At 35.8% G+C, this 72,089-nt stretch overlaps 2 protein-coding genes across 3 annotated transcripts in view; both read left to right on the top strand.

Annotated features, from left to right (window-relative positions):
- csnk2a2b (casein kinase 2, alpha prime polypeptide b) overlaps positions 1 to 7,202 on the top strand; it is a 14,003-nt gene extending 6,801 nt beyond the window's left edge. The window contains exons 4-12 of one of the 2 annotated variants that reach the window (XM_028449206.1): positions 1 to 29; positions 128 to 187; positions 916 to 999; positions 3,161 to 3,271; positions 3,396 to 3,497; positions 4,227 to 4,327; positions 4,773 to 4,921; positions 5,766 to 5,849; positions 6,963 to 7,202. The exon at positions 1 to 29 is cut by the window's left edge and continues 22 nt beyond it. In XM_028449206.1, coding sequence (XP_028305007.1) covers positions 1 to 29; positions 128 to 187; positions 916 to 999; positions 3,161 to 3,271; positions 3,396 to 3,497; positions 4,227 to 4,327; positions 4,773 to 4,921; positions 5,766 to 5,842 — 713 coding nt within the window. In that variant the 3' untranslated portion in view covers positions 5,843 to 5,849; positions 6,963 to 7,202. The remainder of the gene's footprint in view (positions 30 to 127; positions 188 to 915; positions 1,000 to 3,160; positions 3,272 to 3,395; positions 3,498 to 4,226; positions 4,328 to 4,772; positions 4,922 to 5,765; positions 5,850 to 6,962) is intronic. The other variant, XM_028449207.1, reaches the window with a different exon arrangement.
- A 9,927-nt stretch (positions 7,203 to 17,129) lies between these two features.
- Positions 17,130 to 70,379, top strand: fa2h (fatty acid 2-hydroxylase). The gene is made up of 7 exons (XM_028449205.1): positions 17,130 to 17,607; positions 53,773 to 53,904; positions 62,168 to 62,310; positions 63,785 to 63,885; positions 63,998 to 64,170; positions 65,102 to 65,354; positions 67,751 to 70,379. The coding sequence occupies exons 1-7, from the start codon at positions 17,323 to 17,325 to the stop codon at positions 67,816 to 67,818; spliced, it is 1,155 nt and encodes a 384-aa protein (XP_028305006.1). The 5' UTR covers positions 17,130 to 17,322; the 3' UTR covers positions 67,819 to 70,379.
- Positions 70,380 to 72,089: the final 1,710 nt, after the last annotated feature.

Genomic DNA, 72,089 nt, shown 5'->3' with positions numbered 1-72,089 from the left:
TTGAATGCATTAATAACACAGATTTTAAGGTAAAATGATCACCTATCCACATGTTTAAAAAAGCTCAATGAATATTCAGTGCGGTCTTGTTCTAATTCACTCTGACACAATCTTTGTTTCCTTGCAGGAATTGTACCAGAAATTGACAGATTATGATATTCGTTTCTATATGTTTGAACTACTGAAGGTGAGACTGAAGCTCATCATGTATACATTTACCACACAGTGTAATCTACAGTGAAGAAAACACAAGAATTAGCATTACTATTTCATACTTTTGCATGAGTGATTCACATTGGTACAATTAGAGACAGAAATCAGCATTTTTTATATTTTTTTAGAGATTGTGGGAGTTGAAAAAAGGAGGGCTTTTTTTGTGTTTTCGAGTGCACTAGTGAGGGAAAGATGTTTGCTGTGCTGTGTAAGAAGCTGGACAGTGAGTAAGGAGAAGATGAAGTGCAGTACAGTATGTTTAAAAAAAAAAAAAAAAAGAAGAAGAAGAAAGCTTAAAGATGGAAAAGACTAAACGAAGAGTTCCCAGAATATGGAAGGAATAATTAACAGGGAAGTTAAGCATGTGTTGACGGGAGCTTTTGGGTTAGTTGACGAGTGTCAAATCAATTGGTAGCTTGTTGAAGTGTATAATGTGTTTTTTTAGAAGCTTTTTCATTTTTCCATCTCACTACACTTTCCCCTTGTTTGCTTCCTTTTCATTGTCTTTAAAAAAAAAAAAAAAAAAAACGAGTCCCTTCGTTAATCGATTTTTGATTTCCAGTAAAGAATCAGAGCTTCTAATAAAAAGGCTGAATTAAGGCTTTTATATTGAACATTTTCACTACATCTGATTAAAACTTATTAAAATTCTCCCAGTCAGACTGTGTTGCAGACTGACATCTATCTTTGTGTGTGTGTAAGGCTCTGGACTACTGTCACAGTATGGGAATCATGCACCGCGATGTCAAACCTCACAATGTGATGATCGACCATCAGTTAAGAAAGGTAGGTGGTGCTTTATATAGTTTTTTTTTTTTTTTAAACGTATTTGTTTTTGTGGCTTCACACGCCCACACTCCCTCTCAGCATGTCGTCTTTCACTCTGCTATTTCTGCCTCGTTTTCTCTTTCACACACTTGCTTATTTTCTCTCAGCCTCTGTCACTGTCGCTGTGGGTTTTCCGTTTTGGAAAAGGAGCTTGTGTCGCATTAGCGTAGGCTTTTATGCATTGAGGAGTTTGGTGTCCAATTTTTAAATGAATAAATAATTCATTTTGAAGCGATCTCGATTCTGGGCAGGATGCAAGTATCTTTTAGTGTTATTTTCCAAAATAAAGCATAATGTAGATTTTAATCAACTCAACTTTATTTATATAGCGCAAATTACAACAAAGTCATCTCAGTGCGCTTTAACAAAATATAAAGTTCATAGTAAGAAAAATAACCCAACAAGATCTACATGAACTCACTCTGCTGTGAAAAAAAAAAAAAAAAGAAAATTACTTTAACTCATTTAATGAGATTTAGTTTGGCGGCATTTTTCCAAAGCAAACATTTTTTACTGTTGTTCATCGGTGTTATTAGATATTTTATTGCTAAATCTATTTTCATATTTTGAAAAATGTATGGAATTAATTATAAGAATTTTCCTGTTCAGATGTTTGCTTCAGTGTTTTATATTTTTCCTCAATTATTTAAAAAAAAAAAAAATCTATTTATTTTTATGTGTAAATGGAATCATTTAATGAAATGTGGTATATCAAATTCCCTTTTTCTGTGTATTTGTGCCTGATCATTCAAGTATTAAACATTCAGTTCTTTAATTATATAAAAAAATCTCTTGCACAATTGCATAAGAGTCGTTAAATTTGCTAGATTGTTTTTATGACCCCAAACAGACTTTTTCAACTTAACTTAATTAGTAATGAATTTGCCTGTTAAGCAAGTCTTAATAAATGTTACTAACCAACACATGTTAAGGATATTTTGACAAATGCTGCTGTGCTATTACATCCTAAAATTAGCACATGTGACGATTAGCGTGGATGCAATGGCAAAGGTTTCATCTGAAACTACAACGATAGAGTAGTTTGTAAATTACACACATAACAGTTGAGATAATGATTGTTTTTTTTTTTTTTAATGGCAAACTTGAATTTTAAATATTAGATATACATGGAATTGTTAGTAAGTTTACTTGTAGCCATAGTCTGAATAAAGTAAAGGGAAGATGTTCTGAGGATCAGAAAACGTTGCTGTGACAACCAGTAGGTGGCAGCAGATTAACATGTAAATAACAACTCTGTAGGATGTGTTGAAATCAGAGTTGATGTGAGGTTGGAGCTGAAAATTGTTCACGCTCACGGTCACAAAGCAGCAGCTGTGATGTTTTCTAGGGTCGGGAGAAATAATCAACGCACCGTCATTCTCACAGAGTAATCGTTAAGTGATGCATACACTTCCATTAATCGTTTATTTCAATGTAAGTTGCACAAAATAATACTAATAATAATAAAAGGAATGCTAACATATATTTTAAAGGTGCAATGGTTGAGCTGCTGATTTAGTAGGTAAAAGGTAAAAAAGGTCAATTTGTCTCATGTTGCTCAATGCAATATTTTATTTTTTTATTTTTTTCCAAAACATTTTATTACACATTTTTGGCACTCAAATAAAGGGAGGGCAGGTAATTTTTGAAAGCCAGCATGATTTTCAATGTAGCATTCTCTGAGGCCATAAGATCCTAATTTCTGTCAGGACATAAAGAAATTTTAAACCAAAAACTTAAAAAGTGTATTTGGAGGAAATTACCTACTGTACCTTTAATGAACGTTTTCCACATTTGGTACAGTAATTACATGCTCAAAAAAAACAAAACAGGATGAGGGATAAACCAAAACAAAAGAAAACTGATAACAGTACCAATGATGGCAATAACAGGAATAATATCAACTATAGTGTGAAACATGGAGTCAAACAAAGTAATAGATATTGGAGACCCATAAAATTACAAAGATAGATTATATATATATAAGTTGAAAGTAAATAAATACAATAATGCAATGTTTTTAAAGTCGGTCATTCATCAGTGGTGACTGTGAGAAATCTATTTGAATCGCGGTCCCTAAAGTTGTAATAGAAGATTCCCACCCCTCATGTTTCCTCAGCTGCGCCTCATAGACTGGGGATTGGCAGAGTTTTACCATCCATCCCAGGAGTACAACGTCCGAGTAGCCTCCAGGTACTTCAAAGGCCCGGAGCTGTTGGTGGACTACCAGGTAACACACACACACACACACACACACACACACACACACAAACACACACTATGACAAAGTCAGACACGTCTCAATCCTGAAGTCCTCCGGTCGTTTCTAACGCTGCTGATGACTCTGTGCTCAGATGTATGATTACAGCTTAGACATGTGGAGTCTGGGCTGTATGCTGGCCAGTATGATCTTTCAGAAAGAACCGTTTTTCCACGGACAAGACAACTATGACCAGGTAATTCTCACACACTGGAACATGTGGTCGTGCTTAACTCATTCACTGCCAGCCATTTTCAAAACGGCTACTCCCTTCACTACCAGCCGTTTTAGAGCATTTTGACTCTTTTTTTTTTTAAAGGCCCACAGAATATTTTGTATTGTGACCATCTGACATCTGACACCATATTCTGACAGATTAAAGTCTCTACTTTCATCTGAAAAAAATTGGTTTCTAGCTTGTTTTGCTCTTCCATAATCAGCAGTTGAATTTTGAATAGAGCAAGTTTTGTACAAAATCGCCAGTTTCAAAGCAAAAAGCTGAGAAAACAGCCTTTTTGAGTGAATTTTAAGCAATTTTTTTTTCTTTTGTTTAGGGACACCTCAACATTGGTTTCCTTCTATAAACTACAAAAACAACACTGAGACTGGCTTTTGATGGCAAAAGTATTATTATTTTGCTATCTAGGTCAGAGTTGAATGGTTTTCTTACTGTATTTTGGCCAAATAAACTTGTCAATGGCAGTGAATGTTCGAATTTGAAATGACGAATATACGCGTCAATGGCAGTTAGTGAGTTAAGATTCTGTACCCTGGCTTTCTTTATTCAATGCTTAATCACATTGCAAATTTTCAGTGTAACTACAGAAATAAATGAGGCTCCTTTCCAGCACATACATTGCAAAAGCAAACATCTAATAGCAGCACAATGACTTTTTTCCTCTGTTCTTTTTGTTTTTATTCCTAGCTGGTGCGAATTGCCAAAGTCCTAGGGACGGACGAGCTGTTTGGCTACCTGCGAAAATACCACATCGAGCTGGACCCACGCTTTAAAGACCTGCTAGGACAGTAAGTCCCCTTCAAAATCTAATAAATGATAACATTAAAGTGAAATGGTTAAAAAAAAACAAAAAACAGTTTCACTGTGAGAAAAAAAGCTGTTTTTAATTCAATTTATTATTTATTGCAAAGGAAATTAGAAATAAAATGTGTAAATATGTAGCCGTCCTTTAAAACAATTGCATTAAACTCACTATGTTTCAGATTATTGTGTTTCACTCACCGTGTGAAGTGCGTTTATAATGACTATGATCAAAGTCTCCTCTTTAGTGCCACCTTTTGGCAAAAATCAAACTTTTATTTAATTTGGGCAATGATTGCCAAAAGATTTCACACCATAATTTAAAGAACTCTTTTAGAATCAATTTTCTTGCTAATAATATCCTGGTTTTGCTGAATAAAATGCACACAATTCCCATTCTCAGTGTTATTTACATGATTTATTTTGCTGCAGACAGAGCAGGAAGCGCTGGGAACAGTTTGTGCAGACAGAGAACCAGCACCTGGTTAGTCCTGAGGCTCTGGACCTGCTAGACAAGCTGCTACGCTACGACCATCAACAGAGACTGACCGCCACAGAAGCCATGGAGCACCCCTACTTCTGTAAGCATCACACACAACCTTCACAGGCTTAGTATTAAAGGTCCAGTATTATGCTATTTTTCACCCATCTCCATTTGTTCTAAGAACCACAGCAACATAGTATTTGAGGTTGATTTTCCCAAACTTGCTTGTTTTCTTGAGTTTTTAGCAATTCTAAAAACAGGCTGATTTGCGGCCTACTTATGCCTATTCATGAGTAGGCGTGTCTGTAGAGGCTATCCACACACTTGTTCTTGTTTTCAGCCAAAAAACTGCACATTACAGTAAAACACATAGCCATTTAAGCGGCTATTATGATTGTGAGTCAGAAAAACACTGTTTCTTGAAGTGTGTGCACTGCGCACCAGCAGTAGCTGTCTGCAGAGACAGAGCAGCAGCAGAGGAGTTTAAGCACTTTGAACGCTTACCAGAGCTGCTCAGTCGCTTTCTTGTCATTATCTCGTCTAGTGATTACAAGAATAGTCCATTCAAGGTGATAGTCCGCTGTTTGTCCAACCGCTGTGTTGCATAGTGTCACAAAGACGTCAGATCTTAAAGGCGAAATGAAGAGTTCCGGGACGGGTAAAATCCAACTCGCGTGTTTGGAGCTGACTTTTTACAAAATGTGGATTAAACAAGGGAGGGAGGAAATAGAACTTTTTCATCTTTGGCCCTCTGAATGAGGCTAAAGAGGTGTATATCACTGTAGCAAAACCATTATAAAGTGTTTTTTTTTCATCATGCCTCACCTTTAAAAGAAAAGTGGTGAGAAGATGGAGCTGTTTTCTGGTCTTCATGCTTTAAGGCTTTGTGTTACAGAGAAATGGGAAACCTTAAAAGTAACTAATGGCTTTTTCTCCAACAGACCCTGTAGTAAAAGAACAGTCTTTGTCAAACTCAGAAAACAACATGGTATCCAGTGGCAATACTACAGCACGATGAAACACAGGTGAGGGTTTCATAAACTCCTTATTAATTCAATAACATATCATAGATTTGATATCATTGTAGCAAACACCAAATGTCACTTTTTTATCAGCTTTTTGGAGCAAAAGGACCAGCTCTAAAGATCAATACAGTCAGAATGTAGAGAGCAGTAAGTTTATCAGAGTTGGAGAGGATGCAACATGAAAGACTTGCAGTCAACACATAAAAAGTGTCTTATAGTGATAAAATGTTTTACCTAAGTGGACGTTTATAACATAGCTTTTCAAAGGTTGAACATGGTTCATCTTTAAAGCTGAGAAACACCATTCGTCAAAGATATAGAATTTTGCTAGAAAACGACATGGTGAGTAAAAAGGTCGAGAAAACAGGATATCTTTGCTCTAATGATGTCAGTTGAAAAATCAGACTTGTGTTAACTTGTAGGTTTTATGATCTGGTCCTACTGGATATGTAATTAAAAAGTTGTGTTTTGTTACCCCGTGACCTCATTGTCCTTCTACACACCTGAATCTGAATGTGTAATCACCTCTACTTACATCAGTGCTTCTCAAAGTGTGCGTGCTAATTCATTGTTTACGGTTACATTTTGTCTTTTTTAAATGCACCCATGTTAATTTCATTTTTGAATATTTTTCCACATTTTATTCTAAATATACTTTACACAAGTTTGCCTTTTCTTATTTCTCAGTGGCTTTACTTTAATTCATTAAATTAAATTAAATTGGGGCTTTTACACCCTTTATGTTGACACTGTCACTATTTAAAGCTACTTATTTTAATTTATTAGTGTTTTGCTTATTCATGTTGAATCATAATTTGTGTTCATGTACAGTATTTATCCTGTGTATAGCAATGTTCTTATTTCATATATCGGCATCTGTGTTAAAATCCCACATCGGTCTGGCTCTAATTGCAATGTTTGCTTAAATAATGTTTGGAAAATCCTTTTCTACAATCTAAACGTAGATTTAAAGGAGCACCAGGGTTGTACAAGTTGTGTGATGCTATTGTGAAACACACGACAAAGCAGGTGAAAGATCCACTAGATGTATTGTGAATGGGATTGTTTTATAGTGAATCACTCACTGTTCTTCTACTTTTTTTTCTTCTGCAGAATTTCAAGATGAAGAATATTTGTTACCTCAGCTTTGTACCCTGTTGTGACCGTAACTTTGACAAGTGTACAGTGACAATGGAGCAAAGTAACTGTTACCTGTTACACACTCCCAGATGGACACGAGAATACACACACACACACATATACTGATGCAGACACTGTACACTGTCCTCCTCTGTGATTGGCTTGTACTGGTTCCCTGTCCAACAGCCTCCCCAATAAGCTTCATAGCCCCTCCCCCCCTCCAATGGACTTTTAAAGACAGTTTAAAGCTTCCTCCTCTTTTGTCCATCCAATAGTCCTTTATATAAATCATTTTTTTTCTCAGCAGCATGGGGAATGAGCAGGAGTGTGAGCGTATATAAGTTCCACCCCTTCCACATAAACTTTAGTTTCCTCTCATCTCCTCTCCTGACCGTAAGGTGTCATAGTACTGCTCCAGACCTGAAAGTGGCATGGTGGACTCTCTAGATAGATGAGAATTATATAATATTAATGAAAAAAATAAATGATTTTTATTTAGATGAATGCATCTGCGTCTTGAGTGAGTTTCTTTGACCTATGTTTACAGGTTGTTGTTGATAAAATCTCAGGAAAACATGAAACTTCTGTAATCAAAACCCCAGCGTTATAGACTTTGAATGGACTGGTAAGAAATGTCGCCAAAGTCCAAGATCACATACTGTAAATAAGAAAAATAAAAGCTGCACAACAATTACAGACTGAGTTGACTAACTTGTTTAATGTGGATCATTGTGTGTGTGCCACGCCCGCATTTTCCATTTGAAAAAGAAAGTAGAAAAGTTGTGTTTTGGCCTATTTTTAAGAAGTGCGGGTCATGGAAATGGCTGTGACCTCCTGTGAGTAAAAAAACGTGACTGTTTGCAGACGTTGAGGAGCACACCTGACCAAACGGTTCACATGTACAGCTTGGACACAAAGCCACATGTATCCGAGCCATTAAACATTCAGCAGAACATCGCGACCTCCCGACTCTGCTCATGTGAGCTGCAGTTTCCTTCCTGTTTAGTCGCTAAATGAATTCTACACTGTAAACAAACGGCCAGTTTCTCTCCACCTGACTGCTTTTTATTGCATCTCACCTAACTTCCTCCATTCCTGATTTCTTGACATATATTGTCCCAAAATAAGTGGCATTTAAATGATAATGTGCTGACCTTTTGGTTTTGTGGTTGTATTCATTTTAAGGCGTTGACCGCACTAATGATCCCTACATCCAAATGTATTATATGACACACTGACAATGGACAACAATGCAAAACTAATGTCATTAAGTATTAAAAGCAGGAGATCATTGCATACATGACTGAGCCTCTCAATAACCAGAGAAAAGGAGCTCATATAATGTGTTTTTCCAATAAAATGGAAAATATCTTGAATTTGTTCAGATTACCTGACCTTTTTTCCTTTAATGTGTTATACCTAAATGTACATGTGCCTTATACAATGACGAGAAGTCATTTTTACTCGTTAGAAATTAAATTATTTTCATTCACCTTCTGCAATCAACACTTGTATATCCATTTTTTAAAAACGTGTTTAAATGTCTCATTGTCGGATGTAATTAACTTTTTTATTTAAAAGGAATGAACAACTGAACCACTGTTTTGTAGTTTTTAGTTGTTTTTTTTAAAATACATTTTCCAAAACTTATTTTTTTTAAAAATGTTTCACCAACTTTGCATTTCTAATATTCTTTTTCCTATTCATGGTACTCATATTTACATATTTTATTCAAACTTCTTTTAATCTTTTACTCGTGGCTGATGCACAACACTCGTTCTGTCTCTCAGTTAATTTATTAATAATCATGTCATGAAAAATGTTGATTTATTTTCTATAGAATGTAGTCTGTCAATGTGGATTGTTTGGGTTTATTACAATATGTTCAGACAGGTTTTTGTGTTAGTTTCATATAATACTAAGGACAGGTAGTCAGTTTTTCTTGTAGATTTAATGTCCTCTCTTGTCTCTGAGCTCCTTTGTGTTCCTGCTTCTCCCAGTTTCATGTTTTTTTTTTTTTTTTAATTATACTGTGTGATTTCATCAACCCCACCCTCCTCTTGTCTATAACACTGTTGATCCTGCTTTGTCTCATTACTTTGGGAGTGTTTCAACATTGAATGCTTGCTGACGCATTAGTCTTTTCATATCTCATCCATTCTGGACATGTTCCAATCCAATAACTGGTATCCACTGGTTTGTTTACTTTGGAACATCAGCTTTTCCTTTGGACTTAGTTTTCTTGTTTGATTTAGTTTTTTTTTTTTTTTTCTCCATTCAATTGACTTTTGTTTGAATCCTCTCCTGTCTGCTTTACTGGTCTTTGTACAACATTTCCCATTAACAATCCCTGATGATATATTGCTTGTTGTTCGTATTTGAATGAAAGAGCTAAACTTTTTCCAATAATCTGGACTTTTATTAGAGACTATCAAATGAAAATGTAATTAAGTTCTTAATTTTAATTTTAACGCATGTCATATGCATGTTTACACACACACACAGCTAAGACTTAGAAAAGGAGAGAAGAAACTAAAAGACAAACACCTGAGCCTCTTGGCAACAGTGCAGTCGTCTGTGCTAACTAGTCAACAACATTGTTTCATGTTATAAATAATGAAGTAAGGATGCTGTGGGATCTGTAAGACAAAGTATTCCATCCGTAAAAAATATTTCCACCATATCTGAAAACCTTTTTACACTTCAAATAAATAAAGAAAACACTTTATAAATGAGTTGTTTTTATTATTATTATTATTATTACCTTGATTCAAATGTAGAAATCACAGCAATGCAAGCAAATAGTTTAGTTAAAAAAAAAACAGCTTACATGACACAAATGAAAAGTCTTTGAAACACACAGATTGCCTTCAATGTGAAACATTAGATAATGAGTTAGCATTATGGAAATAAATGCCAAATAAACTCAATAACATGAAAACAAACCAAATATTCCATTAAAAAAAAGTTTTAAAGTGTTTATCCCCTTTTATTAAAAAAAAAAACAAACTTTTTTTTTCAACTTTTCTGACTGCTGGGATTGAATTAACGATGACTTGGATTTGTCTCTAGGTCAACAATGACTTGAATTGTTTCCTCTTGAAGGGTCTTCATCTTCATCAGAGTGATGGTGATGATGGTAAAGATCTTGTGTCACACCAGTAGTGGAGCCTCAGGTTTTGCTGGGTGGTCTGCGTTCACTGGGGGAACACACTGGCCAGTTGACACGTTTGATACTACGTTTACGCTTCAGGCAGCTGGGGACACATTTCTTCTCTGGTTTGGTGGGTGATGCCGGGGCCGGGACAGCAGACCCCTGCTTCCTAAAACAGGGTCAGAGAAATGGGAGACGGATGTGGGACTGAGTGTTAGTTTTGGCACTGACATGATGAGAGTATTAAATTATTCACAGACGACTCATGCATCCTCTGCAGGTGAGATTACAGGCTGGGGGGAGTCAAAGCCAAACAAGCTAGGATATCAGGTGTCAAACTTAAGGCGCAGGGGCCAAATCTGGCCCCTGAGAGCAGGGGTGTCAAACTTATTTTAGTTCAGGGGCCAAATACAGAGCAGTTTGATCTCAATTGGGCCACAGATTTTAGTCTAGAAAAAGAGCAATTTCAACAATAAGTTTGCACTTCCAGGTATAAATTACACTTGTTAAAATAAATAAATAAACATATAAAGTATATAAGAGACAGACCTTTAATTGACTTTAAACTTAAATTCACTTAAATTTCTTTATTTAATTTAGTAGAATAATTTGACATTTCACATCAATTTCAGATTATAAAATTACTTTATCATGTGATATAAGCATGGGAAATTTGTAAATTTGAATCCATGTGTATTTGGAGGGGCTGAGATATCTACTGAAATATTACACAATGGTGCATCTTTATTCTGTCATTTTTACTTTCTTCTGCGGGCCAAATTAGTTGCACTAAAGGGCCGAATTTAGCCCCCGGGCCTTGAGTTTGACACGTGTGCCTTAAAGCATCCAATTGGGCCGTAGCAGAAAATCAAAAAAACAGAAAAACCAGGAATCATTGCGTAAATTACCAAATAATTCAGCTGTAGATACCTGAGCACCTCCAAGTACACAAATGTTACTATGCTCGCAGGTTCCCTATGCTTATATCACATGGTGGAGCACATTTTTCATCAAAAATTGTTGCAACAACTCTCAATTTTTTTTTTCAAAATCCTACACATTTTCCTTAAATTATTTCAAGAAATTCCTTCAAAATGAAATTAACATTGGTCACAAAGTAAAGGAAATGTAATTGAAGATCCAGCAGCTACTGATATCCATCACATTTGGCTTAGATATTGTCGCTGCCTTATATACTTTACATATAATTTATATGTGGAAGTGCAAACTAGGACACATTAATGTTGGAATTGCTCATTTCCTAGCTCATAATCAGCAACCCTTTTGACCTCAAACTGGTCCGTACTTGGCGTCTGAACTAAAATGAGTTTGACACCCCAGGGCTTTATGATGGTCTACTTAAATGAATATTTAAACACATTAGTGATTAAAGTAACAGAGTCAGGTACTGCAAACCCAAGCTATACCTCTGAACTGTTAAACCATTCATTTAATCACTCATAGGATGGTGTAGCCATGGCTACATAATCTTTGACTATATTTTCAGATCTCATTCATTTCAGATTATCTTTTGTCTGCGTTACTCACCTGGAAGCTGCATCTTCTCTCTTTCTGACCTGCTTCATCACCTTCAGCATGCGACAGATCTGCCTCAGGGTCATCTTTGGTGGGTGACCCGTCAGTCTGGGCCGTGGTGTGTAACGAGGACCCTTGTGTGAGAGGAACAACATGTAGCCCCCTCTGGCCCCTTTACCAAACACCTGCACATCCCGAGTGCTGGTGGAGCACGAGGCAAACTGGAAGACAAGGTTAAAGAGAAAACGTAAGGTGTTACCTGCTGCCCAAAATGTAACTTTGTATTCTGGTGCATCGTTGCCATTGTCAGGATTATTTGATTATCAGGTTTAGATCTTTCTTCGTGCACTTTTACCAATATTGTGCCCTAGGTGATCATAGAAACAAATGCCTAGATAATCTACTGAAAAGTAAAGCAATAACTAAACTATGGTATTAAACTTGAAAATATTTGTTTACCTAGTTGTTTTTACTTGACACGTCCATTTGAATGCTGTGATGAGCTGAGTTTGTCCCACGGACCACAAGTTTGCTTTGCTCACGGATGAGTAGAATTGATCATTCTCAAATGCATTTTACATTTAAACCTCGTGTTCTGCAGTGATTGCATTCTTAAAGTCACCACAATTCTTAAAATGGCAAAGCATTTCTATTAAACCAAATGCAAAGAGAAGTGTAGTTATTTCATATCAATACTGTCAAAAACTACCCTCAACTGTTATTATAATGCATTTTTTAACTAATAACTGATATGGGGGAAATATTAAAAAAAAAAAAAACACAAACACTTTTTCTAAATATTTACATTAACATATATACACGGCATACATTATAGCTGTACAAATGTTGTATTTTAAAGTCCAACATTTGCAGCATTTTTTCTGTAACAATCAAAGGGACATTCTGATTGATTTGATTCTGAGGGTAATAATAATAATAAAAAAAGATTACATTTAAATGATCTGCGTTAAAACCAATACATTTACAGTGTTAGTACACAGTTGTATAATTTGGTATTGACTCAATGTTACAATCTATTAATTTGAGCTCTATTACGTTCTACCGAACTCCAATCTCTTATTGAACATAACCAGAGAGCTTTTGTTCTTAAAAGATGGTTCACTGACTCTCAATTTTCATTAGGTTTACAGTTTCTGCATGAATAGTAAAATGTTGATCAAATATTCAGTTTAAAAGCGACATTTTAAACCTCAATAATGCAGATACTCACATTAACCACGGTAGCCATCAGAGCTTCTTGACAATCTTCAGTTAAATACTCTTTTTCAACATCATCTGAGTTCTAATATAAAGGTTGTCCTGCTCAGACTGGACCAATCACACTGCAGAACCTCAGAGTAACTCCTCCCACAGCGAGGTAATCCTACTCACCTGTAGTTCAGATTACATGGACACAAACATACAGTCTGTTGTAAAGGACTCATGTTACACAAGATAAATTTAGACCTATTTGTAATTTAGGAAAACAAGACAAAAGAGTGATTAACTTTAGAGACGATGAGATATTCATGAAAATTAAAAAAACAAACAAACAGTAAAAAAAAAAACAGTGCAACAGCTAAAATGCATCCCAGGTCCAGAAGAAAACTGTTTTTACAGTGTAATGTGTCGCAGCAGGACAATGAAAAGCATCAGTGCACTGATGCATTTTGTACGATTACTCATAAGTGACAATAGCACAATGGAAACACAACACTGTCTGTGACCTCACACTGTATCAGACACAGAAGGCCAAAACAACAAGATGCTTAAACACAAACTCACTCTCATTGAACTCTTTAAAGTCTCCTCTGTGTCCACAAAAGTTAGTTAATGCAGGAATGAAAGCATTTACAACTGACCCTGTGCAAAGGTAAAGGTATGTCTGACAATAAATGATGATCAGCAGACCTGGTTCTATCTTTTTAGGGGCCAAAAACTGAGCAAGATTGTTTTGGGACCCAATTTTCCTAAACCTCATAGAAAAATTCTTAACCATGGGGATATATTTACCAACCTCTATATGCACATAAATGAAACAGTCATTTAATAATAATAATAATAATAATAATAATAATAATAATAATAATAATAATAATAAACACAACCCAAAAAAATTGCCACAGCTTGTTAATGATTGTCGTTTATTTATTATTATTATTATTATTATTATTATTAGGGCCCAAGCATCAATTGTAAAGCACCTTGTTTTTTTTTTAATTAATATTTTTCTTATAGAGGAAATTATCTAATTTTTTAGGGCCTAAACACGTTCAAAAACTCATGAAAATTTGTATAATTAGTAATATTAGGACTGGCAAAAAATTTATATTTTGGGGGAAATTGCATGTGAATGGCAAAATGACTCAATAGCGCCCCCTTGAAAATTGTATATTGAATTCTGACATCATCACTGTAGAGAGTGATGATGTCAGAATTCTTCAGTGTACTGAAAACCTATTACTTCAGTACACTGAGGATTTCACTGATCTGGGTAAGTATTGCTAATTCTTTCTACCACACTACCACAACAGGGTTCTCATCACTAATTTTACACAGTATTGGGGAATCGCGTGGTGGTCAAAGCTTATGGTAGTTATTAAGAGTTTGTCAAAAAAATGAGTTTTGTTTTAACGCAACCGTCATTCATAATCATAGCGCCACCTATTGGTAAAAGGAAATAATAGGCATTATATTTGCACAGAACATTGCAGAACAGTGTGTGATATAATCCTTGAAAATTGTCAGCTACGTCTCAACACTTTAAAATTTCTGTCACACCCCGACATGAAACACACCTCAACATGCGCCACATCCCGACATGCGTGTGGTTGCGAGGGCTGCTTGCAGCTTTAATTATTGTTATTATTATTATTATTATTATTATTATTATAATAATAATGATAATAATAATAATTTTATATATATATATATATATATATATATATATATATATATATATATATATTTTTTTTTTTTTTTAATCACATTGGGGATTGACACAGGTAAATTCCCCTGGTGGTTCATGGGGTCTTTTATAACTGCATGGTCTGCATATAGCCAGAAACAGCTTCTTTAATCAGTGTGTCGTTTGGCAGTCAATAGTAAATGATACATATATTTGGAAATGGCAGATGAAAAACATGTACACTAAATATAGAAATATAGTCCAAATGGCCACATTTTCATTTTAAGGTGTTTTTAAATGTATGTCTTATTTCATGACATTTTAAGGCCTAATTAGTGTACTTTAGAAAGAGCATAAAACATGTGAAATTATAGAATAAAAATTCAAGATAAATATTAGATTTTTATTTGAGTAACTTGTGGTTTAAGTAAGCAATGCTGTAAAGAAAGGATAGAGATAATAAAAAAAAAAACCTGCTTTAATTCCTAATGGTAAAAAACAAACACACACTGTGATGCTCTTCTGCCCCCTGCTGGTCGTTATAGTTATAGACCTACAATCTCACATTGTAGTTTTATTACTTTGTGCTGTACGTTCTATGGTGTTGTTAACAGCAGTGTTTCATGCTTACAGCTGCATATTTTTAATATATTTGTTGGGATGCTCATAAACAAGGTACACATAACTTGTTGTAGGTTATAACAACAAATGACTCTATTATAAAATAAATCTGTGGTTTTTTAAGTATTGTGCACTTAACTGTAAATAAATTAAGACAATTAAAGTGGAAAGAAAACATCCCCATTATAAAACTCATACTAATTACTCAGGATTGTTTGTTCATTCTGTCAGAATGGAGCTTTGGAAAGTAGAAAGCTTCTAATAATTAAAAAGAAAGGCAACAAATTGAGTGTTAATATTTCATATTATTTTTTATTTCGCAGCTTCGCCCAAAAAATAATCAAAATACTGCTCAAAATCACATATTACACTTATTATCCAGCTTAATCTGTGTGAAAAGAAGTAGGAAGAAATCTAACTATATAAAGTGAGAAAACGAACACAATTCCATGACATTTATCTTTATCTTTTTTTTAGATCGTGATTTTAAAATGAAGTGTCCCTTTTTTTAAATGTATTTATTGATCATTCGGGAGGGGCTCAAAGTAGAGTCGCTGCTCCTCCGCATCGAGAAGAGCCAGATGAGGTGGCTCGGGCACCTAATTAGGATGCCCCCTGAACGCCTCCCTAGTGAGGCGTTCAGGGCACGTCCCTCCGGAAGGACGCCCCGGGGAAGACCCAGGACACGCTGGAGAGACTATGTCTCTCGGCTGGCCTGGGAACGTCTCGGGGTCCCCCCGGAAGAGCTGGAGGAAGTGGCCGGGGAGAGGGAAGTCTGGGCCTCCCTACTGAGGATGCTGCCCCCGCGACCCGGAAACGGCTAAGCGGGAGAAGATGGATGGATGGATATTTATTGATTGATTGCTTTATTCGTTTATTTACGGAAAGGTGCCTCCCTGCACAATGCTGCCTTGTCATTTAAATGTGTAATAAACACAGAATTCTTGTTTGGACTTTGAACTTTGTATTTTTCTTATGCTTTTGCAGCACCATGTGACAGAAACACAGCATGTAGGACAAAAAATTACCTTGGTCATGCATTTATTTTCTCATTATTATTATTTACAGCCTTTTCCGTTTTGCTGACCTAATTTCTTGTGCCTAAGTTTTATTGAGAATATTTCCGACGGTATTTGAAGGCATCAGCTGAGCTCGTCTGTTTAATGCAGATAAAAAAAGCGACGCACAGAAACACGCCTTCTGTCTTCTTCCGATTAGACATGATGGAATAAACAACATAATAAGGTATTTTTTGTTTACATGAAACAAAACACAGAAATAAACCTAAGTGAGACAAATGAAGGTGTTTATAATTGCTTATGCACTTCTTGTTTGTGGTATTTGCAATGATGAGGAAGTAAAGACGACACAAGGCTTTATTAGACACGCATTACCCAGTGTTAACATTAGGCCAATTAATCATGTTGACTGAAGTGAAACAGTCTGTTTTTGAAGAAGTGACACATTTCCCCAAATCTTTTAAACTTCTGTAGGTATTTTTTTAACCATCGCTGTGTTTGCAGAGCAACAGGTGTCTGTGGATGGAACGATGCGTTCATGGCACTCTGGGAAAAGTAGAAACTTGGACCGTTCAAAGGGCGATGTTTAGAATTTCTCACACATTCCAAGAACAAAAAGTTAAATAACTGATATGTAGTGATTTTATAAACAAAATGGAAAAAAAAAAAATCCTTAAGTGAGCGGAAAATTTTAGGATTTTACAAAAATATACTAATAAATGTTAGAAATTGATGTTTTTTTTGGGGTAAGAACAGGAATTAGGCAATAGCAAAAAGAAATGACTGAATTACTACACTGCGTGATTAGAATAACAAAAAAAATGTTCTGTTTTGTTTGATGTGGGTGGATTTACGAAGCTCTGTGTGTCCACGTGATTATTTACGAGCCAGTGAACGCATCACAGACACCGCCCTCTGGTCGCTGTCCTCAGAGCCTTTGGGTGTCAACGGCAAAGTTGATCCTCTGAAGTCACAGGTGTGCGGTCCTCCGTGGAGGTTCCTCTCTCTCTTTCTCTCTCTTCCTCCAACTTTCCGTTCTCGGTTCGGCTTCAGCCGCACGCGCGCGCCTGCATCTCTCCGTCTGCGTCAGTCAGGATGTCTCCGTCCACGTCTCCCCGCTTCTTCACGGAGGGGGAAGTTTCCCGGCACTGTACCAAGGACTCCTGCTGGGTGCTGCTGGGCACCAGGGTGTACGATGTGACCGCCTTCCTGCGGATGCACCCTGGCGGGGAGGCGCTGATACTCAGCCGCTCAGGCAGGGACATAAGCCAGGCGATGGAGGGACCTCCGCACCGGCACTCGGAAAACGCCCGGAGGTGGATGGAGCAGTACTACATTGGAGAGCTGGACAGAGACAGCAGCAGCACCGAGGAGACACAGGTATGAGATCCCACACCTGAGCACCAACCACGAAAAATTCATGCCTGCGCGTAAAAAAAAAAAAAAAAAAACCAAGGTCGCGATTTTAGTTTCCAAGCTGTGCGTAAAAACAGTTCATGCGTAAAAGCTGGCTTTTTCGGACACAACTCGACATTACCTCACTCATTATGTGTTGTTTAGTGTTTGTACATGCCTTCAGGAGGCTTTGGGTTACAGTTTAAACACAGTTTTCTAATCCAATGTTTGAATGTGTCTCGCTGTCAGGTTCATCCGTGTTTGTCATGTGTGGAGGAAAAACTTTCCTCCAAGCTGCGCCCGCGGAGCTAAAGTTAAAAAGAAGAAAAACTACAAAGGTTTCCATGACAATCTGTCAGTCTTGTTACGTTTCATTTGTAGGATCAGTTTTTTCTTTAAAGAAAAAAAAAAGAAAAGAAAAAGTTTCGTTTAGTAAAATATGAAGTCCTGGAGTGGAACAGGTGTCAATCTTTGTTGGATCAGAAACTCCCACTACCCCCCCCCCCCCCCCCCTTGTGTGGAGTACTGTATTGATCATAGGGGAGGGAAAGACACACAACTCAATGCTTGTGTAATTTCTGTGTGGAGGTGGTGGGTGGGGGTGAGGACATGAGCAGAGCAGGGAGGGGCGGTGCGGGTGACATGGTAAACCTGTGGGGTTGAGGTGTTGGGTGGGTGTGGAGGGTCAGCCACGTTAATGAATGATTCAAAGGGTGTGGGGAGAGAGAGAGAGATAGACTGGATGTGGAAACTGGTTTGTCTTGTCCCACCGCATTGAAGAGCAATAGGGATATAGAGTGGGATCAAGTAGTGAGGAAACCTGTCTGTGTGTGTGTGTGTGTGTGTGTGTGTGTGTGTGTCTGTGTTTGGATGGCGACACATTTTCAATAAGCACCTCTCCTAATTTTTTTATGTCCAAGGAACCAGTTTGCATAAACCACTTGCTGACTTAGTTGACATTTACATGGCTCGCCCACTTTCCCTCTAGAACCGCACTCCAACCCAATAAGGCTGAATATTGTTGTTTTAGCAAATGCAAATATTACATGTTTTAAAGAAATTTCACTTTTCTGTTCTGGATGGAGAAAAAAAAACTACATCTAAATTTCACCAAGTTCATTCTGTCTTCTTCTTCTTCTTCTTCTTCTTCTTCTTCTTCTTCTTCTTCTTCTTCTTCTTCTTCTAAAAATAATATGTTGTGGTTTGATTTAGTCAGACCACTTTTTTTTCATTAAGTAGATGCTTTGATGCGTTCCTTGTGGAAAAAAAAAAGTCATAGGCACGCTTCAAAGCAATCACTAGATGCCTCTGAGGAAGACTTGACAGTTGGCAGTCGAAACATGTCAGGAGATCAAATTTCCTGGAGAAAAAAAAAGTTGTCTGAATAAATGAAACCTTAACATATTACATCTAATAATTGTTTCTATACAATGAATGACATGAGCTCCAGGCACACACGGTACTTCATACTGAGATTTGTGAAAGCTGTGAGTCATGCAGGCCATGGTTCATCATGTAGTTTAATCTAAGATTCCACAAACAGGCTGTTTTTTTTTTATTTTTCCCACTTATCAAAACCAGAACAAATTCAGTGTCTCCTACACTTTCGTTATGTTCTATAAAGTTTCCTCACCTCACACGGGCACATCCTCTTTCCTGAGCCATTGGCTTATTCTCAACTCATCAAAATTCACCAAAAATGACTCAAATTAATCAATTCTCAACTCATCAAAATTCACCAAAATGACTCAAATTAATCAAACAACTTAATTTTTAAAAATTATTTTAGTGAAGCTGCAGCTGGTTAGGTTGTGCGTTAGCATCACTCAGGGACTTTTCTATCTTATCTGCAGCCTGATCTAACAGGCGTCTTTGTATCAATCAATCAATCAATCAATCAATCTTTATTTGTATAGCGCCAAATCATAACCAATGGTATCTCAAGGCACTTTACAGTAGAGCAGTCTTAAGGACGGACTCTTCATTTTATGGATACACACATATGCATATATACGTATATACACATACAAGTAGTTGTAGTGGAATAATGGTTTGTGATTTGTGAAAAAAGCGACTGATGAGCACAACAAAAATGCAGTTAAACATAATTGTGTCCATGTTATCAACAGAAATGTGAGTCTGTTGGAATATTTTGGATTTTTCTTGTATACTGAAAGATTGTTTTACATGGTTTTCTTACTTTTTCTAAAATGATGTCCTCTGCTTTTTCTGTCTGAGAATACATGAAATAATGATAGAATGGCAAAGCATAAAAGGGAAGAAACCTAATGCGACATAGTGTTGTTATAGTGATACCGTGTCATCACTGTAAGGAGTTTCTATTGTAATCACGGTCATTTCAGCACTATTGTTAATGAGTTTTGTTGCTTTTCTTCTTGTTTTTTTTAAAGTTTATTTCAAGAGTTTTCATTCCTTATGTTTGTTTAGATTTATTGTCCAGTTTTCCTTTGAGCAGTGCACTCATATGTGTGACTGTGATTAAAGCATCAGATAGAAAATACCTTAGTAGGAGACTACAACACATAGTACGGTACAGGTTCCTTGGATTGTGAACATGTTAATGAATTAAAAAAAACCAATAACAGACATGAGACATGTGGAAAAAGAAAAATCACTTTTGCACATACTAAGTAACATTAAGTTATTTCTTCTCATAAATATCAAAGGACTCACTTTCAAGTTTAACAGTAATCCACTTCTACAAAGAAGATTAACCAATCATTTTAAAAAGTAAATTTATTGTCTTAACCTAATTTCTATGATGGTTCAACAGTAATGTATTTTTTTTTGCAGCACATGTTAATGTTACAGTAAAATGACTAAATTAGCCTCTAAAATAAGAAGAAAGTGATGAAATCTTTAGATATTAAACATCCAAGGCGACAATCACTTGCCACAAGTTTATTATTACCCAGTTTTAGTCGACTGTAGTTTTAAATGATAAATTAAATTAAATCCACTGTCAGTGAAACCTAAATTGTAGAGTTAAATGTATTTTTTTTAAAAAAAGGAAGTACGGTAATTGTCTAAAATGTTTTCTTGAAATTTGTGAATATTGTTTCTGTTCCTTCCTTAAATGAAAACACTAGATTTTGTCCAGATTATTTAGGCCAGGATTCCCATTTTCTCTGGTCAGATTGAGGATTGTAATTTCATGTCACACACAGAGCTCATTTTTCATTGTTTAACTTTCATTTCTATTGATCATTAAGTGTAGCATTACACAGCACTAATAAACCTCACCATCTCAACCAAGATGGAAAAATTGGACACGTGTATATTTAACATTGAACGTCACAAGGTTAATTCCAGCAAAAATCACCTTTATTTTTCCTTTACGCATCACTAAAGACCATGTGCTGCTCTCGTTGTTGAATATTTCCCAATGCCTGCTGGGAAATGTTGAACTCAGACCTCATTATAATCTTTAATGATTGGCTTAAAGAGACATTTTCTCCTTCTGTGGGGTGAAATAAATGACTGCTTTCAAAATAAAAGGTCGTTTTTAAGAGGTCAGATTACCAAGTTAAATGTTATATAATAATTAAATAAAATCTTTACATTAGGGGTATTTAATCCCATGTGGTACATTATGAAGTCATTCCCACCTCAGTTGATGATATCTGGATGCTGGAATGTTTTCGTCATTGCATGTTGCACATTTCTTAATTTTAGGATCAGTTACTATGTTAGTGATTAAAAGTACTTGAAGTGATTTGTCTCTGCAGTTTAACTCTACTATAAACACTCTGGGCCTCATACGTCAGTGCCAATCGCAAAACTCAGGGTGATATTAAGGTTTGTTGAAAAGCTCAATAGGTTACCATCTTCAGCTTTGCTCTCTTGACGTGAACATTCCAAGTTTGCTTTTAGTTTCGGACGGAGCCTCGCCCAGACTTATAATTCATTAACGCTGTGTGAATTTGGGACAAGATGTTTCGAAACAGTAAAATTCCAGCTCTACTGATACTGTGCAATAGACCTTGTTGCAAGTGTGTATCGATCATGTACGTTTGATGGAGAAGCACGATGAACATCTATAAAATACATATATTTAGTGAACGTTATATATATATATATATATATATAGTTAAATCTAATATTACAGCTGATCAGCTGTTCCCTGTAAACTTGTATATGAGCCATTTCCATGTGATTGTTCTCTTTAATTGGAGAAACATTTGAGTTTATTTGTCTTTTGATACTCGCGCTGATTTCACAATTATCTTTAAGAAATTCACCAAACCGTAAATTCAAGTCACCGTGTCCACATAAAGCATGTGAGAGTTTGTGCAAGGTTCAAAACTTTGAATTTAAAATTAAATGACTCCTAATCTTCTGTTTAATTTTTAATTACTCAATATAAACTATACAAACGAAATGAGATTGTGCAGAAAATTTGTATTATAGTGTGTAATTGCACCTTTAAAGGGAGAAGGAAGCTTACTAAACTTTTGATAGTGCTACATTTGGGCCAGAAAAAGAAGTACTAAAGTTCTCAGAACTTAAAGAATAATCTCCATTAAATCTATTGTAATGCCATGTGAATGTGTTTAACTAAGAACTAGAAATTTGCGTTTATAAATCAAAGTGTATTCAGTGTTACGTTGCTGTCAATGTGAAGCCCCTTATAGTGTTGCATATCGTTGCTCGATGGGTGAAAGTGCTAAAATTAGCTGCAAGTTATAGAGTAAGAAAGTCGGCCCTAAATGAATGCGAGATAATTGCGTGTGCGTGTGCGTGTGTAAGAGCAGGTTTACAATCAAACAAAAGTACTGTTTACACCGTCAACAAATTGAACTGGTTTGTAATACATGCCGATTGCTCCTGTTCAGCATGTGAAATAACTTTTTCACAATGACGTTACATCAGTAACAGTTAAGGACTGGTTCACTCTGCTTATTCACTCTGTTTATTCACATTTACAATGTGAATAAATTCTCTCTTTTTCTCACCAGTGTTGACTTTTGCTTGAATTTAAAAGGTACTTGTAGTGAATTTTATTTTGAAATCTCTGTACAAAACATCATGTGATGTTCGACATTTAGTCAGAGTTCAGTAGGAGACACGGTGCTGCCATTACGTTGGGCCGTAGCGTTTGGCAACGCGACGGGTACTTCTCTACCACTTGTCAATCAAGCCATTGTCCTCCCAGACTGGTTCCGCGGTAGGTCAACGCTTTCTCCTTCTCACAGCGGGATCCCCTTCACGTCTCGTATATAAACAGTAGGGGTGTGAAAAAAATAATTGATTTCATGATATATCGCAATTTTTTGGGTGTCGATTTTAAATTGAATGTTTTTCTTTTTTTAAATTGATTTAAAAAAATAAATATTAATAATTTTTTTCCTTCTGATATTTAATCAATATTTTTGTTATTGTATTTTGCACACGTGGACGTGTGTTTTCTACTGCTGGAGACATTGTCACTTCTCAACGGAGCAGCATAACTACTGGGCATGTTGACCAGTTTCTGTTCCTACATAAAAACCTTTAAAGTTGTGACACTTCCTCACCTCCACTCCGGTAGATGGCGCTATATGATAACAATAATAATAATAATAATAATAATAATAATAATAATAATAATAATAAATAGGATGTTTTGAAGCCAATTGTTCTGACACAGTTTGTCCTCTGAATGATCAATATCTTCTGACGAACATATACAGCAATTTGATTTTTCATCTCTACGTTTAGTTTTGATATTAACCGCGTAGAATATCGCAATATATCGTGATAATATCGCATTGTGAACCAAGTATCGTGATACGTATCGTATTGCAACATCCTTGCCAATACTCACCCCTAATAAACAGTGGCGCCGGCTGTGGCTGCTCCGATGCACAATAATAATCACAATAACAGCCAGAGGTGACAATTAACGAAGTACAAATACTTTGTTACTGTACTTAAGTACTTTTTTCTGGTATCTGTACTTCACTTGAGTGTTTGTTTTTTTTTAGCAACTTTTTGCTTTTACTCCTTACATTTTAAAACAAATATCTGTACTTTCTTCTCCTTACATTTTAAAAGTGAGCTCGTTACTTTTAAGACCTTAGAAGATCACGGCACGACGTAAAAAGACACAAAATGTATGTAGTTTAAATAAAGTATAAATGTTTGCATTTTTTCTTTAAACATTTTCTTTACAAGTTTTATCTATAATAAGTTCTAAATTCTCCAGGTATTCATAAACTGTAATGGACTTATTGAGCATTTTCATTTTTGACACATTCTATTTATATATTGTATTTATTATGAGTGCTAAATTCTCCAGGTGTTGAAAGGTAACATATTTAACTTTCTACACATTCTTAAAAAAAACAAATATTTGGAATTTGCTGGTTTAAAAACCCCTGTCTTATTATTGAAGGAACATTTGTTTTACTTTTTTTTTTACTTAAATACATTCAGTAGCATATACTTTTTTACTTTTACTCAAGTAAGGGAGCAACTTCAATATTTTTACTTTTACCAGAGTCATTTTTTATTTAAATATTGATACTTTTACTTGAGTACTGAAGACTAGCACTTTTGCCACCTCTGATAACAGCTTTTATACAGTATATATATATAAGTCCAAAGTAGCTCCAACACACGTCCTTGTGCTGTCCGTAGTAATACATAAAACAAATAGAAAAGCGCTACAAAAACCCAATTAAAGAGGACAAATCAAAGGATTTAAGTGGAACCTATTGTACACTGCACCAGAATGTACTGGATACTTTAAATGTGTTGTTTTTTTAAATAAATTTGCACATATTTTGTTTATTACCTCTGAGGACGAGGTGTTATTTTCACTTATTCATTTGTTTGTTTGTCTGTTAGCAGGATTATGTATAAAGCACTTCACAGATGTAACCATAGATAGGCCATGGACGATTCCATTACACTGTGGAAGGGATCCACATCAATATACAAATTGCTATTTCTCATCATTTGTGAAATTTCAAAAATTCATGTTTTTGTTCATAATTGACTGATTTTTATGAAATTTTAAGCAATTTGTCGAGTTGGTTCCTGAATGACCTCACTGTGTTTCATGCAGACGGGATAAGGATTGCACATTAAATGTAGGTCCCAAAGATTTGGAACTATTGTACCATTATTAATAGGATAGAAATGTCTTTAAAGTGTGAATGGTCATTGTACCATGATCAGGATCATTGATCCAGAATCCAGATAACTGCCAATATCTGAGAAAGATGATATTTGGTGGAGGTTTGTGCTCTCTGAGTGCTTCTGTTGGTCGTACATTAAACACATTTTATGTTATGTACAAGACTAGTACAGGTAACTTTAAGCAAACATTATTCTGCAATGGAAAAGTGTCACATATATTTAGAATTCCATATATTCTATCAATTCGGGCTTCCAGTTGCGTCACTGGCCCATAGTGGCTGGAACACATTCCTGAATGGAGAAGTGTTAATGTGATTGTCTGTTGAGATAAACTCACCAAATGTTTCTATTGTTTCCACACTATGGACCAAAAAAAAACATACTTCCTGTCACAAAAGTTTCTTCATTTAATGATCAGGCTTTGGAAAAAATGGACCAACAACCGATTCTGTTGTATCAGTGCAACATATTAAAGAATTAAATTAACTCCATTTGATTGTTTTGACAGCGTTTTTTGTCTTATTATTTCCAAAATAAGACAAGACGGTAACGTAACTAAACATTGCACAGTGAAGTACATTTTTAGTTTGAAATCAAATCAAATGATTTATTCACATAGTGTTGGATTATTTGCACTGACTTTTAAGAGCTTCAAAAAATAATTTTATGACTGACACCTAAATTTGTGCAGCCCCCAAAACAAGTACACAAAATGACAACAAAAAACACACAAAATGACAAAAAAATGTATTAAAAACCTGGACTGATGCCGGACTGAGTTTCAATGTGTTACCATTCGTATTTGTGATCTCTTATGGGATTTACAGATATTATCAAATCAAAAATCATATTTCACATCAAGTTAGACATTCACAGGACTGTTTGTATCAGCTATTTAATTGTGTTTATTTCTTAAAATTATTTTTTGATTCCTAAAGGAAATTGTTGAATGTTTTCCTTAATGTATCAAAAGCCTGAATAGTTTCTAGATTTATGCTCCATAAAGAAATGTTAACTGCATTGTCTTTACTAAATACATGTATTTTAATAAATGATAAATAATGCACATTTTGTAGCATATAGAAAGTTATAGCTTAATTGTAATTCTTTATTCCCTTGTTATGTGTGTTTGATGACTTGTTAGAGAGGAAATAATGCTTAACTAGTCTGACTAGTGCTCGTCCACTGACGTTCTGAATAGTCCCACGCTGGCTCTGACATGGTTTTGTGGACACAGTTGATTTTTTTATGATGTTTAGGTAAAGCCTGAGCCGCTTATCCCTTTAATCAGCGTGTCAGTCAAAGGTCCACCTATGTTTGTTCTCTGCTTCAGCCTCTTTTGTCCGTGCAGGAATTGAACCGGCACTATGTGTATTTACTCGGTGATACAGTGTTGAAAGAGTTCTGCTTGAAAAAAATCTACGCATTCCATTTATTCCTTTTTGTCTGAATCCAATATTTTCTCTTCATTTTTGAACTTGAAATGTAAACACATTCTACCAAATTGAATTGAGGGGCCGAAGCGTTCGCTCCACACACAGTGGTCACGTTCTGTAGATTAAAAGGTAAAAGAACAGAAAAACTTCTTTTTTTTAAGGGAGTGAATGCATGAATGAGAAAATCCTTGATATATGGAAAACGCAGTAAAATACACATTTTTATGACATTTTTTCATATGGTACAAACTGTAATATGTCACCAATACAGATACTGTAACTGGAGGAGCTTTCTGTGCAAACCAGATCAGGTATTAATATGCTGATAACAGGATGAGGATTAGACGTCCCTTCAAAATTCCCAAAGCCATGCAGACAAAAACGTTTACGATTTGACCAACGGTACAAAATCATCCTACTGTATCTACACCAATTCATCAAATGTTTGTAAAAAAAAAAATCTGGTCTTTAAATGGGATGTTTTGCTCGGTCATCTTTGACCATCTTCAAGTTAGAGCCTCAATGATATGGGATTTATTTTCCTCCATTTTTTAAAAAAGCAGACGTACAGTATAGGGTCTGGCTACATGTGGTTTTCTTTTCTGGGGATTTCTGCTAATTTTTTTTTTATGGTCATGGCTTCTACTGATCTGCTTTTTTGGATATCTCTGACCCTGGGGAGATGTTTTAGCCATGGCTGGTTAGTGGTTAGGGGTGGGACCCTCTGGGTACCTCATGATACAATACACGATACACCGCTCACGATATGACGATACTGCAATTATCGATGTATAGGTCAGAAATCAATCTACGATAATCTATAACAAGAAAAAGAAAAGTAAAAATAAATTGAAAAAGTGTCCTATGAACAGTGATACTATTTTAGTTTCTGTAAATAAGTGTCAACATACCAATGTAAATGAATAAGTATCTCCAATCGTGATTTCTGTAAACAAAAAATAGGGTCTTTCTTACCAGTGACACCATTATAGTGCAATATTCCACTAAACAATATATTGGTTCCTTCAACAAACAGTGACAACATTTCTGGGAAGATGTACCTGCACATTTTAGTGAAAAAGCAGAAAAGTTTAAAAAAGTAAATAAATAATCGATAATTGATCGTGGCAAAAAAAATATTGTGATATATCACCGTATCATCGAGATATCGTCACACTCCTATTAAATGTAAATACAGGCCTTGTCATTGATCTTGTGGCCCTGGTGGTCTCCCAGCACGTGCTTTATTCCTTTTCTGTAATCTTGTAGTAGTTTGTTTTCTTATTTGTTGTTATATGGCTGCAAGAATTATAATAAAACCATCAAGTTATCAGTCTAGAACAACTTATCCCATTTTTCTTACCACTACCCTTTGTTTTCAGGGAAAGGACTTGGTCTTGTTCCATATATTGAAGTTTTTCCTTCATCATATCTATGAAGACAGGTTTACCTGAATCTTACCGATTTCTCTCTAACTTAGATAGTTAATTATGATGTATAGCACAGATAGTCTTAACTAAAGCTTGAATAGCACATCCTAAAACCTTTGTGTGCTTTTAAGATTTTCATTGGAAGAGAAGTTGCTAAAGTAGTACAACTACCTTTTGTCTTGTTGCTGTGTTTACTCCTGTTAGGTCATATGACAGGCGACACAGACCCAGTCCTCACCTTGATAGTAGTTCTATGCTTAGCGTTGATACATTTTGAGGCTGGAATGCTGGAGGGTGACTGGGTTGTTGGGCGGGGGTGGGGGGGGTGGGCTCAGGAATGCAGAATTTTATCAGCAGCCTTTGTTTCTCAATATTCTCCTCTTCTTTATTAAAAAGTAGGACAATGTTGGTTTTATTGATTCTATGTTAATATTTATCAGCATTCAGAGTAAAAGTGTTGTTTTTTTTTTTATTTCTGATCAGTTGATTCCCACTACGTTCCTAACAGCGTCCTATGAAGTGTCCGATCTCTTGTATAACTAAAGAGCTACTCTGAGTTTATCACCACAGCAATATTGTATTTACCTTTGCTTCCATAGAGACTGCCGAAGTGGCAATTGGTGCTCAGGTGCAGGCCTCAGGTGGTTGTTGCCACGGCAACACCTGGAAGGGAGAAAGGTTGGTCGGTTGTGATTGATGAGAGTGGTTGAACATGATGAAGCATTGAAGGGAAATTGAATGGATAGGCAGAGGATGGAAATAAATGTTTGGTTAAAAGACAGAGAAAGCCTCTCAATGCGGAATCTAAAGCTTGGTCAAGTTTTTTTTTTTATCTTTAATTTCCTGTGAATCCCAAAGGAAGTGTGTGTGTGTTTGTCTTTGTGTGTTTGTTTCTGTGTTTTATTTCCTAATGATTTTTTTTTCTTTCTTACCTTTCCAAGGTGAACTTTGGTGTCCCAAGGTTAACAAATACGTTATAATTTCACACAAATGGACAGGATGAAGTTCCAATTGTTAATTTTTAGGCAACATCATGTTGAGTTTTTGTTTGTCTTTGAATTTAAACAGGAAATTGCATTTAGTAAAAAGAAAAACATAAAACATTACTGTTTTACACATTATTTCTTACTCGTATCTATTTTTATCCATGGAAAAGAATTTTTACATATGACATATTTTCTATTTAATAATGAATTTTAAGTCTAAAAGAATTTTAACAGTATTTTGAAACGATTTATTCCTGAAAGCAATCTACAAAAATCTTCAGCAATATATATATATACAGTATATATATATATATTCCTGTTGATCCAAAGCTTACATAAATGTTGGTGGTGATCAGAGGGGCCGTAGGCAGCCACGCTTCTGTCAGTCTGCCCCAGGGAAGCTGTAGCTACATTGTAGCTTACCACCACTAGGGGTGGGAACCTCTGGGTACCTCATGATACGATACACGATACAAAGCTCATGATAGCAATTTACTCACAATATGACAATACTGTGATTATCAATATATTGGTCAGAAATCAATCTACGATAATCTGACATAATAAAAAAAAAAGATTAAGTGGAAAAAATGCAATTTTTATTTTATGTCTCTGAAAGACAATCAATTGAAAAAGTGTCCTATGAACAGTAAAACATTTCTGTAAATAAGTGTCAACATACCAATGTAAATGAATAAGTATCTTTAATAGTGCTTTCTGTAAACAAAAAAATAGGCTCTTTCTTTAGTGCCTGTTTGTCAATGGTGTCGTCACCTCAAATTTTCCTGTTTATCGTTGCTCAAACCACACATCCAGCTATTGAAACATGAAACAAACCCTAAAACTCAGACCCTCTGCCACCCTAGAGGGGAGACGGTGGATCATAAGTCCTTTTCTACTTGTGACGTTCACAGCTACAGTCCTCTGACTCTACCTGGTCAGGTGATGAAATGTTTGTGGGCTAGACAATGAAGAATGAACCCGCCCCCTTTGCTGTTCAGGTGGAGGGTTAACACCTTAACATGGCAGCTTTCAAACACACTCATTGCATCATGAGATCCTAGCAAATAAATCACATATGTGATTTAAATAAAGAGAGTGAATATTGTCAATGGTAACCCTCTATTTAATAGAATATACAGTGTGGTTCTTTTTTTGTTTGTTGAAGTTTTATTTTTCCTTTATGGAAATGTTAAAATGATAAATAAATAAATAAATAAAAATAATGTGAACAATAATGTGTGTGTGTGCGTGCGTGCGTGCGTGCGAACACTAAGGTTTTCCGACACACCCAAAGGAAAGAGGATACGAGATGTAGCATGGACTTCTCTGTGAGAGAATTCTGGGCGGGGTTGGGATCAATTACATTTTTAAATTACAATTACTAAAACCTCAATTATCCATGATCAATTACATGACTCCGTTGACCAGAATTTTTAAATCAGCTGTAAAACACACTAAAATATTATTTAATTAGTTTCTCACCTCTTGGTTTCCTCTGTTTCCTAATCAATGACAATATACGTATTAATATTCATGATATGGGCGTCTGAGCCTTTTTTCTGTCAGTATACCCCTCGATTTCAACTTTTTTTTAAAATGGCACATTATAGTGAAAAAGCAGAAAAGGTTTTGAAAATAATCAAAAAAAAAAGGAAAAAAAACAATTTAAAAAAAAAAAAATCGATAGCGTGAGCATATCGATAACAAAATATATCGCGATATATGGCCGTATCGAGATATCGTCACACTTCTAATATTAATAATGGCTTACTACATAAACCATAGAACTATAACACGGTTTCCCAGTTTTGCATTTAATTACACTGCAAATGACAGTTTTTATAGAATGTTCATGACAATTACAATTACAAAGTCAATTATCAGAACGCAATTACAATTTAATTACGATTACAACAGCAACGTATTTTTTCAATTATAATTACATAAGAATTGTAATAAACTACCAATAATCCCCTGGTTGTTACTGCTGGTGGTTCAAATGTGTGGATGACTGTTTCATACTATATTGCACAGCAGTTTGTCACATTTAAAATGTTATCACGGTTTAACACAAGAAACGAGCAGATGTTAATGTTTATGTTGAACCATTTTGAGTCCATAGTGTCGTCGCTCACTGGGACGAGCTGTTTCTTTGGTTTCCTCTAATACTCTGTATGGTCTGTAGCTTTTTAGATTGAACACCTGAGAGTGGTCACATCATATCACTCGCCGTCACTCTGAAAAAGAAACCAATTAATAAGCATTTCTAATTATTATTACATATGTAAGTTGATTTATATAGCGCTTTTCACAGATGAAATCAGTGCCGTACAGGCAAAGGTGAACCAAAAACCACAGCAGCAACATCACCAAAGGATCATAAAACACAAGATAAAACAACAGTAGGAACGTCATAAAAACATAATGAAAATGAAAAGCACATAAAAGAAAGGGTGAGTGTTCAATAGAAAGCAACTGTTATCTATATATACTGTATATTGCAATGGTTAATGTTTTTAGTGGGTATGATAAGAGAGTATTGTAGACATTTATAGAATAGGAGAGAAGTCATACGTAGAAAAAGAAGGAAAATGAAATGAAATAAAGATGTCTGTTTAGAGGCAATCATGGACACCAGGGGATCAAATCACAAACTTTATATAACTCTGTTCCTTTTTAGATGTTTAATCAATCAATCAATCAATCAATCTTTATTTGTATAGCGCCAAATCATAACCAATGGTATCTCAAGACACTTTACAGTAGAGCAGTCTTAAGGACGGACTCTTCATTTTATGGATACACACATATGCATATATACGTATATACACATACATATGTATCCCACACCCAACATGAATTCATCATGACGGCAAGGAAAACCTTCTGTTAAGCAGCAGGAACCTTGTGTGGATCCCATTCCTACGATGAACAGCCATCCACGTTATGCTGTGTTGGGTGTGTGCAGAGGAAAGGGTGGAGACAGAGTTGTTGAGACTCTGTAACTCCACACTGAGGATCCCACGGACCTGCAAGACAAAAGCCAGAAGGAGTACAGGAGCAAACACACAAGGGAAGAAGCAGACATAGAGGGAGTGTTTGAGAGAGGAATGGGACCCTCTCCGGTCCCTCTCTAACCTAAATGACCTCTCTCTTAATGCCCTCTCCAACCTCTCTTCAACCGAGCATGCCAGACCCCCCCGGCAGTCTATGTCTATTGCATCTTAACTATGAGCTATGAGCTGGTTCCTAACTAAAAGCTTTACCAACGATTAATTGCATTTGTGATATTATCGCGATATCATAAAACGCGATTTTCTAATCGCAAAGACTGCAATTTTTATTTATTATTTTTCTAAGTTATTATTATTTTACATTTTTTCTTGTCCTGTCTTGTACTGTCCTGTTCAGTTCACAGAGTGTTTAAGAAGTGCAGTCCACATGTTATACATGTTTCATGTAACGTGAAGTTCGTTAGATATGTTGAAGAGGTAAAGCCACAGATTTGTTTTGCTTTATTGTTGTAATCTGTGCTTTAAAATTCACATTTTATTTTTATTTAAAGTTTAAATAAATCTGAAATAGTTTGTTATGAAACACATTGATTTATTGCTTGTGTTCATTGAAAAATACATGACAAAAGGCCAATATTGCAATCGCAATATTGAGGAAAATATAATCGCAATTAGATTATTTTCCAAAATAGTTCAGGCCTAATGCACACATTGTGCTGAACTGCGAAATATTTATAAACCAAAAATTCCTTGCTTTGTGTTCATTTAAATTTAATAATTCATTTAAACAGCAAACTAACCACAGGAGATGACGAGTGCAGGATGGCTTGTTGTGAGTGTTCCGTGTTTTTATTGCACTTATCTTACCAACACGACACCTGCTGCACAAACTGGTTAGCTGCTACACACTGTCTCTGATACACACACACACACACACACACACAGGAAAACTATGGCATAGAGAGAGAGAGGGGCGTTTTTGACATTCAGGTTAGACTGGTTCATTTAGTCAAGGAGACTAGTGAACACACACACACACACACACGCTTGCGTCATCACCCTCACCCTGTGTTCCTTCCCTTGCTGATATTTAAAAAAAAAAAAATTGTTTTTAATTCAAACTGAATGTGAGTTACGTGCAGTTTTTATGTTATAATGGGAGGCAGCGTTGGAGGATGTGTTAAGAAAACAGTGTAACACACACACACACACACACACACACACACACACACCCCCCCTCAGGTGTTGTTTGCCTTCCGTCATTTTGCAGTTTGCTAAACATATATATTCTGACAAAGCACTTTATTCATGTCTTTACTATGATCCACACAATCAGCTCAGTGCTTTCTCATACTGTGAGGGTTTTTCAGTAGTTTGTATCTAAAGAAATAATGGCGTCTATCTGCTAGATTAGAATGTTTTTTTTGAACAGATCAAAATGAACCTTCACCTTAATTTTTTTCTGCTTCATCTAATAATGGAAAATTTAGGTTTTGAATTGCAAGAATAAACCTCAAATATTTGGCTTTTCTGAATCAAATTATATAATTATATCTGTATATTATTACACCTGCAGGCATATATTTGAGTTTTACCTTAAACAATGGTGTCAGAATAGCACAATATTTAGTTAATTAAACAATATGAAATTATTATTATTATTATTATTATTATTACATTTTCTTTTTTTGAAATAGCTTGTGCACCAGAGTTGGGGTCAATTATAATTGTAATTAATTGATAATTAATTACAATTATGGTGTAATTATAATTGTAATTGTAATTTTGAAAACCTGTTGCTGTCATAATTGTAATTACATTGTAATTGAGCTCAGATAATTAACTTTGTAATGGTAATTGCTATGAAAATTCTATAAGGATTGTCAATTATAATTTAACGCAAAACCATGGGGAACCATGTTACAGTTTTACGTACAGTTCTACACATATGTAGTTAAATATGTTTCATATCAAGCTTTCCCACATTTTACCATTTAAAAAAAAAAAAAAAAAAAGAAATCTAGTGGTATATATTAAAACCTATATTTTATCTGATTAGGAAGCGTAACAAGGAAACCAATAGATAGGATAGAAATTAGATGATAGATATGTGTTTTTAGTGTATTTTACAGCTGATTTATGACCCTTAACAGAAAGATAACACAAGAGGAAGGTTTACTTTTATTTAGTTATTTATTTCAGGCTCAGTAATTGTGATGAATTGTAATTGAGCTTTAATAATTAAGAATGTATTTATGATTGACTTTCTGAGAATAGAAGAAATGTAATATCTTCTAACTTCTGTGGCATTATCTAACTCTCTGCTGTGTTACTGAACTTTAACCCCCATGTTTCCACGCGCGTATACGTAGCGTTTGATGTCTAGACACTCACACGTGACATTTTGTACATTTGAGTTGTACATTTACATTTAACGATCCTATATTCTAGGGATGTAAAGATTAATCGTGAGGCAGTTAAAAATTGATTCTGAGGTGTCACGGTTCACATCAATACTCTGAAATTGAATCACAGTACTTTTAAAAAATTATTATTATTATTTATTTTTTAACAGCAAAGGGTGCTATCTATTTATAATTTGAAATTCAGGACATACCACCGTGTTTTAAATCAGAAGTGTGGAAGCATTTTGGCTTCCCCAGGACAAAATGAAAGAGGTGAGAAAGAAAGAACATGTGAAATCCAAGGTAAGAGGGGCTCAGAGAGGAAAGAGAGAAACAAGAGAGAGAGAATAAAAGTCATAGTTGTTTATTTATATTATTTCTTTGATGTGAGATTTGTTTTAAAGTCCAATTGTTAAGGCACAAAATACATTTTCATTTGCACTTTTAAAAAGAAAAGAAACCATTATGCAGTTTTGCATAGTTTACTGTAGAGCCAGAATTTAAATGAATAGGCTTCTTCTTCATTTGTATTATTTCTTTATTTATTTCATTCAGGATTTATTTTTAATTAAATTGCATTGTTTTGCATAGTTTATCAAGGGATTCTTTTGACAATGAAAGATAAAAGAAAATAGTACAGTATTTTTATTTTCCTTTTTTTATTGTCTACAGTCTGATTTGGTAAAATAAATCGTGAGTGAACCCAGTGTCGTGAATCAAATCGTATTGGGAGTTGAGTGAATCGTTACATCCCTACTACTGTATATTCATTTTCCTGTCACACTCTATTTGATCTTAAACTGTACGAGCAAATAAGAAAGATTAAAAGCAGTGTCTATGGTTTGATTCTAGTTAACTGATCAGAATAACAGATGAACACATTTTAATTGATGGCTCACTGACAGACTAATCTCCACTTCAGTTTTGTAACCAGAAACCAGGCACGTTATGAAAGCCTTGTTTTCATAACGTGCCTGGTTTCTGGTCACCTGTGGAGCTGACTTAATGCTGCAGGCATTGCTTTCTTATGCATTAGTTCACATTTAGGAAAGATAGATGTGTATTGTTATAATGAGCACTGGTCGCAAGTTGTATTAAATTCAGGCTTTTTGGTAAAAGTCCAGAAATCTGTTGTAGAATATGGTGCTGTTGTTATTTTTTTTTTAATCTCAACGCCACAAACCAGCTATGGCCTAGTTTTGCTCGTGAAACTCTCACTCAACCTGTGGCCTGTAGGCTACTCATTTTTTCCAGTGTCAGGCCTCATCACTCACTTTATCATCACTCATATTAGAGCACGGCAATCGTTCTGTGGTGGAAGCACTTTCACACAACTGTGACTGAAGTTTTCTCTGCTTTTGTTTTGGGATCGACCGCAAACATACCATAACCCCACTTTTATCATTAGTCAATCGTTGGCCCTCACATACGATGCCTGATTTAAATATGTGCTGCTGTGCTTGTTCTCAGCAGGACAGTTTTGCATTTGTGTCATTGGTCATCCGTCATGTGACAAACCAATAGTCTGATATATTTCCTTTGTGGAATATGATTTTAGAGAGAAATTACAAAGCCTTTGTTGTCATTTAAACGCCATGTTGTGTTTATGTTTTGATGAATGTATTTAATGAATAAACTATAAGGAAGCACATTTTTATTATCTTTATTTAAATCCGTGGTTCTTAACCTTGGTTTGATGGAACCCAAGTGATTCATTAAACCGGTCTGAGCTCCGGCTTTTGTTTTGTGCAACAGATTTGACTGTGTGTGAGACACAGTAAAAATATTTTTTACTTTACCTGTTTCCATGATAAACTAGTTCATTAAAAGACAAATGAATTCCCTCTCTTTTAATGTTTTCCTCCTAATAAAACCTGGTTTACCCTTCCCTAATCCAGGTGACGCTCACAATTAGGCCACATAAAGGAAGTATTACTTAATTTTTCGCAATAACAAAACATCATTACTTTTTTTTTTCAGGCATATGACATTTAATAAATTTTGTGAAATCACATACATATCAAATATTCCTATACCCACACACATCCAAAAATATATGCACCATTTGATGTCAATAAATACAATAAATCAAATTTTATGAAAAAATAGTTATACAAAAAAATGTATAAACTTTGTTTAATTAGACCCACACATACTTATCACAGACATACATACATATCTCATATCTGAGATATGAGGCAACATGCACAGATGTCGCAAAAATATTGCATTTGTTATCGTGTTAACCTTTAGTAATACATGCAGACATGAAAAAAAAGAAAATAAATTACGATAATGGGAAATGGTTATACTAAATATATCATTTCATAAAAATGATGAGCAAAAGTAGGCCCAGCCGTACGTGTTTGTTTCCAAATAAAAATATATACGTAGGATTTGAAGAAATCATTTTTTATTTTACCAATTACGAAGGGATCGGAAAATGCACTTGTGAAACTCACATGGTTTGGTACCTCCCATAAGAACCACTGATTTGAACGATGTTATGGTTAATTTAATATATATTTCTTGGCTCGTGTGTATGTGCCAATGGGAGCCTCAAACTCGAGGTCCTCGGGTCAAATTCGGCCCGCCAGAGCATTTAGTCTGGCCCCTAGGAAGATTTTCTTCTCAGCAAAAATTACAACAAAGATATGACTTTGTAAATCACCATATGTGGTTATTTCACTTATTCAATAAAACTCCACTAAAAGGTACTGTATGCACTACTGCATTATTTACAGTAATGTTGAATTGCAATTTTTTTTCTTTTTTAAAACCTAGAAAATTTACACCAATAAAATTACATTACACTGATCAAATTGAGTCATGTGTCCCCTAAACTGAGATTGGTTTGACACCCCTGCTCTAAACCCTTAGGGTGGAGTGACATCTAAAAATGTGAATATCTTGAAAATGTGGATTGAATAATAATAGTAATAGACAATAACAATAGGAAATATCAATCATTAATGTGTTTTGAACTTGATTAAGAGTTTACTCTGATGGAATAAGGTTTGACTCTCACACATTGTACAGTAGCTGGTATGTGCTGTTTAACCAGATTCTTTTTAACTTATGCATTATATACTCCTGTTATTTATATATAATACATAAGATATTGCACCAAATTCATCAAAGTCATGGCCCTAATGGTACAGCTAGCAGAAAAAGGTGTTTGATGTGTTCCGGACCGTCACCATGATGACTAATTTCCTTCATATTATTCCACTTGCTGCACCAAAGGATGCTGTTGTGCATGTTTTTGATTTATCCCTGCTCCAATTGTTAGACAGCTGGGCAGAATGCCAGGTAACCAACCCCTTCTTATAAACGGGTGTGTTGGAGCAGGGCGGCATTTAAAATATGCTGACCAGCCACCTTTAACCAACTGAAAAACACTGTCTGTGTTAAGTTAAGTCCACATTCTGCCTGCTGTAAATGATTGGAGTTCAGTTTAACAGGAATCGAAAAAACAAATCGAAATTCAAACATCTTCGTAACGGTTCCGGAACCGGACGTTAGTTCCTATTTGGAACTAGAGGCGTGAAAAAAAATTTATTTCACGATATATCGCGATTTTTTTTTTTTTTGGGTGCCGGTTTTAAATCCTTTTTTTAATTAAATAAAATCTTTTTTTTTTTTTTTTTAAGAATTTTTTTTGTTTTGTTTTGTTTTTTCTGATATAATTTAATCAATATTTTTGTGTATTTGTGCAATATTTCAGTGGTTATAATGCTTTGAATGTGTTGCAATGGTTACTTGATGCACTTAATTTTATGATGGCAGTGTGTAATGCCTGCAATATTTATATGTATGCACAGGCATTTTATTTTGATATAATCTGTTCAGATCAGTGTTTAAACTGACACAATAGGATAAATTATTTTTCCTTATTTTTGTGCATTGTCAGTAACTCAGGGTGATTTATCTTTAATGTTCTCACTTACAGTTGTTACAGGGCCGTCATTATGTTGTCATGGTTACTTTGAGACTTCTTTATTTTATGATGGCAGTGTGTAACACTGTATTTTCTTTTTTTTTCAGTGAAAATGTGCAAAAACACTAATAATAATAATAAACAGGATGTTTTGAAGCAAATAGTTTTGACACTATGTATCCTCTGAATGATCAATATATTCTGATGAACATATACAACAACTTGATTTTTCATCTCTACATTTAATTTTGATATTAACCGGATAGAATATTGCAATATATTGGGATATCGCGATAATATCGTATCATGACCCAAGTATCGTGATATGTATCGTGTTGCAACATCCTTGCCAATACTCACCCTTATTTGGAACCGGTTCTCGGTGCCCAACCCTATTAATACATTATGCTCAACAATGTAAAAACAACTCAGAAAATCAGGTCATGTCTAATAGTGCTGTTGTTTGGACATCTGCTTCCCAGAAACTGACGCCTGAGCATCCACATGGCCGTATATTAGGCCCACGTCCAATGTTTGTGTAACCAAAACAGGGATTTATTGTTGGCAATTTTAAGCCTTGTTAGCCAAATACACACTAAACGTTACATTTTATTAGTTCTGTTTGTTAAATAAACGTCACGGTGCTCGAATGTTACTATAAGTAACAGAAATATTTTTTTGTGTATATTAGATAAGAAGTGTGAGTGAAACTCACACTTCTCATTTATATTTGTGTAATGTTGAGCCTATCAGTTAATAATGGTGAATTTGTTGGTTTGATGTGGTTTTATCAAACACAAACCTAAATATTAGAGTAGTTAATAAAACCCCACAGTGATATTCAGTTTTACTACAACACTATGAACATGTAACACATTGTGCATCAGTGTTGATTATTATGATTAAAATGGAGTTTGAGATTTTTAATCACTTTCAATACTTCATCATTTCTTATGCAAATACTTAAGTACTTCTATCTAGGGATGCCCCGATACAACTTTTTCACTTCTGATATGATACCGATATTGCAGCCTTGCGTATCGGCCGATACCGATATTGATCCAATACCATATCAGCACAAATCATACATACTTTTATTACATATTTTGTAGTGTGGAATGTTAGAAAAAGGTTGATCAAGTGATGTTGAGCAATTTCCCGCTGGGATTAATAAAGGAATTTTCATTCTGTCACTCACCCAGACCAATAGTCAACAACAGTAGGTTACTTTGTCGGAGTTTGAACCACAGTCACCTATGGATAGAAGTGCTGGAGCAGAAAATTTTATCGGAACGCTTATATCGGTGATTTTTTGATGCAGTCCTATAAAATCCGATATTCGTTTTCTGGCTGATATCGGACCGATATCTAATATCAATATCGGATCGGGACACCTCTACTTCTATCCCACCATTTTTTCTCCATCTGATTTATTTTCCTTTGATTCAAGTGCCTGCTGTGATAGTATTTTTCACGTGCAGTCAAAATTTCAAGACAATCCTGAGTGAACATTTCATCCTCAGCAGTATCACTTGTCTGAGTATCAATAATAAGTTAAAGCTGCAGTATGTATGTTTGTTTTTTTTTGGCATCATTTGGTCAAAAATCCATAATCATCTTTTGATCATATTGTCATTCAAAGTGTTCTGAGTGGACAGTGAATCTCTGGACCATCTCTTGGCTTTATATTTAGACTTTAGAAATCCAGGAGCGTGACGCTGGATTTCAGCCAATCAGAGATACATCTACAGAGTGCTCCATGAGCTGTTTGGGGCGTTACTATTGGCTGCTCAACTGAAGTCAATGCGCGTTCGCCTACCATCGACAGTGAAAGAGCAGCAGAAGTCTCTATCGAAGCACAGCAGTTACACGCAAAGCAAGTGGAAAAAGAAGAACAGATGTGGAAAAGCAACGCGTTCCGCTGTGAGTCTGCGCGCAGTCTGCCCTATGTACTGGTGTCAGAGGGAGAGTGATAACAGTCGCTTGTAAAACTAAGAGATGCATATTCAGGGTGGAGAGAACGTTAGCAATTAATTTGCAGTGTAGATGTGAAATGTCTGTCTGTCTGTCTGTCTGTCTGTCTGTCTGTCTGTCTGCTGGGATCACTGCGGCTGCTTGTGTGTGAGTTTTGTGGCAGAGGAGAGGCTGAGAACCTCTAATGCTCACACTGGATGCGGCGCAAAACTTGTGACGCGGGCACCGCGCGAACGCACGAAAAATGTTTTCCCCCTTATCACTTCATATGCGCGTCTGAAAGGAATATAAATAAAGTGTTATACTGCCTCCCTATTTTATCGCGGTGCCTGTATCAGACTCCGGTGGGAATGGTTTGTGGCTCCAATCTGACCCGTGTGTGCATTGTCGCGTTTGTCTCAAAGTTTTTGTGCAGCGGAGCCGGAGAAGGAATGAGCAGGTGCAGAGGAGGACAAGAAGAAAGAAAAAGAGAGGCAAACATTTAGTTTTTTGTGGTGCTGATTGGCTTTTAAACACAAACCATTTATGATATGAACCTTATTCAAGCTTTGACCAGAACCAGACAAAGCAAAACGAAACCTTCAGGTCCGACAGACATTAGGTATTTATATCCATGCCCGACATGAAACTGACAATTAAAACCTATTTTTTCCTCATACAAATTACATATTGATGTTTGTTTTAGTGGTAAGCCTGCTTTTATTAACAGACAGCTGTCAACGTCGGTTCAGCGCAGGGGGAAACCAGCCTGTCAAACACACACAGGTGCACAGTGGTCACACACCGCTACGATTATTTTTTCCTTCATGCTAAAATGAGTAAAAAGACCGGTTTTCTTGTTGATGGCCTGACGTCATTGACAACAACAACTCTGATTGGCTTTTGCACCTGCGCGTCACATGAAAAATGTGCTGGAGTAAAATATTTTTAACTCAAGCGAATGACAAATGTCACGGAAGAATGGGAGCGTGCATGCCGCGGCCAACGCTCTTGCTCCGTGAATCAAACTGCGCCACCCAACAGGAGAAAAATTCTTCTCTTACTTGTTATTGACTTTGTTTGTAATCTGGCCGCGCAAATATTGCACGCCGCATCCAGTGGGAACACAGCATTACTGTCCTCATAGCAGCGAGTGATATGTGCTTTCTTGTCAGAGTCTCTAAAACGACAGACAACTCTCCTATAATAACACACGATAAAGTCCCTACATTTGTCACTAGTCTCCATTGAGAAAAAAGTCGCTAAGGGCTCCACAGTTGTCCACGTTCACAAGGATACCGGTGAGGGACGATTGGTTTCAAAACAGGGAGGGGAGCGTGGTTGTTTCTATACAAGTGTCATGATTCTACATACTGCAGCTTTAATCCTATCTGAATACCAAACTCACTAGCTGCCACTCATCTTCATAGTGTTGTGATCTAGGGTGAAAGTTGTGTTAACAGTGTAGAATACCTTCTATTGTCTCAGCCTAGGCCTGAAGAGTGTACACAGACCGAGAACGCAGTACTCCATCACATGATCTGCCTTTGTTCGCTGCTGTTTACTTAAACGTTAGGAAAGTACAAGTTGTTGTTTGTTTTCTGCCAGCATCATATTAAACCAATGATTCACATCAGGCAGTTATTGAGGGTTAACCTGCTGCACATTTTGTTGGGGTAGTACTGTATTAGTTGAAGAAAACACATAGTCTACTCTATGGTTGATGGAACAAACAGCAGTAGCTCATAGTTACAGAGTTACAAGGATTCCTATTGTACGATCGAAGAAAAATTGGACATGAAATGAGCAGAATCATCACAACTCAAACAATCTTTCCAGCCATTTTATTGATTTTTTTTGGTCACACATAATGAACATGGTTGTCAGGACACTGTAGTGCAGTGGTTCCCAAACCTTTTTTGGTTGTGACCCCATTTTTTTATATTACAAATTTCAGATTACCACAAATCCTTTTTTTTTCTTTGTTAAAATTAGTTTTTGATCATGTTTTTTATACTGTGTTATAATTACAATTACAATTAAAAAAATATGATTTTAATATCCTTTTTTGAATGGAAAATCCAATGACCAAAACGTACACTTAACATATTTAGTAGGGATTTCCCGATACAACTTTTTTTTACTTCTGATACATTACCGATATTGCAGCCTTGAGTATTGGTCGATACCAACATCGATCCGATACGATATCAGCACAAATCATACATACTCTTATTTTGTAGTGTGGAACGTTAGAAAAGGTTTGATCAAGTGATGTTACTCAAACAGAGAACAATAGTCAACAATTCAAGTTCACTTCACTTATTTTTTACTGTCAGTATATGGTGGGAACAACTGAGGGCGGGGACAAAAACAACAAAAATTGCTTATATCGGCGATTTTAGATGCAGTCCGATAAAATCCGATATTTGTTTTCTGGCTGATATCAGACCGATATATGATATCAATATCGGATCGTAACCCCTAATATTTAGTCAAACACAACCACACATGTTACTATTTTTCAAATTTCTTTCAAAAGCCAGATTATCTTTGATGCTAGACTTTATATTAGATGTGCTCATGTCCGGTCCTTGAGAGACCCTGTGCTGCATGTTTTTTTTAGATCCCTCCCTCCATCACTGCTGAATCTAATTAGCCTGATATCACTCCATCCTTTAAAGGTGTGGTGGACCCGGGTAGTAGGGCTGGGTATCGCCAGGTACCTCGCGGTACAATATTTGCCCACGATAACAATATTATCATGATACGGCGATAATCGATATATCACGGGAAAAGTAATCCACGTTACATTACGATATCGGTGTCACTGAAGAAATTCAGAATTTATCGACTGCACTAAATCCATTTCACAGGAATTAAAAAACATTGTCAATTAATTTCACATGAATGACAGCCAAGTAAAACGAAGACTGACACAACTAGTCACATGTCCTTGTGTTATGTTTAAGTCTTTAAGGGAAGACTGATACAAAATAATATATAATAATATAATATAAAAATCATTAAAAACAAAATGAATGCAGAAAATGCTAATTGCAGTGCTGGTATTATCAACTTCTCTCTAACCATGGACACATATCAGTGCTGCTTAACAAGCAGAATGAACTTTTTTATGAAACATGAGATGTGATGTCAACATACTGGGTTCTTCACAAGTTTTACAGGCACAGCAAAGTTAAGCAGGCACTGGTCAGCTCTGTATTTAGGAGTTAGTGAGGATTTGCATGGTTTTTTTTGGCAGTTTAAATGGTGTTTTGGGTGGTTTAGGCGGTGTTTAATGCAGCCAAGATGGGAATGGCGGTGCACCCCGGAAAGTGTTCCCCAGAAACACTTCCCCATAAAAAAAAAAATGTTCCTTGCCTCACGGTGACGCATTTCATGCTGATTCTGTCCATTTGATTTAGTCCGTGATTCCATTAACGCAGAATTTATAGGGCCCTATACTTAACTTGTGTAATAAGGAAAAAAAATAAATAAATAAAAAAATAAAATAAATATTGATATTTGGTGCCAGTGAATTGATAAGATACCGCTAGACGAAACCTTGTGATATATCGTTGTATTGATATTTTGGCACACCCTTACAGGGTAGCCTCTAAAACCATCTCTGTTTGGGCTCTGTCAAAGGTTCTATGAACTAACAATGCATTTCATTTCCCACTCCTGTTTCTTCTTTTGGCCTTTCAAGGAAGTTAAAATATTATAACCAGCTGTGATGCACCGGCCTATGATAACCAGGGTTGGGGTCAATTATAATTGATAATTAATTACAATTGTGGCGTAATTATAATTGTAACTGTAATTGAAAACACATGTTGCGGTTGTAATCGTATTTACATTGTACTTGAGTTCAGATAATTGACTTTGTAATTGTAATTGGCATGGAAACTGTCATTTAATTAAACGTAGAACTGGGGAACCATGTTAGAGTTCTATGGCTTACACCTACGCAGAGGCACCACATTTTGGGCCCTGGGTACAAACCATCTTGTTGGGCCCCTACTGTAAGTTATGTACACTTTTTTTTTTTTTTCATCCAATAACTATACTAGTATTCTTGCATTATTATGTAAGCTTTATTTTTTCTTCACATTAACCAAGAAGTTCCTAGCCTTTTTTGGGTCGTGACCCCATTTTAATATCACAAATGTCCAGCGACCCCAGAGACATTTTTATTTTCTAGAATTAGTTTTTGATCATGTTTATTCAAGTGTGTTACAAATACAGAGTAGTCAGGAGTAGTGACAAGTGTGCCACCTTAGATATTTTTATACTGCATTTTATTTGAACTAGATTTATATTTGAGAAAGTCTAAGTATAGGATGCAGTCATTTGATATTTAATGTGTGTGATGTGTATTTCAAAAATAATAATAAAAAATTAAAAAAAAAAAAATTTTAATCCTTTTTTTTTTTACTTCCTTTTTTTTTTTTTTTTACACTAATTACTAGACATTTTAGGTGACCCCACATGGGGTCCTGACCCTGAGGTTGAAAAAAACTGCTTGGGCCCTGATTCTGCATGAGTAATTGTTTTAGTACATACAGTGTACACAGTAACTTCTGAGACCCCCCCCCCCAGTGCCTTGGGCCCTGGGTACCTTTACCCCCCCAGTCCGACGCCCCTGCACCTACGTAGGTAATGATTATTAAAACATGATTATTATGAATTTTTTCCACCACATTTCAGTTCTCTTGAGTATCATTTTATATTTTTTTAATAAATTGAATTTGAGAGGTATACTCAGGCGCCCACACCAACTTCATTAATACCAATATATTCATTGATTAGGAAGCCTGACAAGGTAACCAAGATATATAAAACAAATTGGATAAAATCTAATATTTTTTAGTGTATTTTACAGCTGATTTAAGACATTGGCCAAACTGACCCATTATCTTAAGAGTTGCTAAAAGAAAGCTAACACAGGAGGATGGTTACGTTTTATGGGCTCATTTACTAAAAGCTCAGTAATTGTGATTAATTGAATTTGAACTTTGGTAATTGAGAACATGATTGTAAATGACTATCAATGGAAAATAATTGTATTTTTTTAATTGTAATTGGGGAAAATGCTGGTCACTGTAATCATAATGTAATTGACCCTAAAACTGATGATAACTCAACCCTTCTTGGTTCTTCCTACATGCAAAAATCAAGCTGAAAAACATATATTTTGTGCACAATTGCATGAATTTGAATGCATCGTTATAGCCGTGGGTAACATTTTCCTTTTCTTCAACATGAAAAGGTTTTTGTGTACCTTGGTTTACTGTGTGTTATATGTTTATTGGCCTCACAACTTGTCTTTGACAGTTGCAACGTGAGCAAAGTGTGTGATAACCACAGTGAGGATGGTTTGTGGCTTTATGCAGTTTAACGTAAAATACAAACACCACAAATGATTTATTAAGGGATGATTCAAGCATTCAACATTGTTGAATGCTTGAATTATGATTGTAATTTTTAAAATCTATATCTGTTATAATCATAATGAAATTGTAATTGAGTTCAGATAAATGACTTTGTAATTGTAATTGTGGTGAAAATTCTCTAAGAGTTGTCAGTTATAATTTAACGCAAAATTAGAGAACCGTGTTACAGTTTTATGTACAATTCTACATGTATGTAGTGAATAATTATTGAAATGTTTTTTCATATCAAACATTCCCACATTTTACAGTTACAAAAAATATTTAATTCAGGGGTTATACTGACACAAAAAAGACTCACCAAAAATATTACAACCTATATTTTCATTGATTAGAAGCTTAACAAGGTAACCAATAGATAGGAAAGAACACAGTTCACTTTTATTAGGTTATTTATTTCAGGCTCAGTAATTGTGATTAATTGTAATTGAATGTTAGTAATTGAGAATTTATTTTTTATTTTATTTATTCAGTTTATTTCCGACATGGTTACATTCACTTTTTTTTTCTTTTTTTTTTTTTCTTTTTTTGTACATGCCGAAAAAGGAGACGAGAGAAGCAGTTTGCTTATCCGGGTCCCGTCCCCTGTTTTACCATCGCAAATTTACATGGGTTTACATGTCTCTCTGGTCAAACATTCTTGATTTCTTCTGAACGTCCATCTGTAGTCAGTGTTGTCCTCTCTATCTTTGTTTGTGTTGGCCTTGTTCCCTGCCAGACGTTGTTAGCATTCCTCCAGTTCAAGAATAGTTCCTCTTTCGAAGGTGTTTGGAAGGTTTTTCCCTTTTCATCCACAATGTCACCTTGTTTTGTCTCTACATCAAGGGTAATCCAGCTGTTGTTAGTTCCATTGGCAGTGTTGTATCCTCCACTGTCTGATGATGGGATCAGATCCAACTTGTATAAACACATCACTACATCCCAGTTCACAAGCAAGGCAGTATTTTAATGTAATATATCTTAGTTCATAAGCGTGTTTCTAACTGCTGTTGTTAGTTTTATTGGCAGTGTTGTATTTTCCACTGTTAGATTTAACTTGTATAAACACATTATTATATCCCAGCTCATAAGCAAGGCAGTAATTTCATTGTATAAAAAAAAACGTGTTTCTAACTGCACATATGACAATAAACACTTTGAATTTAAATTTAATGTAATCCTTAATCACCCCACCACCTAGCAATTGAAATGAATAAATGACAGACCTTTTTTACTCTTGGTTTCACATTTAAATCGGTCTCCGTAAAATAATCACAGTCTGAGTTTTGTTTCCAGTGTTTATATAGATCTGGGTCCATATCCATGATTACCATCAGTAGTGTTGTTGTTTAGGTGGATCCTTCGTATTTTCCCAAGTTGTCCATCGTTTTGATGAGAACTGGTTTTCCGTCCTCTTCTTCCAGGATGTAAATCCTGCAGTTTTTTGACCAAGTCTTCACAATCTTTCCTTCTTTTTTTATTTGGCGTGCCTTCCATGCAATGCTTGCATTTTGTTTCGTCAGGTTTTCATTGATGTACACCTTCGTTCCCTTGAGTTTATTTCTTTGCTTGAGTATTTCTCCTTTGAATTTTATATTCGTGAAGGTTATTTTTACAGCTCTGGTATCATTTCTCTTTGGCAGGAGATGGCAGGAGTTGATGTTGTCAGGGTTCAGGACAATGTCCTTCGACTTCAGGAAGTCAATGACCTGTTGTTCAATCGATTTTGTTTCTTCGTCACTCCTGGGTTTTATCTTTAGGCCTGTGATGATGACATCTTTTTCTCTTTCCTTTTGTTCCAGCTGTTCAACCCTCGCGTTCAACAATTTTATCTCTTCAGCATTTCTTTCATTCTTTTCTTTCAGTACCTTTGTTTCGCTTTGTAGTCTTTCCAGTGAGTTTTCCAGCGTCTTTTCCAACGACTTTATCTCGGCAGATAGGTTTTGTAGACCCTCGCGTATCATCTCCTTGACCTCTTCCAAACCCGAATTGGGTTCTGAAGGGCCTCCCTGCGGTTTTTTCACCATTTTCCTTCAGTCTTGGGCCCAGTTTTTCAGGCTGTTCAGGCTGTTCAGCTGTAGCCAGCTGTAGCCAAGGTCATGTTATCGGAGCAAACGAAAACACGTCTGCTCTCTCCAAAGACCAGAGAATGTATTTGTAATTGACTTTCTGAGGATAAAATGTAATTGTAATTCGAAGAAATGCTGGTCACTGTATTTGTAATTGAACATGGATAATTGAAAACATAATTGTAACTGAAATATGTAATTGACCCCAACCCTACTTGACATAATAAATATTCCCTTTGGGGGGAAAATATAGTTTTTGTACAACAGGTAATTGAAGCAGAAAACAGGTTTATTGAGTAAAGCCAGCTTTAGGCTAAAATAGGGATGTAACGATTAATTGTAAGGCAGTTAAAAATCGATTCATAGGTATCACGGTTGATATCGATTTTCTGACAATTGAATCGCAGTACTTTTTTTAACCAGCAGATCCGGAAGTGTTGGCGGCGTGCGAAGTCTGCTAATAGTTTCTTTCTGGCTGCCTTCTACTCTTAAATATGTTAATAAATGATTCATTACCCCTTTAGCACCGAAAGAATATCTGTAATATTACTTGAATATCTGTAAAAGTCACGTTTTTCTATTAGCTCTGTCTGCTAGCATAGCTTCTCTTCTTCACTGCAAGATATTTGCATGCCAACCGACCACTGGGTTACCAGCGCCCTCTGCTGGTCCAAACAAATATGACGTAAATCAGTGCAATGACGGTTTTTTTTTTTTTTTAAAGTCCAATTGTTAAGGCACAAAATACATTTTCAGTTGCACTTTAAAAAGAAAAAGAACTATTATGCAGTTTTTCATTGTTTATTATAGAACCAGAATTTAAATTAATAGGCTTAATTTTCATTTGTATTATTCCTTTATTTATTTAATTCAAGATTTATTTTTAGTTAAATTGCATTGTTTTGAATAGTTTATCAAGGGATTCTTTTGACAATGAAAAATAAAAGGAAAATAATACAGTATTTTCTAGTTTTTTCCCAAAAAAAAAATTTGTCTACAGTCCCATTTTGTAAATGAAAAAATCGTGAGAGAATCGTATCGTGAACCCAGTATCGTGAATCGAATCGTATCGGGAGTTGAGTGAATCGTTACATCCCTAGGCTAAAACGAGTTGGTTACGAGGAGAATTATTTTTCATACACATGTCTAAATCATTTATTTAAAAATGACGTACAATCTATAATTTCCTCATTGTTGCAGTCTGTGAATGACTGAATCATGGAAATGTAATTCCAGGCCAAAAGTAGTGGAAGTTGTTCTAAAAAGACCTTGTCAGCATATTACAGAAGTGTCATGTGGAGTTTCCTCTGCTTGTTTCCACTTCCTACGTACAGTATATGATCACGTGTATTATCAGACAGAGGACAACCTGTCATTATTAATGCAAAGACAAACATTGCATCATCCTTTTCATTGCCAGCTTTCTATTCTGATTGAGTTCAAGTTTGGTTTCAGAAGCCTTAAACCAAATGTGTCAAACTCAAGGCCCGAGGGCCAAATCCGGCCCTTTGAGCAGCAAAGTCGACCGGCTAGAGAAAGTAAAAGATGATAGAAAAAACATGAAGCATTTTGTAAATTACCAACTGATTCACTTGTAGATATCTTAGCCACTCCATATACACAAAAATCACCTAAAATCCACAATATTTGCAGAGCTCAATTTTCCAGTTGTTATAATTCATGTCGGCAATCTCAAATTATTACAAGAAATTTTCCCAAATTCCCCAAATCAGGGAAATTTAAAGTGAAGATCCTGCAGGGACAGTTATAATCCCTTACTTTATCATTTATATATCATTTAATCAGAATCAGAATTCCTTTATTAATCCCAGGGGGAAATTGCTTTAAAAAAAAAAAAAGAAAGCGCGTCCATCACACAAAAACAATTAAAAAGTGTAAGTAAGCAAGTCAAAACAAGGAAGTAACTGGAGAAAAACGACAAAACTAGTTAAAGGTTGAAAAAGTATGAAAAAAGCAGGAGCGGCTGTAACAGGCAGCATGCACGTTGGCGCACGCGCACTACATTTATACGTGGAAATGGAATTTGCACTTTTTCCCACCTGAAATCTGTGGCCCACTTAAGGTCAAACTGGTCCGTATTTGGCCCTTCAACTGAAATGAGTTGACACTGCTTAACTAATAGTCAATTCAATATAATTCAACTTTATTTATATATCGCACATTACAATAAAGTCATCTTGAAGAGCTTATAATAATATTGATGTGGTTTAAAGTGATCAGTTTTTACACCAAATGGCAACAAACTGTCACTGCACTGAAAATAGTGTTTTACTCTTAATTTCAAGACAAAGAAGTAATAATGCAGACATTGTATATTTAACTGTAATTTTTAGTTGACCTGTAAAACACAAAAGTTGATCTTAGAACGTTTGATTGTCCATTTTGTTGTTTTTTCTTCTTAGCATTTCTTGCTCCATCTTCATGTCATTTTATAAGTATTTGGAAAATGCTGCTAAAAAAAGGTGTTAAAACATTTATTCAGCCAGAATTGTTTGAGATTTGACGTCTTTCTTTCTGTCGTGTATTTTTTTTTAAATTTTTACTCTTGTCTAGTGAAAGTTATCCACCAACATACTGAACATCAACACAAGCACGTTTGAATTTACATGAAGTATAATAGAGGTTATTAAAGGATTAAGTCAGCCCTTTGTACTTTACAGAGGTGATGGTTTGAGGTGAGCCGTGCAGTATATTTACATGTTTGTTTCCACTGTCACATCTCTGGAGAGAATAAGCCTCAGAGTTCCACACTAGATCCAGTTTGCTCCAAAAGATTATTATTCACTGTCTGCATTTGGGAAAATATAATAAAAAAAAAACTGTAGTATAGACATTTGAACAATGACATTTGTTTGATTTTTAAAGCATAAATATGAGCTTGTTAAATGTGAATTTTAACATTTTTATTTTAGAATAATTACAGCCTTATCTAATGACACATATTTACCAGTTGACTTGTCATTATAAAGTCAAGAAAAGGTCAAATATAAATCCACAAATACTGTGTCCAGTATTATACATTTATTTCTCTTTTTTTTTTTTTAAATCACAAAAATAACATAACATAACATAATATGTAAATACATATATCTGTCTATGTATCTAAGCTATTTGATGTAACAATCAATTATTTTAGACAAAAAATAAATATTGAGTAAAGCATTACTCATATGCCTGATAAAATGACACAACTCTCCATTAAAACCAACAAAAAAAAAAAGTCCTGTTCAAAACCCCCTCAGGCTCATCCTTTTCTGAAGTAAACTTGGATGAAATGTGGTTGTTAAATTCAGATAATGCTAAAATAGAATCCTGAACTATAGATAACATTCCTGTTAAGGGCTACCTTCAGTTTTTGTAAATTCCCTGTTTAATCCCAGTAATTCTTATTAAAGCAGAACTAAATAACTGTGCTTAGCGCTCCCTCCTAAAGGTCCCTTTTGGTTATGTTACTGTCGTAAACACTCCGCACCCCCCGCCGCCTGCCCCACCCCACAGTTACATGCGCACCTTTGCTCTCCTAAGACGGCAGCAACCGATCACTGAATAATCCTAATAGAACAGTGACGCTAAGGGTGCTTTCACACATATAGTCCCGTGTGACCATGTGAACAGTATGAGGAAGAGAAACAAGTGAAATAAATGAACGATGTGGGAGTAATATGGAAGGGAGTGTGGAAATGTGTGTGATGTGTTTGTTTGCGTGCTGACAAAGCGGCTCTCAAAATGGATGGATGAATGGATGGATATTTGTGTGTGTGCTGCCTGATGGAGCACTGGGTTGCGAGTGTGTGTGCGTGCCTGTTGCTGCGACGACAGTGTGTGTGATTGCTGTGTGCTGAGCTGTCACTGCATGTAGTTGCTGCATCCTCAGACAAAGGTCTTCTTTGCCTGTTTTTTGCTAGCTCCGCCATGATATAAGTTTGAGAAAAGTGAATTTGTAGACGACCGTGTGCAGCCACGGGGCTGGTCAGAATCTAGCATTAGTTTGTATTGGGCTGCAGTAAAGCAGTACGTCTTGCCACCTGGTCGGAGGCAGGGAAAGTTGCAAGTGGAGGGGGTGGAGGGTGGAAGATTACCACCCAATCACACCATAAACATTTGTATTATCCTCACAGGGACTACGAGAAGGATTTATTAAGGTGAAAAAGTTATTTAGTAGAGCTTGAATTAGAAAAACAAGGCGTTTTCTGTTTTTTTATTTTGGTTTTGGAAACAAATGCCAATTAATGAGTGTTTTTTATGTTTTTGTTACATAATGAAAAACAAATGATACACGGATTTTCCTCCATGATGCTGCTCAGTGATACCTGTCTGTTGTTGTGACGGTGCATACGCATTCATTTTGATTGACAGTGGCCCGTGCCTATTGGTTAGACAAAGTCGGCGTTGTATAGGGGTCTATAGGACAAAGGCTGGACTTAAACATTAATGTATGTATATGAATGACCACTGGCAGTAGACCATAGTAAAAGACTAGTCAGGTATTTTTCAAAAGAATTATACATAAACATAGATTTCTCAGAAACTCCAGATATCAGCTTTAATGTTCTTGTCTTTTCTTTATACGCTGAATTTTTTTTTAAGCAGTTGCCCTCTGTAAATTTTAAATTCTTCGGTAAATTTAGATTTTTTTTTCTTTTTAGTATTCATCATTACTCTTGTTTAAAGCTTTTATTTTGCACACTTAGCTGTTCACATGTTGTTACAAAAAATACAGACATGATGATTAATTGTGATTGAGAATTGTGATCACAATATTGAAACATATAATGAGCGATTATCATTTTGGCCATTATTGTGCAGCCCTACTTTATTATAAATATTTTATTTTGAAAATTAAATTTAGCAGACTATCAACCCTGCTGTTGCCCCATCTTTCCTGGTAAATGTTGCTTACCTCCTAAAACATGCATCATCGCATCCATTCATTCTGCAGACAAGAACTCTGTTGTGTTTAAGCACAATGTAGTGACAGCAGAATGTTAAGTTCCCTCTGCTGAATTACTAAGGTGATGACCGCTACAAACCCTCACTCTGTTGTTCAACCAACTGACACAAATGTCACTTCTTGTATGACTCACGTCAACGGAACATTTCTATAAATCAGTTTTAAATTCATATTACTCATGTTTGTAGTGTGACCTTTAGCACACACACACACACACACACCATCACTGAGATCCACCAACCAGTGGAAGATTTGACCCCAAAGGCAGGATGTGGGTTTTTAACGATAAATACCAGAGAACTTTTCTTTGTGGTGTCTGTGTTTTTCACACCCTCTGCTTCTAATATTTCTCACCGTGCACATTTTGAAACTCGATGGAAATTCACTTCAACTTCACACATATATTTTGTTCACAATTGCAACCTAATGCTAATGCAAGGATTGATGAATCGGCTTCGAGTCTTGAATGCACAGAGATGTTTTCTCAGGGTTTTTTTTAGTCCAATACGTTTATTTACTCATCGCACGGCACCAGTCGCTAACCCAAACAGACAGAAAACCCTCACATTTATTAACTCTAATGGCCGCCACGATTAAATTAACCTGATCGTCAGTGATTTTCATATTTAAAATGTGGGCTCTGCTGCATATGTTTTTTCTTTTCTTTTTTTTTTTTTTTTTTACGTATATTTTTTTTATTTTACTTACATACATACGTACAAGACTATGATAAAGAAATAGTGTAAGATCCCCAAATCGACATTTACCAAAACTTCACTCTAAATTTTTCACATATTGTTTGTATTTAAATACAAATACAGATGTTTTGCCTAACAGGATGAATAATCAAGATTCATAATTGTGATTGAAATATTAATCAAAATACTCGTAATTATCATTTTGGCCATAATTTTGCAGCCCTACCTAACATACATTGTTTTTGAGTCGTGGGAGCATCCAAACAGTGGGAATTGAACCCAGGACCTTCTTACTGTGAGGCAGATGTCCTAACCACTGCTCCACTGTACTGCTCAGTCCAATACAAATGTAATTAAAGCTGTGGCAAATATCGTAGCATCACATTCTACAGTATTGTCAGGAAAACGGTGAATTACACCCGTAATGTTTAGAGGGTTGTTTTTCAAGTACAAAGTGCAGAAAGACTATAATTAAAAACAAGATATTTCAAAATATAATATTTATTGGCTTTTTTATGCTTGATGTCTAAAACTTCTGTATTTTATGTCATTTTTCTGCATCATTGATGAACATTGAGCACATTCAGGTCAAAGACGGCGAGTCAAGAAAAGCCCAGTGAAGCCGTTCTCGAAACAAATCATGCTCTGTTCTTTGTTTTTCAGACTTTGAGAAAAAGAAGGAAAGGAAGTGAAGAGGCACAAGGAGACACGGCAGAACGCGCCAAGGAAACAAAGCTGGAAGAAGAAGAAGAGTATGATCCGTATAACCTCTGTGCCTCCGTGGATCTGGACAAGGTGTGTGTCTCTAAATCAGACGTAGGCAACTGGCAGCCCGGGGGCGACATGCTGTGCAGCATCCAAAACAAAAATCATGAAGTTGGAAGTTAAATGTGGAACAACATAATACACAAAACTCCAGAAACACAGAAAAAAATGACAGTAAAATGCACACAATGTCAAAGAAAACTACAAAGAGTCACAACAAAAACACAAAAAGATCAAAAATGATTCTTAAAATACACAAAATGACATCAAAGACACAAAATTAGAGGTTGACCGTTATGGGGTTTTTAAATGCCGAGGCAGATACCGATTTTTAGAAAAAAATTCAGCCGATGGCCGACATTTAAGCCGATTTTGGAAGCCGGAATACTTTTTTTTAAAGCACATTGGTTATGAAAGACCATTGAAACACTCATATAATATAAATGTGTACATCAGAAATGACATTAAATACACTAATAAAACTCTTAACATTTATTGAACTTTAAATATACCCGTACACAACCAAGTAAAACGAAAAGTACAGGATGGGTAAGTAGCAGTAAAGCACGACAACAATATGCAATGTGCATTGTGAAAGTAGTCGGTTCAAGCTTCTTTCCTAACTTAAAGTATCTAGTTATTAAGTTCACAAAATATTTTAAAATATACAATCAAACAGTAACCTGAAAAGTGGTTTGTAAGCCTATTGGTTTTTACCACTCCCATGCACATGCTATTATTATTATTAATACCTTTTTTTTGTTCTATATTCATACATCTGAATGGACGTTTTTTATGTTCTTTCTTTTTTCCTTTAATGGCTACTCTAAGGTGCTAAAAAAATGACCAGTTTTGAAAAAAGTCCATATATTGGTCGACCACTACATGAAATTACACATATTGACAGAAAAATACACAAAATGACAACAAAGACAGAAGAATTATAACAAAAACACACATTATGACTTGACAAACGCACAAAAACACAAAAATGTGCCATATTGATGATCTACAAAATTAATATAAAAACGCAAATAATGGGTATCAATGCTCAGATTGGTCATTCTTTTAAACGCTGACATTAATGTTGCTAATGTGGCGCTCTGATCAGACAATGAACATGTTTTTTTTGTGGCCCCCGCTGTGATAGAAGGTGCCCACCTCTGTTGCAGAGTGTGTGTGTAATGTGTTTGCAGTTAGACGCAGAGTAGCAGGAATGGCAGTGAAGAGCCGTCGGGTCGTTCACCTTGAATCATTCCTGAGCCTCCTGCTTTGTTATGTTGACTCCTGATGTTCTCACAGTGATGTGTGCTTACCAGGTCGGGACATTAATCATTTATGTGCTGGTGGTGGAATTAAATCCGTTTATCAGCCACTGTGGCGAGTTGGCTTGTGGCGGGACTGACAAATCAAAAGCAGAATATTTTCAGATAATTATAATTACAAATAATTATGTCCCAGAAAACATAGCAGTTAGCTCTATGTCAATCACTTCTGTTGTTGTTTGCATGTGAAGGTTGTTTACTTTGATCATTTGGCCCCAAATTATCTACTTTCCGGCTACTTGATCTCTCTGCTTTTTAGTTATTTTCAAATTTAAAGGTTTTTTTATTGTAATTTTCATGTTTCGTGTTTCCATGAAAACTAAATTTGTTCCATACAAGATATACATGCACACAATACACACAAGTACAGTAAAAATAGGAGTGCAGCTACAAAGATGATGTTTGCAGCATCAGAGCTTAGGTTATTTTGTTAATATTTATATCATTTTTTTTATAAATGTTGATATTTTTGCTTGATTCCTAATACAAGCATTTAATGAAAAAAAAAAAACTGTTAACTAAAGCTGATACATACTTTTATGTATTTTTTTATACACAGTTATATTCCAGTGTGACTTTGGGGTTAATGAGTAAATGATCTGTACTCTGGTACGGACTTGGTGTTTAATAATAAGGTGAACTGTGCTAACTTTTTATAACTTTTCTTTATGTAAAAAAAGTTAAAAATCCATTTACCTTGTGTAGGCGTGTGACGATATCTCTATACGCCGATATATCACGATAGTTTTCCGCATGATCGATTATCGATATGCTCCCGCTAAGTATCGATTTTTTTTCGATTTTTATTTTTTTAAATTTTTTTATTTATTTAAACTTTTCTGCTTTCCACTAAAATGTGCAGGTCGGTCGTCACAGAAATGTTGTCACTGTTTGTTGAAGGAACAAATATATTGTTTACTGGAATATTGCACTATAATGGTGTCACTGGTAAGAAAGACCCTATAATTTGTTTACAGAAAGCACTATTGGAGATACTTATTCATTTACATTGGTATGTTGACACTTATTTACAGAAATGTTGCACTAAAATAGTGTCACTGTTCATAGGACACTTTTTCAATTTATTGTCTTTCAGAGATATAAAATAAAAATTGTATTTTTTCACTTAATCTTTTTTTTCTTGTTATGTCATAGATTATCGTAGATTGATTTCTGACCAATATATCGATAATCGCAGTATCGTCATATCGTGAGTTAATCGTTATCGTGAGCCTTGTATCGCGTATCGTATCGTATTGTGAGGTACCCAGAGGTTCCCACTCATAACCTTGTGTGGGTCCAGTACAGTTTAATATATGTAATTAACTGACATTTGCTTACTGTAACTTCTTGGAGTTGCAGGCAGATTATAAATGTTAGATATTTTTTAAAGTGAATTTTTAACCACTAGTCGCAGTGGGCTTCATCTCCTGATATTTCATAACCTACGTAGTAGATGACCCTTGTATAGTTTTACCCTGTCATCATTCATTGTTATCAACGTCAGCATTTAGAATAATGACCAATCATTAATACAGGGAAGAACTGTACGTGTATATATATATATATATATATATTTATTTATTTTTGTTTTTTTCTCATTTTCCACTTTCTGTTGTTGTCTTGTGTGTTTTTACTGTAATTTTATATATATTTGTTTTTTAAGTCATTTAGAGTATTTTCCTCTCATTTTGTTAGTTTTTTGTTGCTTTGTGTGTTTTGACCCAATTTGTGCGTTTTTGTCATCATTTTGTGATTTTTTTTTTTTTTTAGACATTTTTTGTGTATTCATTTTCTTTTCTTTTATTGTTGTTTTGTAATTTCATAGTTTTCCTATCATTTGGTGTTTGTTTTTTTAATTGTTGTTGCCATTGTGCATGTTTGGAATCATTTTGTGTATTTATGTTGTCTAGTTTATATTTCTGTTATGTGTTTTTATCTTATTTTGTGCATTTACTTACTTTTTTTTTTTTTTTTTTTTTTTTTTTACATTTAATTTGCAAATTATTGACCCTGCGTTCATTCATTTAAAATAATGGCCTTCGTGTGTGTCCCATTAAGCGTTTCAAACCTAAGACAGCACAATGCCACACAGGCACATACAACCAGTTCTTTGTGCTCCCATTAGCAACAGGCAAGACGGTGTTAAATAAGACGCACACCTCGAGGGCCACGCCTTCCGCCTCATAAACCTCAACACCTCACAGTAGTTCAGGTTTGACAGAAAACCAGTATTTGCACGTGATCCCCTGAAGCAACATCAAATCCTCAACACTTTCCATCTTTTATAAAAGTTGGCTAATGTCTTGAAATCATTTAATGACCCTGGACACGCCCTCTCCAGTACCCAGTGTAGTTTAATTAAGAAACACGGTTCCACATCCCGTTATCTGCCGTCGCGCTAAAAAAAAAAAAAAATAAAATGATAAAGTGGACCTCGTGATGACAAACTTGTAGAGCAGGATCTCACCTGTTGGTATAGGCACTCGTTTCAATTCTCATCACTGCTTAATTCCTCTGGCTTGTGTTTTTGTCATTCCTTCCATTTCCTGGAGTTATCGCCCTCGTGGGAATGCTTGCTTTCATTTTTCCTTTTGCAGCTGCTCAAATATTAAACAAGATGTCATTGTAATTCACTCTCCCATTTCCCAATCCTTACACGGAAACAAGAGAAATTATTGCTGCGAGTTTGCCAGGGTTGAGGTTAATTTCATTTTTCAGTTGCAATTTCATTTCCAATTACAATTCAATTACACTTATAGTTATCAGCATGTTTTTCCCAATTACAATTACATTTCAGTTTTTTTTTTAATCCTCAAATTTGATTACAATTACGTTCTCAATTACTAAAGTTCAAATACAATTAATCACAATTACTAAGCCTGAAATAAATCACCTAATAAAAGTTAGCCTTCCTCTTGTGTTAGCTTTCTGTTAGCATCTCTAATGATAACTGGTCCTAAATCAAATATAAAATACACTAAAAACAACTATTTATCATTGAATTGATTTCCTATCGTTTGGTTACCTTGTTAGACTTCTAATTAATGAAAATATAGGTTTTATAATATTTTTGGTGTGGGAGTTTGAGCCTTTTTTTGTGTCAGTATATCCCTTGATTTATTTCTTTAAAATGGTAAAATGTGGGAAAACTTGACGTGAAACATATTTTAATAATGGTTAATCACATATGTGTAGAACTGTACATAGAACTGTAACACTCAAAACTGGGGAACCCCCAGTTTTGAGTTAAACTATAATTGACAATTTTTATGGAATTTTTATTGCAATTACAATTTTCAAAGTCAAGTTATCTAAACTCAATTACAATTTCATTCAGTTCAACTTAATTTAATCTAAATATTTAATTTAATTACTATAACGTCAGCAACTTTTGAAAAAAATTACAATTACTATTATAAATACACCATAATTGTAACTGATTATCAATTACGTGATTACAGTTGTAATTGACCCCAACCCTGGAGTTCACATATTTTCACCATCGATGCGTCCGTTTCCTAAATACTTGGGTTAGTCATTGTCTTTAAGTTGGAGTATTAAAACTGATGATTCATGTTTGAAAGTAACTTTAAAGAGTAATTCAGAAACTGTGACTCATTATGTTTCGTATCTGTTGTGTGTTTATCTTACTGTGTATGAAGCTTGCTTTAGTTTCAACATATTAGTATCACATGTTGATCGTCATTGTGACCGACAGTCACATGGCAGCTATTTGCTCTCGTGGCGAAGCTACAAATCACAATAGCTGCACTTTGCCTCCTTCAGATTTCATTGTCTTTATAAACTCACATGATTTTCACCCGAGGGAGAACATGTGATCACTCAGTGTCAGCACTAGTGCAATACTGCTTGTGTTTTCATTGTTTTTAAATGAAATGTGATGAAGAACAACTACCGTTACATGTCTGCTGTAATGTAAAGCATCAGGTTCTGCGTCACGCTGCATTCGTTCCTAATACAGTCTGTGAGATCTATGTTCATCCCTAACCTTTGTTTCACTTCGACACATTCTTTTTGACATTTCCACACTAACCACAGATCGGCCTAACCTGTCACATGTACCATGTCTCACATGTGGCCATAGAAACATCAAAGGCTTTTAAACCTTGATTCTTGATTCTCAAATTTATTTCAAACATGTGCAAGTAGAACAATAACGAAAAACAAACGAACAACAAATCAACAAGAATTGTCAAATCAACAATATTAATAAGACCCAACATGTCTGAAAAGGACAAATCCCTTCTCCACTACTTAATTAACAACTCCTATATACATATTTACATATACAAAAAGATTAATAAATAAAGTAAATCAACAAATATAAATAATGAATGAAAACACCCTGTTGTTAAACCCCCTTTTCCTCGCTGGACCTTGTGAAAACCATGTGTTTTCTAGACCAGGCTCTGGACTTTGGAACCTGTTAAAGTTTTTATTGATGAACATATGACTAAGTGACTTAAATTAAGCCCCTCTGGTTGTTGTTACACCTTTTTAAACGGAAAGGTGCACAATATTGTCTAGCATCTACACATTTCCTGGTTTAACCAGTCCCAAAAAAATGACTCTTGCCTTTTTGAGTTATCTGCTGCCACCTGCTGGAAGCTTAAGGTGTTGCTGTGTGACAATGTCACACACTCGGCTTATTTGAGTTTAAAGGGCCCATGTTAAGCTAAATCGACTTTTCTGTGCTTTAAACATCATAAAGTGTTATTTAGGCTAAATACACATTCTGTGTTTTTTTATTGATTCCCTCAATGGTTAGTTAGAGGGTGATTTACTCCTTTCTTACTGCAGGGTGAGCACAAACACCTCGCTCTAATTTGATGACGCGTTCCCATTTTGATGACAAATTTGACGTGGCACTGAGCTGGAGAAGCCGCGCCTCCAGGAAGCTCTCTGCTGTGATTGACATGTAAACCGACACGCCCACAAAGGTGAGCATTTCAGCGTCCTTCGGTGCTATGATGTATTTTCTACAGTCTATGTATGTAACGGTGAACGCCCCGCCCCCACGCTCTGTCTCATGTTTATAAAGCAGCATGAGCTCAGCGGAGTCGGTGGGAGGAGGGCGGGGCCGTCCTCTGGCCCTACATCACCGTGCGGGGAGGAGGAAGTCAGTGTCTCGTCTATAGACACGCCCACTCATGAATATGCATAAGTAGGACGCAAATCAGCCTGTTTGTAGAGTTGCTCAGAAAGTAACTTTTCACAGAGGCTAAAACTCTGGAAAACAGGCGAGTTTGGGAAAATAAACCTCAAATACTATGTTTTTGGGGTTCTTATTACAAATGGAGATGATTGAAAAATAGCATGACATGTGACCTTTAAACTTAAGATACTTAGGAATATTTCTGCATCTCAATGACCAAGGTTTTTTTTTAAACGATTATCTTTTAGTTCTCGACCGGAAAAAGGTGGAGATGAGGTTCTGCCCCAGGTGGAGGAGTTCAAGTACCTCGGGGTCTTGTTCACGAGTGAGGGAAGGATGAAGCGAGAGATCGACAGGCGGATTGGTGCGGCGTCTGCAGTGATGCGGAGTCTGCACCAGTCCGTCATTGTAAAAAGGGAGCTGAGCCAAAAAGCGAAGCTCTCGATTTACAGGTCGGTCTACGTTCTAACCCTCACCTATGGTCATGAACTTTGGGTCATGACCGAAAGAACAAGATTGCGGGTACAAGCGGCCGAAATGAGTTTCCTCCGTAGGGTGGCTGGGCTCTCCCTTAGAGATAGGGTGAGAAGCTCAGTGATTCGGGAGGGGCTCAAAGTAGAGTCGCTGCTCCTCCGCATCGAGAAGAGCCAGATGAGGTGGCTCGGGCACCTAATTAGGATGCCCCCTGAACGCCTCCCTAGTGAGGCGTTCAGGGCACGTCCCTCCGGAAGGAGGCCCCGGGGAAGACCCAGGACACACTGGAGAGACTATGTCTCTCGGCTGGCCTGGGAACGTCTCGGGGTCCCCCCGGAAGAGCTGGAGGAAGTGGCCGGGGAGAGGGAAGTCTGGGCCTGAGGATGCTGCCCCCGCGACCCGGAAACGGCTAAGCGGAAGAAGATGGTTGGATGGATCTTTTAGTTCTGATGAACATGCATATGATACAGAAGATAGATTCACTCTGCCTAAAGCAAAGGCAAATAAAATTAAAAGTACTGTAATGTACAGGGCTATGGTGACATGGAATGTTCTTCCATGACTAATTATTCAAGACAATAACACATTTCGATTTAAAAAAAACTAGAAAGAAAAGAAAAACTATTAACAAAACAGTTCTAAGTGCCTGATGATGTATAATCAAATCTACTGAATACAATTAATTAGGGTAAGTTTGATTAGTTTTATGTGATCTATAAGTGTAAAATATGTTGATATATTGCTAAATAACCAATCATCTGATGTTAAAAGACACATGTTGGAGGAACAGTTAATTGGAACGAGATCCGACTGTATGAATGTTGTTTTTGTTTTGTTTTGTAAATTGTTTTAGCCGTTGTTTGTTTTCTTTTTGATGTGTTATATGTAATTGCCGACCATGGCTCAGGTGGTAGAGGGGTCGTCCTCTGATTGAGAGGTTGGGGGTCTATGTGTTGAAGTGTCCTTGGACAAGACACTGAAACCCAAGTTGCTCCCAGTGGTTGACCAGCACCTTGCATGGCAGCTCTGCCCCATTGGTGTGTGAATTTGTGTGTATGAGCTGATATGTAAAGCACTTTGTGACCTCTGTCTGTGAAAGGTGCTATAGACATAAACATTACTTACTTACTTAATCATATACTGCACTAATAAGATATTTGTATTGGGTGTGGACTCAGGAAGAGTAGCGATGGCTCTATAGCCAATGCTAATGAGATCCAAATAGAAATATACAAAAAATAATTTTTAGCTTTTATACAGATTTTAAAGGTAAATGTTCACTTTCTCACTTGTGCATCACTTTTTGTGTGTGCAGGATTTGGTTGACTGGCGGAAGCCTCTGGCCTGGCAGGTGGGATATCTGGGAGAGAAATACGATGCATGGGTTCATCAACCAGTGGACAGACCCATCAGACTCTTTGGAAACCCGTTTATGGAGGCCAGTACCAAAACCTCCTGGTAAGACTACAGCCTAGGTTCCCAAAGTGGGGTACGGGTACCCCCAGGGGTACACAAATTGTCATAGGGGGTTCAATAATTAAAACATGGAAAATGAATTGACCAGCAGCCAGGAGCCTGCATTCATTGCCACACTTTACACATTAGCCGATGTAAGACTAACTATGGTTACAGATTATTATTTTTTTTATTGTTAAATATATATTGTTCCTCAACAGGATAGGTCAGATTCAGAGACAAATTCAATTAAATTGTATATGACATTACATCCGTGGTTCCCAACTTTTTGGGGTCATGACCCCATTTTATTATCACAAATTTATGGCGTCTCCAGAGACCCTCTTTTTTCTTTCTAGAATTAGCTTTTGATAATGTTTGTTGTTGCCAAGATTAGTGCACGAAGATGCGCCAGCTCAGATGTTTTTATACGCCATTTTATTTTAACCAGATTCATATTTGAGGAAGTGAAAGTATAGAATACAGTTAAGATTGTTTTGTGTGTGGTGGTATAATTTGATAAAATATAATACTTAAAACATTTTAAAAATGTGATTTTAACCAGTATTTTTTTTATTATTAAAAATTATTAGAAATTTCATGGGACCCCATTTGAATTCCAGGTGACCCCACATGGGGTCACGACCCCAAAGTTGAAAAACACTTCATTATATTGATTTTTTCAGGTTAAATGTCTGAAGGAATACGGGAATATGAAAAGTTGGACTAGAGCCTTTTTTTCTTTTTTTGGGCTACTAATAAAAAATATTTTTTTCAAAATAATTCACTCCATTGGCTGAAAACATATTATGAATCACACTAAAGGTGTTATAGATATTGTTTTTCTTCAGGACTTTCATCCAAACTTCTGAAAGTGATTTTTCTTTGACTTTTCCATCTTATCAATGAAGTAACACTACTTACCAAGTCACTAATGTAGTGTTGGCTTTTATATACAGTATTTGTTTTAGTTTTTGGCTCTAGTAAACTTTAATGAGTAGTAAACAAAATGTGATTTTACATAATTTAATTGAACTTAATGATTTGCAATGGTTGTACTACAATGATGTTCTTTGACATTTCAGATCATAAACTGTGATGAATTAGATTAAATGTTTCCTTTATGTTTAGACAAAAATCAAAGGAGGAAGAATTTAAATAGTTTTCAATGATAATTTCTATAATTTCATGCTCATTCATTCTGACAAACAGGGGACACTAAACAGATTGCTACTCATTTGTCAGAAGGTGGTAAACATGCTGTTGGAGCTACAAAGAAATGCTTTTATTTTGAAATTATGGAGGAAAATGACTGTAGTAATCGAATAGTATCCAAGGGGACAATTGTCTCCAATGTGTCACCATTGTTTCCTCATATTTATTTTTATTTTTCTGTTTGATACAAATGTATTTATCTGAAATATAGTCATTATTTTTTCATCATCTATATTTGACTGTCTGATGATCTCTGTCATAGGTACTGGGTACCAGTGGTGTGGCTCCCCTTAGTGTGTTACTTTAGCTGGTATAGCTACACCACTTTGGCTAAAGGCACGACTAGGATAGGCTTCACTTCAGGTAAAACACATTTCTATTACACATGCATACAGTGTGTATTAAAATATAGATTCATATGCATGTAAAGTATGCATCTTTATATCATCTTGTGCGTGTGCATGCGTTTTCCCAGATTTCTCCATCACGGTCCATAAGTACACCTTCCTGTTGCTGTTTGCTCTGGGCTGGTTTTTGTGGTCATTCATCGAGTACTGCATCCATCGCTTTGTGTTTCACATGAAACCACCAGCTCACAACTACTACCTCATCACGCTACACTTTCTGCTGCACGGACAACATCACAAGGTACAAACAAGAGGTGACGGAGGGATGTGATCGCAGAGCACGTTTCAGGGGGTTTGTAGAAGAAAGTAAGACTTCTGACCTGCAGCAAAACATAAAAATAAAACAAAAAACAGAATAATTAATCTATACAGTGTCGTGACTCTTCAGGCTTGAGGGGCCGCAACAAATAAAGAGCATCAACACTATACAGGTAAAATAAAATTAACTGTATATTAAGAGAAGAGAATTTGAATATGAAACATACTGTTTTGTTGTTATTTTTTATGTTAATTTATTTATTTCTTTAAGCTGTCATTTACATGATCAAAATAAATCAATCAATCAAATAAAAAATTCAATAAAATGAAATATTTAACACAGGTATGGAGGATGCGGGGCCATCCACATTGTCACATCCAATGTCCAACTAAAATACCAAACTAAATCAAACATTAAAAAAAAAAAATGGCCTTAGAACATCCCTTCGTTCTGGTCCCGCCCTCCCTACCTGATTGCTAGTTAGACTCAGGTGTTCACCTGAGCAAAGGGGTGCGTTAGAATAGGTGAAGGAGATAGGAGGGACTGTTGGGACTGTCATAGAGAAAGAGAGAGAGGAAGAAGAGCAGGAGAGGACCCAGAAGGCACTGGTTGTACTACTAGTTTGAAAGGAATTTCATGTTTTATGACACATCAAAGTTCTGTTATTATTTAACTTTCATCACAAGCTTGAACATCAGTGAAAAACAAATGATTAATAAAATACAAACTGCGTCAAACCAGGAACAAGACACAGTGTCACAAGTGGTTGAGTAGTTTTTGAAAATCTTTGATTAGTGACTCTTACTGATTTTATTAATAATGAAAATGTGTTTTCACACCTGTTGTGAAACAGTTTCTCGCCTGATTCATAGAAACCTGTATATTCATACTGGTTCTTTCTTTGCTTTCCCAGTCTCCGTTTGATGGCTCTCGACTGGTCTTTCCACCGGGTTTGGCCTCCATAGTGGTGGGATCCTTCTACACCATCCTGCACTATGTGCTCCCCGACATCCTCGGGACCTCCGTGTTCGTCGGTGGCCTTTGTGGCTACGTTGTGTACGATATGATCCATTATTATCTCCACTACGGTGCACCAAAGAGAGGCTCATATATGTACAGCCTGAAGGCCTACCACGTCAAACACCACTTTGAGCACCAGAGAGCAGGTGGGTGAACAACCACAGGCACAATATGTTTGATATATACATTTTTATATTTGAGTTTTTATTATTACTGAACTGAATGTGTTCATTCAGTGGTTCCCAGCCTTTTTTTGGATTGTGACCCCATTTTGATATCACACATTTCTGGCAAAAACAAAAACATTTTTTTTTTTTTATCATGTTTGTTATACTCTGTTACAAATGGAGATTAGCCATATTTTATACTGCATTTTATTTAAGTATAGAATACAGTTGATTAGGATTGTGTGTTGTTTTAGTTAAAAAACAATAATAATTAGAAAATGTCAACAATACATACTTAATCAGTATTTTTTTTAATTTATTTTTTTATTTATTTTTTTATCAATTACTAGACATTTCAAGGGACCCCATTTAAATTCCAAGTGACCCCACATGAGGTCAAGACCCCAAGGTTGAAAAACAGTGTTAATTACTTTCAAGTTACATGAAAATTGGGTGCCGTTAGATAAAATAAATTTATTACTGTTAACTTAAATTTTATACGTTTATTTTATTTTTTATTCAAAGATATAAATAAAAAATATTCCAAACATTTAAAATCAAAGAGGAAGCGTGTATAAACAGGGATTTATAGGCATCAAATGAATGCCCCCTTAAAATCTAAATAAACACGGCCCACGGAAAATGTATCTGTCACCTGCTTTGGTGTCTTGATCCACCAGTTGAGAACCACTGATATAACAGGAATCACTAATCCCTGCTTATACAAGGAACACCCTGTACAGTTTGTTAGTTAAAGACACATTTTTATTTTGTTTGCTCTGTTCGGTGTTCCTCCTACCATGTAATATGTGTACTTTAAGAGTTTGTCATTTTTTAGTGCTTGTCCACATGTACTAGATTTATATTTCAGAAACCAAACATATAGAATACAGTTGATTTGAAAAATATTAATCATGTAAAAAAATAAATATATATATATCAATAGCGATTGGTTAAGAAACAGTCAAATCAAATCGATGGAAACTCAAATCATCCATCAATATCGTCAATGAAACACGGCACAGGTGTTTTTTTTTTATGTGAAAAAGAATGATTTTCATTTAAAGGTCCTACTGTATATCATGCAAATCAACTTTTTTGAGCTTTTAACCTTGTTACAATGTTAATTCCTGATCAAAAACACCCTCAAAGTATTAATGGGCTTCATTCCTGCATCTCTGAAAAATCCTCAATAATCCTCCTCTCTGAGCTGCTTCTTTGTCCTCTTCTGAAAAACCAGCGTTTGAAATTCTAGTGACGTCACTAGAATTATGAACCGCCCCCTCCAGGAAGTGCCTGTTGCCGGTGCCGCGCCTCCATGGTGAACACTGCAGTGTGGGCACCCAGGGAGTAGACATATTGTTGCCTTTGACTTGTTCTGACGTGTTTGTGACCCTAACGCAACGGTTTAGGTGATAAACTAATGAATATCACTTTAAATGCACTACTCCTGTATTTAATGATGATGATGAGGAGAAGAAAGTGAATTAGCAGCTTAAAACTCCGGTGATTGTTTGAAGCTACTGCTGCTGCTGGATGAACACAGCACGGAGACGGACTCACACAATAGCCGCTTAAATATCCATGTGTTTTACAGTAATGTGCTGTTTTTTGGCTAAAAACAAGAACAACAGTGTGTGGATGGCAAGAGAAAATTGCTTTAGTCATCACTGATCTGCCTCAGGGCAAGTCATGCAGGCAAGTCTGTGTATAGACACGCCCACTTATGATAATGCATAAGCAGGCAGCAAACAGCTCGTTGGTCAGAAAGTGACTTTTTAGAGGCTAAAACTCTGGAAAAAAGGCAAGTTTGTGAAAATAAACCTCAAATACTATGTTTTTGGGGTTCATAGAACAAATGGAGATGGGTGAAAAACGTATGATATGGGACCTTTAAATGATCAAATCGTTTCAGCAATTCATTTTTATCAGAACAGCCAAATTGTTTGGCAACCGATGGATATAAATTTTTTTAAATCAACCGAATGCCCCTGAATCAAATCAAAATCAAATTGTGACATACTTTGTGATATCGGCAAAATATTGTTTATATTTGTATTGTCATGAAACTGGTGAATTACACCCGTAATGTTTAGAGGGTTGTTTTTCAAAGAGGAGACGGTTAAGTGCAAAGTGCAGAAAGACTATAATTAAAAACAAGTTATTCCAAATTATAATATTTATTGGCTTTTTTATGCTTGATGTCTTAAATAAAAAGCTTCAGGATCTTTGTCGTGTTCCAAAAAAAGATCAATTACTAGACATTTCAGGCGAGCCTGTTTGAATTCCGGGCGACCCCCAGGTTAAACCACTCTGCGTTAGCGAGTGTTAGCGATGTTTCTGGTCAACTGAGATCTGAACTTGTTTTTCTGCAGGCTTTGGCATCACCACCACCTTCTGGGACCACCCCTTCCAAACAGTCATCCCTGATGAGAAGTTTTAACATCCTGAAGGGTCACTGGACTTATCAGCTGCCCCTCCCACTCCCAACACCCAACCTGGCGCCCTCAGCTCTGTCCTCTCTTTTCTCACACGCAAACCGTCAGCACGTTAGCCAACGCTTTAGCATGTCTTTTGAGCCTGCGTGCACGTCGACTCGGCACTCTTTACTCCACTGCGTTCATTCTGTACAGGGCACCAATAGGAATGAGCAGGCTTTACTTAATCACTGCTGTGTTTGACACTGCACTGACTATCCCAGTCACAACATGCTCAGATCTAGCTCGGAACCTCAAACACAAAGAGAGGGACGTGCACATCCGCTTCTAATTGATAAGGGATTACAACCAGAGGAGAGATAAAAAATAAAAATAAGAAATACTTGCGTGTTTGCTTTGCCAACTCACTAACAGCTTTTACACAAATGAAGGGCATGCTGTCAGAGATGTAAAACCTCTGCGCTGAAAATATAAAAAGTGAAGAATAAAAAAAGCTACTTCGCCACTTAAGCCAACTGAGGAGCAGCTGAAGCTTTCACCTGTCCTCTGCACATCCAGCATCACCGTCTCTTCTTTTGTTTGTGTTTGCTGCGCTGCTACATCCACTGTGACACTGCTGACAGTGGACAGAACATCCCTCTCGTTGTAATATACGTGCTCACCGGCAGGGAACCCAATCCACTCAGCTTCAGATCTTTTGAAAACGACAAGGGTGTATTTTAACGTTTCGATTTAACTTATTGATTATGGCAAAAGGCTGCAGGAGAGAGATCCTGCTGTAGCTGATAAAATCTATTTTTGCACCTCTGTTGTAAGATTGTTTCCCCTCTTTTTCTTGTTCACGTCTTATTGATACAAGAGAGATGTAAAGAAAAGAGAAAATGTATGATGCTTTGTACAGAATAGGAGATATATTAATAAAAAAAACAGGCTGAGCAGATGTGAAGAATAATGGTGGATGCATCATGGATGGATTGAGTATGTGCGAATGCATTTAGATGGGAGTGACGTGGGGGGGGGTGCAGACGAAGGCATGAAGCCAGTGTGTCAGACGTCTCGCTGTGGGGATCTCAAACAATAATTCAGTGTAAATGAACTCAGGGCCTGTGTCCACATTGTCAGACACTTTACACATCTATGAAAAGATGAAGGAAAACAATATGTTACACATGCTGACAGTACATTGAAAAAAAAGTATTTTTGTTTCACTTTATCTATTATGCACCAATAGCCATAAAGCTGACAAGAGACAAAAAAAAGTCTCTCAATCTGATCTTTTTTTAAAATATATATATATATATATCTTAAAACTACAAAGTTCTCCGACATCGATCTACTGCTAGTTGAAACAAGGTGAAAGAACTGGTTTAGTTTATTTAATGTTCAAATACTTTGGAAACTGCTTTGTTTTCCAACAATATGTGAGAGAAAAAATAAAATCACTTTTTTTTTTTTTTTTTCCCTGAAGAAAACAGCAACCATTTATTATTTCATGGATCGGGTGCTTGAGTTTGGCATCCTCTCATTAGTCATACATTGTCTGTCACTTTTGGGTTATGCTTTTACTGTGGAAAACCCAACAGGAAATACAATGTGGACGCACGGCTCTCGGGTTCCATCCTTTTTTGGATCATTAAATCCCTGAAGATCCCTGAAGGATGACGATCTTTTAAAACTCTGACGTGACAGCGGGGCGGTCTCGACCACATCTGGCGGATCCTTCCTAAACCGTCCCCGTCCCCCCACCCCCGCCCCCACTCTCTGCACAGCCAATGGCAACGCTGATAATTACAGCAGAACAAACTTGACGTTAGCTAATCTAGAACACAGCGAGTTTATTACACAATCCAGATGTTTATAATCACTGTTTTTGTGGAGAGCCTCCCACTTCCATCCTCCATCATCCTATTGTCACAGAAACGCTTTTGTAAACAAACATTAAAAAGGTTTGATCGGTTTTGATGAAGAGAAAAAGGAAAAAGCAGTAAAATGACTCCATTTTTGTTCCTATTTAGTATGAATGTTTTGCATCAAAGGGGTTTTCTTCAGGTGAATGTTTGACCAAAACCATTTCTGATGTCATGAATGGGCTTGAAGGGTTTCGCTGCCAACGTTTCGCCACCAAAATGTGTCAATGTTCTCTACTCACGTCAATCTCTGATAACAAAGACATCGCCAAGATTGGATTTTGACTAATGTTCTTTTAAAAGAACCAAAAGCTTTTGGTATTTTTTTTTTTTTAAAGTCTGGGATGATACGATGACCAAAGTACAAACTATTAGTGTATTGATCAGTAATAATCACAACAACTGAAGGGCATATAATGAAATGAGTTCAACTGTTAGAATAAATATCATAAAATCTTATTTATGTATATTTATTGGACAAAGATCAAAAACAGTAGCTGGGAGGCTTTTTGATTCTGAGAAAAACACTTGACAGTATACTTAAATTTTCCAGCAGACAAAAATACTGTTTAAGATTTGTTTACTATGATATATTTTATGTTGGAATATTTTAATGTCTATGCAAATGGTTTTGTAAATAAAACTGTATATTTCTGATCCCTGAATGGTTTGTGCTTTTTTTATCAAATACTGTATGTTAGGGAAGTGGTAGTAGACTAAAGAAGGAAGTGGTTGTTTTCTTTCCATTTTAGAGGTTTGGTACAAAAACATCAAATAAAACCACTGCTGTTTTTCTGTCAGTGCACGGCTGTCAAACTCATTTTAGTTCAGGCACTAAAAATGGAGCAGATTTTAGGAGGAAAAATGGTCAATTTTAACATTAATATGTCTAAGTTTGCACTTCCACATGTAAATTAAGTCTGTAATGCACCGACAATATTAATGCAACAAATGATAGATATCAGTCCAATGACAGAGACGGATACTGTATGTCCACTTCAAAAATTCCTTGATTTTGTGACAAATCTTTCTCAAATTTAGCCTAAATTAGAAAATGATCCAACAAAATTTCCCTAAATTATTTAGGCCAATTTTGTTGTATTATTTTTGAAAAAATGCCAGATTATTTAAAAGAAAATAATTTGTGGAAAAATCGCGAGCCCTTGCAAATATAATTGCATTTTAATGCATTTATTAATTTTGCAGGACTGAGATATCTTCAACTGAATTATTTGGTAATTATTAATCATTACTAATTATTATTATTAATTATTAATGCTTTCTATCATTTTTGTTTGGGCCAATTTAAATGCTCTAAAGGGCCGGATATGGCTCCCAAGCCTCGAGTTTGACACATGTTCGTGAGTTATAAAAAAAAAAACCCAGATAAAACTAGTGACATCCTGAACATGTGAGTATACACTAGGGATGAGATGATAGTCAGAGTTCATTATACAATAATGGGTTCATGATAACGATAAAATGCGATATTTTGGGTAAGAAAATAAATAAAAGTCAGAAGAATTACCATGCTTTTATTTGAATATAACTACTCATACTTACTCTGGGTATGACCTTTTCAACTAAACATGAATATAAAAAAAAAAAAAAACATCTGATCAATTTGAAATCTTATTTAAAGAGCAAACAGTAATAGAACACAAAAACAGAGCTTACTCATGCCAGTCTAATATTAAAACAAAATCATGTCATCATCATGATGTTCTTCAAAAATATATTTTTAACCTTTTCTGAATTTGGTTACAAACATCAGAGTCCCAAAAACCTTTAGCTTAGACCCTAGGTTCCCAAAGTAGGGTATGGGTACCAGCAGGTGTACACAAATTGTCATAGGGAGTACTTGTACTAATGCTAGCTAATGCTTAGCTAAAGCTAATTTTAATGCTTGGCTAAAATTACTGCTCGCTAATGCTAATGGTAATGCTAGGCTAATGCTAATGTTAAGTAATGCTAGTCAATGCTTATATTAGGTTAATGCTAATGCTAGGCTAATGTTATGTTAATGGTAATGCTAGGTTAAAATTAATGTTACCAAATGCTAATGTAATGCTAAGCTAAGGCTAATGTGAATTAATTCTAGCTAATGCTAATATTAGATAAATGTTATGCTAATGCTATGTTAATGTTAATATAAATGTTAGGCTAATGCTACTGTTAACTAATACTAGCTAATGTTAATGATAGGCTAATGCTACTGTTAACTAATACTAGCTAATGTTAATGATAGGCTAATGCTACAGTTAACTAATACTAGCTAACGTTAATGATAGGCTAATGCTTCTGTTAATTAATACTAGCTAACGTTAATGATAGGCTAATGCTAATGTTAACTAATACTAGCTATTGTT

The sequence above is a fragment of the Gouania willdenowi genome, chromosome 6 (genome assembly GCF_900634775.1).
Source record: "Gouania willdenowi chromosome 6, fGouWil2.1, whole genome shotgun sequence".
Taxonomy (NCBI): Eukaryota; Metazoa; Chordata; class Actinopteri; order Blenniiformes; family Gobiesocidae; genus Gouania; species Gouania willdenowi.
Note: the sequence above shows the minus strand (reverse complement) of the source record. Positions and strands in the feature narration are given on the sequence as shown.

What these genes read in the sequence shown, in the direction of transcription:
- fa2h (XM_028449205.1), top strand. Translation starts at nt 17,323, where the DNA reads ATGTCTCCGTCCACGTCTCCCCGCTTCTTCACGGAGGGGGAAGTTTCC. An exon ending in CCTCCGTGGATCTGGACAAG is followed by an intron (nt 53,905 to 62,167) that starts GTGTGTGTCTCT and finishes TTGTGTGTGCAG; the next exon opens with GATTTGGTTGACTGGCGGAA. An exon ending in GCCAGTACCAAAACCTCCTG is followed by an intron (nt 62,311 to 63,784) that starts GTAAGACTACAG and finishes TCTCTGTCATAG; the next exon opens with GTACTGGGTACCAGTGGTGT.